The 72,089-nt window shown below is 44.1% G+C and overlaps 1 protein-coding gene across 3 annotated transcripts; it reads right to left on the reverse strand.

Moving 5' to 3' along the window:
- Nucleotides 1-662: 662 nt before the first annotated feature.
- WFDC1 (WAP four-disulfide core domain 1) lies at nt 663-32,261 on the reverse strand. 3 transcript variants are annotated; one of them, XM_075576689.1, is made up of 8 exons: nt 29,583-29,722; nt 28,888-29,182; nt 20,636-20,831; nt 18,442-18,525; nt 15,365-15,505; nt 12,142-12,183; nt 11,289-11,367; nt 663-1,354 (listed from the first exon to the last, which is right to left on the reverse strand). In XM_075576689.1, exons 2-7 carry the CDS (start codon nt 29,029-29,031, stop codon nt 11,306-11,308), a joined length of 669 nt encoding a protein of 222 aa, XP_075432804.1. In that variant the 5' UTR covers nt 29,032-29,182; nt 29,583-29,722; the 3' UTR covers nt 663-1,354; nt 11,289-11,305. The 3 variants fall into 3 exon arrangements, with proteins under 3 accessions (XP_075432804.1, XP_075432802.1, XP_075432803.1); XM_075576687.1 differs by lacking the exons at nt 28,888-29,182; nt 29,583-29,722 and adding an exon at nt 32,091-32,261; XM_075576688.1 differs by having other exon boundaries at nt 28,888-29,726.
- Between the last annotated feature and the right edge of the window lie 39,828 nt (nt 32,262-72,089).

The following is a 72,089-nucleotide window of genomic DNA, read 5'->3' on the forward strand; positions in this document are numbered from 1 at the left end:
TCAGGCTCATTGCCCCGGGTCTGAGCTGTGAAAAAGTATCTTCCTAATCATCTCATGTAGACATCCAGGCCAAAAGGAAATGAGCCTGGCAGAATAACACTTCTCTAATGACTGCCAAGGGTTAGCGTGTCTTGACATATGCAAATGCAATATTATTTATTCTGGCAAAGGTGGCTGAGCAGCTGCACTGCAATCACTTCTAACTTGTATAAAAATACAAATTATTTGCCTTAGTGTACAACCAACCAGTGGAACTCTGGATATGGTGGTGAGAAAAATAAGTGTTATCAGATTAAGAAAAGGATTCCACATGGTCATGGAGAACAAGTATTAATAATATGGACTGGTCTGAAACCCCCAAGCTTTGTCTGGTTGTTATCATTGGGGTTCTGTTCCGTGCTTCAAACTTTCAGGTGCTGGTCCACACTAGACAGGTTGATGGATCTTGAGTTGAGTTTTTGGGTTCTTAAGCAATAGTTCGACCCACACATAGCATCTCACAACTGAAGAGACTATGCGAAAGAAGGATGTTGCACGTGAATGTCGAGAATAATAAATCATCAAATACATTGTTTTTCCTGTTTCCCACCCAAAATATGTTTTAACATTTTATCTTCATGTCAAATGCACACAGAAAATACAGTACACACAAGGGGACACTGTTGGGAATATTACAAATTTAATTACATTTGTAAGTAATTATAATTTTACTATGTTTAGGTCTGTGTCAATATGAATGCAACGTCACATGACTTTAATCTTTTCAGCGCCAGAGGCGCCTGTAATAAACCACAATGCATTTCTGGCCTCTGGAAATGAAGGTGATAATGGTGCAGTCACTCATAGATAATAACATTTATAAGTTAATTCTAGTACAGCCATCTAACTTTCTTCCTATTAAACTTTGAAGTTACGCGTTTTCCTCAGACGCCTTAAGTGCTATTAGAATGAACCAATTGAACGACACCAGTGTGAAGATTGGTGCTTAGTACATTTTTTGGTCAATGCATTCATTCTACCATGAGTAGGTGGAAATGTATCTTTAAAAAAAGAAGCCACAATGTCATTTGTCAGGGACTACACAAAGCTGTTGTCCATAGGGAAGATCTTTGGTTACAACTTCCTTGGGCAACAAGGCATCTTCTCCTTGTCCACTGTCTGGATCCAACATCTGACATCTGCATCCAGAAGTAAATGTGCAAGTAATGTTGTATGCAGCTGTTGGAAGTCTTTCATCTGACAGCATTGATTTCCATTGTCCATTGTAAGAACTTCCTGGACAGATGTCTGTCGGACGCTTTCTGCTGCATACTGATGTGACGGGTGTTGGCAGGTTTGGGGGGAATCTGTGATGCTAAATGAAATTCAAATAAAATTAGACAGAAAACAAATCACAAATCAGTCCTAAAGTGGTATTTTATTTACTGCAAACGTATTTGATAGAATCCATCAATTGTTTTCCCAGTGTTAAACAATACGACACGGTTCCTAACTTCCAAAAATTTTATTAAACATTGGTGTACTGTACACACTACGTACTCAGACTTCAAAAGTTACACAATATTTATGATTAGAAGGCACAATGGGAGACGGGTGTCCATAAATGAAATACATTTTTAATTAGGAAATGGGATTGATTTAAATAAATAAAAACGGTGTGATCCTCTGGAGTTGTAAAAAGTAATGACAAATCTAGACCCCATTACCATCACACTTTAGACCATATTTTTGTCCACCCGATCAGGGCATAGGTTCTATTTCACGTGACAGCAAAGATTTCCTCTTCCACAAAATAAGATGTTGACAGGTCATTTAGGATTTAATTGGGAATCACAAGCCTTAACTGTTGACATCTTTTAGAATTAGTGGACCCTCTGGCTTCTTAATGTCAGGAAATGGATTGCAGAATACAAGAGAAGATAGGAAAGGCTCTTTTAGAGTTCCAGGACTTGTGCAAAGTGCTGGTTCTGACCAGAGAGCTTCTAATCGCCCTACCAAGCACCATGATTGGGTTGCTGCATTTAAGGCGGCCACACCAGATACCACTTGGTTCTCACTAACTGTAGCTTTAACCTGTTCCCTTCTAGAGGCCAGAAAAGGCCTGACTCCTATGGCAGTGAAGGGGTTAGCACCGTCTGTTCTTAATGTGCCTGCAATACTGTATATTGGAGAAAAGGTTGCTGCAGGGTCCTCAGCACTGAGGGGATTAAATGCCTTTCAACATAGACACAAGGGACACGACACAATTAGGGGTGTGACATTTTTGCATTGCAATTTAATTTAATATGCAAATTTGCTAAATTCTCACTAAATTGCACTCATGCAGCACATTACTGGGAAGAATGCATGCATGCCGCACATTACTGGGCAGAATGCATGCATGCCGCACATTACTGGACAGAATGCATGCATGCAACACATTACTGGGCAGAATGCATGCATGCAACACATTACTGGGCAGAATGCACGCATGCAACACATTACTGGGCAGAATGCATGCATGCAGCACATTACTGGGCAGAATGCACGCATGCAACACATTACTGGGCAGAATGCACTCATGCAGCACATTACTGGGCAGAATGCATGCATGCAGCACATTACTGGGCAGTCATTTGCATTTTAGCCTATAAGTCGGATGACGGATATCTCTAAATGATTCACAGTGAGAGGGAGGCTGGAAACTGGTATTATCCAATACATCTGATATATGATGTGCCTAAAGATAAAATGCAATCAACAAATAAGTGAGGATATCAGAATAGTGAGCAGGGCTCTCAGTACTTAATTTCTCACAGAAATATATAGACCGAGTTCTCATTAATTTGTATATATTACACTGCGTATTTCTGAGAGGAAAGATCTTAGGAAGCTCTTGTTTCGAGTTCATAAGGGGACCACTTCAGGTGTTCATGTGCGTGTCCGTGTTTATTGCTTATATCTCGGTACTCCATATTGTCTGTAGGATCGTGATTATGAATAACAGAGCAGTGGCATGTAGGCAAATGAATAAACTCTGAAGATATGCTTTGTATAATCAGACAATGCAGTGGTTGATAAAAAAGCATAAGAAGAGGAAGTCCTGCTTGGTGCTGGTACTCCGAGGTGAGGGCACAAATAATACCCAGTGGATATGTGAAGAAAAATGATATAACAAACACATCAATGTGTATAAATCGTATGAAATCAGTGATACTGGGACGACCCCAAGTGCACTTACGTTAAATTAGGTGTATACACCTATTAACCTTATAAATCCCATGAGTTAATGCTGTATAATGCTAGCAACATGATGAGACACAGAGAATATTATTCAGAAGGAAAATAGCTGCACCCCAATATTATCCAGTGGGGATCTATCTCTCATAGACACCTTAGCTCATGTACGTGTACCACACTGATCGGATAAATAAGTACTTAGCTTCGCTACCCCTTGCTCGGGGTGGATGGTATACAGTTGGATAATGTACATGAAAAGAAGAGAACAAAATCACATGGCACAGTAACGTATAAAACTAAAATAACATTAAACGGAGACTACTAGAATCTCACTCACAGATTCCAAAGTAAAAATCTGTGAGTGAGATACTAGTAGTCTCCGTTTTATGTTATTTTAGTTTTATACGTTACTGTGCCATGTGATTTCGTTCTCTTCTTTTCATGTACATTATCCAACTGCATACCATCCACCCCGAGCAAGGGGTAGCGAAGCTAAGTACTTATTTATCCGATCAGTGTGGTACACGTACATGAGCTAAGGTGTCTATGAGAGATAGATCCCCACTGGATAATATTGGGGTGCAGCTATTTTCCTTCTAAATAATATTCTCTGTCTTATCACGTTGCTAGCATTATACAGCATTAACTCATGGGATTTATAAGGTTAATAGGTGTATACACCTAATTTAACATAAGTGCACTTGGGGTCGTCCCAGTATCACTGATTTCATATGATTTATACACATTGATGTGTTTGTTATATCATTTTTCTTCACATATCCACTGGGTTTTATTTGTGCCCTTACCTCGGAGTACCAGCGCCAAGCAGGACTTCCTCTTATTATGCGCATCAAGAAGGATTTATGGACAATCCTAAAGTTATCTAGGCTGCAAGACTCTGGACATTTAGAAAGATTGGTATTGCAAACATTTCACCTACACATGATTGTTTCTGAATATGGTTGAATTAGCGCTGATAGTTGTGCTACATTTCCACTTTGATTTTAAAAAAAAAGCAATTCTCAACACCATGACAAAGCTCTCTGGGCTTCATTTTAGAAAGATTAATACACTATTTATGTTGTAAGAACAGGAAGCGGGAGACTTTCTAAAATAAATATAAAGTTGTGCAACCGTCCAGTTGTAAATAAGAAAGCAGCGATGCCGGAGGCTTCTAAATAAGAAAACAGTATTATCATCGCACTTTGATTACTGAATAAATGTGATGGACACGTGAGAAATTCAACTACAGATATAGCCACAGTTATTGCTCTGGAGGGCAGGTTATACCGGGGTATTCTGCATTATCACTGCCAGGGAAGGCTATGGAAAACTGCTGATATTCCTCGTTATGTGCAGGTGCGATAACGGTTTTATCGCCGGTTTTACGCACAAAAATGTTAAATATAGCAGATGAATTGTCTTGGAGCAAAATGTTTTTCATAGTCGATGAAATGTGTAGAGTTTTTTTTTAATAGACTATGCTAGAATAAGAAATCATTCTTTAGTTTGTGATAAGGAGAAACAACTTAGGCTGGTTCTATAGTGCGGGCGCGCACTGCGCCGTGCGCGTCAGTTTTAGTAGGCTGAGGTGAGTCAGCTTTTCTATAATGGTGCTGCGCGCGCGCGGCAGGAAGCTTGGAGCGGACCGACGAGGGAGAAGTTGAAGAAATGAATGATTTTGCGCTGCTGCTGGCGCTGTAATGTTTGTATGTGTGTGTATGTGTGCATGTTTGTGCGTGTGTGTATGTGTATGTGTCAAAGTTAAATAAATAAAAAATATTTTTATTAAAACATTTTTTTTCATTTTAAAAATATTATTTAATACATAATTCACAATCCACACACACACGCACACACACACACACACACACACACACACACACACACACACACACACACACACACACACACACACACACACACACACACACACACACACACACACACACACACACACGAAAAGCATACGGCATGTACACACGCTCGTGTACGGCGGAAACAGTATAGAACGGCCCTTATACCTGTAACGGGTGTTCCCTCTGGCCTGACCCACCCAATCTCATATTGGCCCGTGTAGTCTAACCAGTCTCCCACTACAAGGCGTGTGTGGTGGTGCACCTGCAAGTAACAGGACTCTTGAGTCTCCCGCTTGGTGTTATTAGGGGATGTCATCAGGACAGGTAGCTGAGGTAGTGGGTGCGAGTCCAACTTACATCATGTGCAGCGCCTCCACCTCATCAGGATCTGTGCTTCCGCAGGGAGATGGTCCTGGTGAGGAACTCCTTCTTGGTGCCATCCACTGTTGAGTAATCTCACACTCACACAGTGGGGTTCTTTTTCTCAAGGACATCTTTATTGTATACAGGGATGTAGCAGACTGCCCCATGCAGCTGCCAGCTCTAGCCGCACATCTCTCCGTGATGTCCCTTTGCCAGGTACGCCCTCCCGTACTGAAGTGGTATTCCCTTTCTCCTAGGGAGATCACCGCTGTGCCAGGTCCCTGGACACAGTGTGGCGTAGACAAGCTTAATCTATCACTCGGCTACCGCTAGTTACTGCACTAGGGTCACAAAAGTGTTTCTTCCTCTCTGTACCTTCGGGTTACTATTTCTTCACCAACAACAACACTAACTGTCAGTGTTGTGCCCTTTATACTCCAGGGGGCAGGCGCATCTCTGAGGTCACTATCCAGGGACTCAGAGCATACAGCCACTCCCTTCCTTACACAGGGCACCACACAAGGGTGTGAGGGAAAACCTCCATAACTACTGTTGGCAGGCCTGTATTTACCAGGACTTACTGCCAACAGGGAAGATGTATGCAGTCATTATTATGCATGGCTACATACTCCCCCTGGTTGATACCCACCGTCCCGGCTGGGACCTAAATTTGGTGTACCTTGCGCCAGGAAACACTGCAAAAGAACACACAAATAACATAGCAAACATCATTGCATGGACATAATAATGTAAGCCCAGTACACTCACTGACCAGCAGGGAGCGTTAAAGAAAACAACAGACCACTCTATTGGATACTCAATAATAATGCCGAGGATCTGGCTTCTTCACCTCTCGCCCCGCGCCATCATATACAGTCACGCTGTATTCTCGTGGTACTCCTCGCTCATTGCAGTATACCACTTTGTGCATATACACACTGCGCCCTATCTTCCAGACCCGCATAAGTTGAGCTACCCTCTACTCAGCCTGTATCCCTTTTATGGCTCCCCCTCTCTCCACGATATAATACTGTATATCAGTTTTGAGCCATCTCTCCCTATTCTCCTCTATCTCTCGCATTAGAGGTTCAGGGACGTAAGGGTAATCAAACCCATGGGACTTCCTATACTTCGCCGCAATAGCCCGTTCAGCTCGACATGACCTGGTCAAGCCACCTTGCCCAGCCGCTCCGGGCAACACCCATGACAGGGGCTCATCCGTTTCTACCGGATCATCCAACCCTGCGGACCCCTTAGGAATAACAAGGCCTGCCTGGATTCGATCCCACCTTACCCTTAGGGCCCTAAGGTATGACTCGTCGTCAAAGTCACCGGCAGCCCACCAGTGATCAACCACCCCCTCCCTCTCTAAAATAAAGCGGGTGCGGTCGAACCATGATACATACCCCTCGTACAATGGGGCCCACCACCTAGTCTCCTTCCGTTCCTCGGAGCTAGGATCTGTACTCTCTTCTATGGACTCCTCATCAGGCCCACCAGAAGACACCCCGGATGTACCCTCAGATCTCTCATTAACTCTTTTATACGGAGAGGTGTTTCGTACTGTGATACTAAGCCCACTAGGACAATCGCTAGATACAGACACTTGCCTAGACATACTCCCTCCTCCCTCCGACCCATCATCCGACGTACCCAAGTCCAGGCTTCCAGTCCGATCATCGGAAGGACCCCGTGACTCCCCGGACAACCCTAAGCTGGAACTGGACCCAAATAAAATAGTGACGGGTACAGGGGCTTTAACTAGGGCCTTGGGGCTAACCTTGGGTGTGGATGGGGTTTGGGGACGGGACCGAACAGTAGGTACTGACAGGGTTTCGACCTGCTCTCCAGCGATACCTGTCTTGACGTCGCCACAAAGTCCATCTTTATTCTCAACAGCGGAGCTTCTGGGGTTGCAGTTCAAACGTCCGTTCCCCCTGGTAGTAGGGGATCGTTTCCCGCTGCTTGACCTCAGAGGCGGCACCATCTCCCACTCGGGGCCTCCCTGGTCCGCCTGCACCACTTCCGCACACGCACGTGCTGCGACGCCATCTTGGGATGGATCCCCAATCGAGATCTCTTCCTCCACCATGACATCCGGCAACGCCCGTCTGCTGCGCGATCCAGTCTGGCTCTGGACTCGCTCCTCCGGCTCTTCCTCCCCTCGGTTCTGCAACAGGCACGGTGTCTTAGCACCTCGCAGGGTCGGGGTTGATCGACCCGCCTCCGATCCACTAGTCACCACGGCAGTGGGACTCCGGCGATCGGGAGGTCGCGGTACGGGAGACACTCGACTCCGCGTCTCCACACCACGAGGAAGTTCGTCTCTCCATGGCGTACCAATGGTATGACAATCACGCCTGATGACTGTCTTACTCGCCAGCCTTGCGCACTCCTCGTCCGAGGATTCCAGTTTGCAATTCGGCCGAGGCATCCCGGTAGGAGACCGTCGATGGGCTCCTCGGTGATCACCTCTCCGATGACGGGATTTCTCTATCGGAAGCACCAATGATGGCTCCGACTCTGCGGGACTGGCACTCTTGTTCCAGAGGGCTCCCGGCTGTTCTTCTCTTGGAATCGGGACATTCCCGGCCACTCCCACAGCCTGCACCGGTACGAATGTGGTCATTGGCCACATGTACTGCAGTCCGCAGTGGGGGCATCGGGCCTCGCTGCCCACGGCTCCGCCCGGCAGTCTGCACTGCAGGCAAAGACACGCCACAGTCTCCACACTCTTCACACGGATTATCAGGAAGCCTCCTGGAGCCGAATAAGGGTGAGTGGAAATCACAGGACCTTGGTCCACTTTGTCAGCAGCTTCAGCCATCTTTACCAGCGGAGGCACTCGTCTCAGAGGTCTATACTGATCAATGGCTCTTCGCAACTGAAAGGCATGGGCTGATGTAGCAACCCTTCCTCCCATTTTCTCTGTCGACATCCGGTGTAACCGCAAACCACTCCCCCTGGTTGAAACTAGGGGGATGTCTCGTAGATTTGTAGGCTGACCCAGCACAGGTGCGGAGTGAGTCATAGTCCATGAGGGCGCGGCTCCAGCTTTCGCGCCAAACTCCTCAGCGGGGTGGAGTTTTCTGGTTGGCGCCAATCCTGGCCAACAATTAGCAGACTGCAAAGTTGCAAGACTTTTTGCAGCATGCCCACGCGGCGTCCCGGGGAAGCGGGAACCGCCATTTTGATTAGTATTGTCCTTTCTTTCATTGAAGGCAGCGTCTGGCTGTTTGTTAATTAAGTTATAACAAAGTCCATTTCGTTCCTCCCATCTAAGCACACTGTCCTGCTCATTATTCTCAGGGGTATCATCCCGAGAACAAAAACACGACAAACACGGCGCAGCCACAGCTTTCACGCCATTCCACAACAAACTCACAAAAGTCTCTTCTGTAGCTTGTTCTTCGTCTGACCGCAATCCTGGACCTTCTGCTCTATGCAGATCCTCCATTCTCGTGGTTCTCTCTCTCCGCCATCCTGGACCTTCTGTTCTGTACAGATCCTCCATTCCGACAGGTCTCTCGTGATCGTTGAACACCGATTCTCTGTACGTGGAGCTCCGCTCTGTGGGGCAGCTACCACATCTGTACAATAAACATGCCTTGTGCACCACCTTGTGTACCTAACGTAGATCTGACTCGTGTTTGCACTACCTCAGGCTAGGCTCACTCTTTCTGTGTCTACTGTAACACGTTCCTCCAGTCTGTGCTCCTTGGTAAGTGATCTGGAATGGAGACTAGAATACTCTGGCTCTTCCATGCAGTACTTTGGGCGTCGACCTACTTTTGGCTAGCCTAGTGCGGACCCGTCCAGAATTCCTGCTCTCAGTTACCAGTTTACCCCTTAGGCGTCCCCCGCTAGCGCTACCTCAAGGCGACTAGAACAGCAATAGCCCCCGGCTCCAGACTCACTAACCCCTTACGGATCCCAAGGCGTCTTTGCGGCATGCAGCTCCAGCATCTCCCTGACTACCCCTGGCTCCGTCCCACGCAGCACAAAGTGGCAGCAGACACTTCTCTCTTTCCTAATGTGTGCCTAGCAAAAGCCTGTCCGGTTGACAGGTATCTCAGCAGCGCCTCCAATTGTAACGGGTGTTCCCTCTGGCCTGACCCACCCAATCTCATATTGGCCCGTGTAGTCTAACCAGTCTCCCACTACAAGGCGTGTGTGGTGGTGCACCTGCAAGTAACAGGACTCTTGAGTCTCCCGCTTGGTGTTATTAGGGGATGTCATCAGGACAGGTAGCTGAGGTAGTGGGTGCGAGTCCAACTTACATCATGTGCAGCGCCTCCACCTCATCAGGATCTGTGCTTCCGCAGGGAGATGGTCCTGGTGAGGAACTCCTTCTTGGTGCCATCCACTGTTGAGTAATCTCACACTCACACAGTGGGGTTCTTTTTCTCAAGGACATCTTTATTGTATACAGGGATGTAGCAGACTGCCCCATGCAGCTGCCAGCTCTAGCCGCACATCTCTCCGTGATGTCCCTTTGCCAGGTACGCCCTCCCGTACTGAAGTGGTATTCCCTTTCTCCTAGGGAGATCACCGCTGTGCCAGGTCCCTGGACACAGTGTGGCGTAGACAAGCTTAATCTATCACTCGGCTACCGCTAGTTACTGCACTAGGGTCACAAAAGTGTTTCTTCCTCTCTGTACCTTCGGGTTACTATTTCTTCACCAACAACAACACTAACTGTCAGTGTTGTGCCCTTTATACTCCAGGGGGCAGGCGCATCTCTGAGGTCACTATCCAGGGACTCAGAGCATACAGCCACTCCCTTCCTTACACAGGGCACCACACAAGGGTGTGAGGGAAAACCTCCATAACTACTGTTGGCAGGCCTGTATTTACCAGGACTTACTGCCAACAGGGAAGATGTATGCAGTCATTATTATGCATGGCTACATACCTATGGAAGTTATTTACAAGAGATATGGAGTTATTCTACCAGCATTTGTAGCATTGCACGCGTTGGCATTTTGCCATTTTTTTAAATCAACAAACCCGCGTGTTTCTGGGGAGAGTCGCACGTAACGATTTATCCCAAAAATGGAGATGATAAATATTCGTTTTTAATAAATACACAGCTGTTTAATATAGTTCTGTCTGTTAAGATATTGAATAGTTAGGAATAGAACGACAAGAGAGAAAGAACCCCAAGGAGAGCACTCGTCCACTCAAGATCACAGAGACACTAGTGGATAAACAATAATGTATGTAGTGGGTGAGGAATGAATGAATTAAACCACTTTATTAGGAGTAAATAACTCAAATAAAATAAATTGGAGCGCTCAAGAATCAGGATAGTATGATTCAAGTGAGGCCATTAGATCAGCGAAATTAAAAATGAATCAGATGCAGCAATGGTGATTACCAATAGGCTATCCTCGTATTAATGAGGATAGTGTTAGTATAGTGACTGTGGTAATTATTAAGTACTGTGTATATCCTATTTCCCACCTGAAAAGAGTATAAGGTAGCCACTCAGTATGGTACTGTATAGTCATGACACTCAGTCTAGATAAATATCTAACACCATAAAGCAGTATTTAACCTCCAGGCTATAGGGCACTGAGTAAATTCTATAGTGTGTCTATAAATAGTGCTCACTTAGACCTAGATAGAAGACATGTCTATATAGGGCTAGTATTTAACCCATGTACACATAGCTGTGTAGATAGGGTTAGCACAGTTCTCATATATATGCTAAAACCTTGCAACTCCTAGGTGGTAGGTACAGACTGCAGGTCTGCCGATCCGTAGTTGATACACAATAGTTAGGAATAACAAAAGCTTTTTCTTAAGTTTCTTCCCAACTCCAAATAGAGAAATATAATATACCTGAAATATGTCGATCTTTATCCCAAGTGCTTCTGAGGCTCTTTGTCTTTTCCAACTACCACATTATTGTAATGGCCTCCTGCAGGACAAAGCAACGCAAACACGGTTAGGTTCATGTTTAATGCTGCAACGCCTTTTACACAGATTGAAAAGACCTCATTATGTCACATTTGACAATGTAGCCACACACTGCTCTCTAATTTAACCCCTTTGCTGCCAAAGTTGTGGGCCCCTCTGGCAGCCAAAGGGTCAAGTACGCAAATTCCTGATTGTACTGCCATATTTAATTGAAGGGGTGAGTATGGAGGATGCCTGGCATTGCAGGTCTCACTGGCAGTGACGTGGTTAAGAACAATGGTAAATGACACCCTGATTCCCACGCCCACGTTCTCAGCCCGTGTCAGCGAATGTTTGAACAGGGAGCGGCTGAGGGATCGTGTTATCTGTGCACCAGATAAGCCATCTCATTGTTGTATTTCAAGATTAAAGGGGTTTTTGGTCTGACAGCGCGACTCTACAACACGGCAGCCATAACCGGGATTTAAATGCCATCCAATAGGAAGCCGTTACCGATGATGTTGCAGCTTCCTATTGGCCCGAGCATTTCAGGAAAAAGGGGGGTGGGCGGCCCAGGCGGCCCACCCTGGAGCTGAAAAGAGTGGCATTTGACTCAGGGAAAAAACCCCGGATCCCACCCTGTAACAAAAATGGGGGGGGGGGGGGGGGGGTAAAAAACAAAAAAACAAAACCGAGCACAAGGGTATGTGGTCATACATACATATGCGTGTTGCAGAAAACACAGAAAAACAAAAATGATTGACTCTGAGACAAATGTTGCACAGAAATAACTTACCAAGGTATTCTTTGTAATATTTGTGTCTTAGGTTTCTTCCATCTACAAATGGATACATTCAGAATGAACCAATCAGTAACATGTAAGGTCACATGACTTTGGCGCGCTAGAAATTGTGAGCACGCAAACCACATACATTACTATGCACCTTTTCCTAAGCTCTTGTGAAAGCCGCAGACTCATTGTATCCCTGTTTGTTGCCATATTAAAATGGCTCGTGTTTTACCTGAGCAGGTGGGTTTAGATTTAGGTAACACATCCCTTCAGCTCAAGACCCCCTGCTTGAACATGGAGCCAGGGTATTATCTCCCAACAGCAAGATTATGTGTGTACAGGCATACCCCGCTTTAAGTACACTCACTTTAAGTACACTCGCGAGTAAGTACATCTCGCTCAATAGGCAAACGGCAGCTCACGCATGCGCCTGTCAGCACGTCCTGAACAGCAATACTGGCTCCCTACCTGTACCGAAGCTGTGCGCAAGCGGGGAGACTATAGCGCCTGTTACACATGGGTTATTTACATCAGTTATGCACGTATGTGACGATTGCAGTACAGTACATGCATCGATAAGTGGGAAAAAGGGAGTGCTTCACTTTAAGTACATTTTCGCTTTACATACATGCTCCGGTCCCATTGCGTACGTTAATGCGGGGTATGCCTGTATGTCTTTATTTATATAGCGCCATTAATGTACATAGTGCTCCACAGCAGTAATATAAGTGGCAATCATATAAATAACAAATAATATAAATAACTCATACAGTGAAGAAGTGCTTCAGACATAAAAGTAACATTTAGGAAAAGGAGTCCCTGCTCCGAAGAGCTTACAATCAAATTGGTTGGTAGGAAGAACATACCGAGACAGTAGGAGGGCGTTCTGGTGAGTGTGTCTGCAAGAGGTCAAACTTTATGTATCAGGTGTGAATTATCAGCCATGGAGCTACTCAGATGCTTCCTTAAGCAGTTGTGTTTTGAAGTGGGTTTTAAATGTGGATAGAGAGGGTGCTAGTCTGATATTGACGGGGAAGGGCATTCCAGAGGTGTGGGGCAGTCAGTGAGAAGGGTTTAAGGTGGGAGAGGGCTTGAGATACAAAGGGGGTAGAGAGAAGACATCCTTGAGCATAACACAAGTGTCGGGATGGTGCATAGCGAGAAATTAGGGCTGAGATGTAAGGAGGAGCAGAAGAGTGTAAAGCTTTAAAAGTGAGGAGGAGAACTGAGTGTGTGATACGGGATTTGATAGGAAGCCAGGAGACGGATTTCAGCAGGGGAGATGCTGAGACAGATTTCGTAAAGAGTAGAGTGATTCTGGCAGCAACATTTAGGATAGATTGTAGGGGAGACAGGTGAGAGGCAGAAAGGCCGGACAACAGGAGGTTACAATAGTCGAGAACTGAGAGAATGAGGGTCTGTGACAGAGTTTTTGCTGTCGAGCAACAGAGGAAAGGGTGTATCTTGGTAATATTGTGCTTGGGCTACTCGGTGAATGATAGTGCTTCCAACAGTAATGTGGAAGGAGGTAGTAGGGCCAGGTTTGGGAGGAAGTATAAGGAGCTCTGTTTTTGCCATGGTAAGTTTATGTCGGCTGAGGGCCATCCTGGATGATATAGCAAAGAGACATTCAGAAACTTTAGTCTGTACAGCACGTGTAAGGTCAGGGGTTGAAAAGTAAATTTGTGTGTCATCAGCATAGAGGTGATATTTGAACCCAAGAGATGTGATTAGGTCACCTAGAAAGAGTGTGTAAAGAGAAAAGAGAAGGGGTCCCAGGACAGAGCCCTGGGGTACCCCCACAGAGAGATTGATAGAGGAGGAGGTGTTAGCAAAAGAGACACTGAAAGTACGGTGGGAGAGGTAAGAGGAGATCCAGGATAGAGCTTTGTTACGAATACCAAGAGTATGGAGAATGTGAAGGAGAAGAGGGTAGTCCACAGTATCAAATGCTTCAGAGAGGTCGAGTATTATGAGCAGAGTGTAATGACCTCTGTCTTTGGCAGTATGGAGGTCATTAGTTATTTTAGTGAGGGCTATTATTATATTATTATTATTGTTATTATTATTATTATTATATCAAACCCATGATAACAGAGATATATTTCTTATGGGGGTGCTGATGATAGGTCCATATTGTACCCGAAAGGTTATCTTTCCACTGTTCTTGGCTGTCACATTAAAGGAGAACTTCATTATGAACTTGTGAGTAGAGCTCTGCTTTGAAGAATTGTAATTATGGGGGTGCTGACACAGGCTGAAAGAATGTAGCTGGCCAACTATAAAATAGCAGATTGCGACACTGCTATTAACTCAACCCAACCGCCTCCTTGGGTTTCTCAGTGTTACTTTGTTACTGAAAGAAAGACTGGATAAAAGACAGTACAAAATAGGTGGTGTAGGACCTGCTGAGGGCTCACACCTTGGCCTGGATGTAGGCTTAATGTTTTGGCCAAAGGATCAAACAAAATGATCCATTTTTATGAGAGCAAATAAGAAAAAAACAGATGTTAATGTACTGAGTAATTTGTTGTGTTGGATGTAAAATTTGGGCTTTTCTGTCTATTGCTGTATATATTAGGTCACTTCCAGTAGCACTCCAATTAAAACAAACCTATGTACGTATGTATGTGTTAGCACCGAGCCCAGCGGTTACAGAGGCCCCGTGCTCTCTCCCCCATAACACAAACTGATTGCAGGGGGAGATCGAGGGGCCTCTGTAACGTTTTGACCTTCTCCGGCGGCATCTCCTCCTGCAGGGTCCCGCCATCATGGCTCCGAGACGTCAAATGGCGTCGCAATGCCACGGCAACGGGATGTTATGTGGCGTCACATTGACATGGCAACACAGCGCCATATGGCGTCCCATTGCCATCACAAGTTGACGCCGCAGTGTCACTTTCTTACGGCAATGGGACGCCCTATGGCGCCCCGTTGCCATGACAATGTGACGCCGCATGGTGCCACGATGTGACATGGCGTCCCTTTGTCATGGCAATGCAATGCCATTTCATGTCGCGGAGCCATGGTGATGGGTCCCTGCTGGCATATTGATGCCACTGGAGAAGGTATGAACCGAGGCCCCGCATATGTCCGTGCACCGAGCCCCGCAAGCATCCCAGCTGGCCCTGTGTGTGTGTGTGCATGTAATGTATATATGTATATCTATCTATCTTATTGCAGTGGGTTTTTACCTTGCTAAGGCTGTATGCCGTCCTTTGTAACTGACCTGAGTTACCTCTTTGCTTGATGCACTGTCCTCGGTTTGGGATTCCTTCAGCTGGGCTGCCTGGGTTGATTATATGACATTCATACCCTGTAGGACAGTGCAGTGGCTCGTCCCCATCTTCAGTGGTGCTACAAGCTTCAGCTGTCATAGAAAACACACGTTTCCCAATTACTCTTTAACCCAGGGCAGTTATCTGCGAGATGTTCATGTCTATCACTGTAGACAGATTTGCTTTTGCCTTTTGTTGTTAGAAAGCTCATGGCACAGCTGGAATAGACAGGAATCTAACTTAGTAGGACCCATTCAAGTAAGTGAACACCCTATTTAAAGGGGAATTCCTTCCTAGGACCAAAAGGAACTATTTCCAGTGACATGTTTATTGGGTCTTGTCATGATAATACCATGAACACATTCAGTATTTTAGTAACCTGGGACACAATCAGTTAACTTGTTACAAGTTACAAATTCCAAAATACAAGGAATATTTTTTAAGTCCAGAAATGAGGTTATCTGGGGGTCAAAGCCTATTTGGGAAATCTGGCGTCACAAATGAACAAAATCCTCTCTTATGTTCAAAGCGATTCCTGAAGGGGGTCTGGGAATACCAGAGGGTGCGGCCATACAGGTATGCCAGAATGATGTAGGTTTACTATGTATACAGAAATCTGGAAATACTGTATGGTACGGCTCACAAGGTGTCGCAGAAGAAGTTCCCTTAGGCCACTGCTCACCAATGATTTACAACTTTATTGTGTTTACCTGCAAACTGATACTTGTACTATTAATGGCACCTTACACATCTTGTTTTAGACCAACATGCAGGAGTTCAATGAAAACATGTTGCAGAGATGCTGAATCTGTATATAAATTAGAGATTCTTTTCAATATTCAGCCACAAGCCTGTAATACTGTAACTGTAATAAGTCAATGTGTTTGGTTATACTGGAGGAATTCAATGTATACACTGAGTTTCTCCAATCGTGAAGGAGTCAATAACATTTCAGGGGCAGCTTAACTCCTGCAAGTGTGTTGGAAGTATATTTGGCAGTGGAATAATTTGTTTGCTCAGAAAGAACATTGTTTCCCTAAAGCAGGCCTGCACAACCCGCGGCCCGCGCCCCCCCCCCCCACCCTTCACCCCCCTTCCCTGGAAGGGAAAGGAAGAGCGCGCTCCAGCGTAGGAGAGCGCTTCAGCAATCAGTTTGAATGCGCGCTCTCTCCTAATCCCCCTAACCCCCCTTGCCCCTCAGCCTGCTCCAGCAGGGGGGCGCGCTCCAGCAGTGTAGCGCGACCCGGAACTTCCGGGTCTGCTGCTAGAGCGCGCTTCCCCCACGCTTCTGTTGCCGCCGACGCCATCTCTCTTGCCACCAACGCCAACATCATCAGGTAGGCATTGGGGGGGGTTCATTCATGTGGGGGGCTGCCGAAATGGAATGGGCTGTGGGGGCTGCTGAAATGACTTGGGGGGGCTGCTGACATGGGATGCTGACTTGGGGGGGGGATGCTGACTTGGGGTGGGGGTGCAGACTTGGGGGGGGGCTGCTGACATGGGATGCTGACTTGGGGGGGGGGGCTGCTGACATGGGATGCTGATTTGGGGGGGATGCTGACATGGAATGGGCTGGTGGGGCTGCTGAAATGAAATGGGCTGGGGGGCTGCTGCATTGAAATGAGCTGGGGGGGCTGCTGAAATGACATGGGGGTGAGCTGCTGACTTGGGGGGGTGCTGACTTGGGGGGGAATGCTGACTTGAGGGGGCTGCTGACATGGGATGCTGACTTGGGGGGGGCTGCTGACATGGGATGGTGACTTGGGGGGTGCTGCTGACATGGAATGGGCTGGGGGGGCTGCTGAAATGGGCTGGGGGGCTGCTGAAATGGGCTGGGGGGGCTGATGAAATGAAATTGGCTGAGGGGGGGCTGCTGAAATGGGCTGGGGGGGCTGCGGAAATGACATGGGGGGGAGGCGGGCTGCTGACTTGGGGGATGCTGACTTGGGGGGGGGGCTACTGACATGGGATGCTGACTTGGGGGGGATTCTGACTTGGGGGGGCTGCTGACATGGGATGCTGACTTGGGGGGGGTGCTGACTTGGGGGGAGGCTGCTGACATGGGATGCTGACTTGGGGGGGATGCTGACTTGGGGGGGGGGGCTGCTGACATGGGATGCTGACTTGGGGGGGGGGTGCTGACTTGGGGGGGGGGCTGCTGACATGGATGATTAGGAAATTAGTTAATTTGAATTAAAGTATTTTAAATTTAATTTTGTTTCAAGTAAGCATCGTAAATAAATGTGCTATTTAGAATAATAAATGCTGTTTACCCGTGTGGCCCGACTCTGTTTTCCTTGTAAGGTGCAGGGGGGGAGAGTGATGTGAGGTGCAGGGGGGGAGAGTGATGGGAGGTGCAGGGGGGTAGAGTGATGGGAGGTGCAGGGAGGGATGTGTTTCATGTGGATGGGGGGTATTGTGTGTTTGATGTGATGGGGGGTATTGTGTGTTTGATGTCGATGGGGGGTATTGTGTGTTTGATGTGGAGGGGGAGTATTGTGTGGGTGAGGGGGAGACATGGGGGTATGAGAGACAGATGGGGAGTATCGTAAAGGTTGATAGTGAGGGGTTCTGGGGGAGATATGAGGCTGATGATGAGAGGTGCTGGAGGAGATGATGATGATGATGATGATGATGATGATGATGATTTTACCCGTGCGGCCCACATTTTTTTTTCCTTGGAGCAGTTCGGCCCTTCTCGCTTTACGAGTTGTGCAGGCCTGCCCTAAAGGTAACAAGGTCAATGTCTTCTCTTGCTCTTATTTTTAATTAGTTTGATCTTTGCCTATCAAATAGTATTTACAATGTAGTCTTATAAAGACTGACTGTTCCACTGTGCATTAGGTCATCTTAAAAAGTATTCCAAATATCCAGATGGACCGATAACATAAAGCTGGATCCTTATCACAGTATGGGAAATGCTTAGATTATTTTCCAGGTGCCTAAAAGCTGAAAATGAAGGGAAAACTCTTTACTGGTACGGGGACGTACAGCAGTGTGTTGTGAACTGTTTTTACATTTATTGTACCTTGCAATACTTCCTCTGGTCCATCAAGCAGCCAACCGTTCCCTCCCAGCCAGCGTGGCTTTGGCTGCACCAACCAATCTAAAACTAAAACGATACACAAACAGGTCAAAAAGGGTAACCAGGGCCGCCGAGAGGGGGGAAGAGCTGGGACAATTGTCCCAGACCCGGCGGCAGTGGAGTGTCCGTCCAGCCGACACGGAATGTTGGGCTCAGGACAGTGGTTGGGCCCAACTTCTACACTTGGCTGCTGGACCGCTGTTTGCTGCCGGGCCCCAGCTCTCCTCAGCTGATGTGACAGGACCGTAACCCCAGAACTTCGACCCCGCCGGAGGTCAAACCCACCCAGAAGTCGGGCCCAACTTCTGCATCCACCAACACGGAACCAGACGCCTCCCCCAACAAGATAAAATTGTTGGTGGGGTGGGGGGGGGGAGAAAGTGTGTGTGTGTTCGTTTTGAGTGAGGTGTGTGTGTTTTGAGTGAGGTGTGTGTTTTGACTGAGGTGTGTGTGTGTATGTATGTATGTGTGTGTTTTAAGTGAGGTATGTGTATTTTGAGTGAGGTATGTGTGTTTTGAGTGAGGTGTGTGTGTGCGTGTGTATGTATGTGTGTGTGTGTGTGTGTGTTTGAGTGAGGTATGTGTGTTTTGAGTGTGGGGTGTTTTAAGGGCATTAGGAGTGTGTAGTTTGAGTGGGGGAATTGAGTGTAGTGATGGGGAAATTGAGTGAGAGAGGAAGGGGGATGAGAGTAAGATAAGGAGGAGGGAGTGAGAGAAAAGTGAGCAGGAGGGGTGTAATAAAGGAAGGGGGGAGTGATAGAGATGGAGGGGAATAGGGAGTGAGTGGCAAAGGGGAACAGTGAGTGGGCGGAGGGTGAGAATGAGAGGGGAGAGTAAAATAAGGGGGCGGGGGAGAAATAGAAGGGTGAGAGAGCAAGCAGGTATCGGGGGGGGGGGGGGAGTCAATAGGCTGCCGGCATTGGGGGCCTTGGTGGAAACTCGAATAATTGGCCCCGGGAAAGCTGTCGGCGGTCCTGACCAGCAGCATATCTCTTACGTCGCCTGTATATCATATCAGAACAGTGCTGGGTAGCCTGAGTCCCGAGGACATGTAGCATCTGGAAGAGTACTTGTGTCAAATGTCATGTATTTCAACTATTTTAACACTAGATAAGCCAGCAACACATTGATGTGCAAACATAGTCAAGCACTCCAATAATGCATAGGTAGGGTTCACACATCAGAACCATATGAGAGTAATGCAGCCTTTGATCTGGTCAAGTTTAGGTACAATGGGCAGACTAGGTGGCCTACATGAACTAACTTGCTATGAAAGGTTTACTTGTGACTCTGGTTAAAATGCAATTTTGGCCATTGGGGGTACCCATGGAATGTTCCTGTGGCTCTCTTATTAGAGTAGGTTGTCTGAGATTGTCAGCTCTGCTGCTCAGGCACTTCTAAACCCATTATGTTTGTACTTTTGCAACCATCCTTTTACTGTGTTTCCTGCTGTGTTCTGGTGATTCCATCCAAATAAAAAATAAATCGATTATAATAGAAATATATACCGCACCCCTCCCCCAAAACAATACTAGACCAGGTAAACAAGTCTGTCAGTCCAAGAGTTCTATCAACTTGGTATAAAAACATTCCCATTGGAATCGTGTAAATATTTTCCCTTGTACTTCCCATGAACTTTCACTTCATTTTCTTTTGTTTCAGCTGTTGCCTCCGTCAGTCAACAGTAAAAATAATACTTGTGAGATTTCCCTGGTCACTCCCTGTGTGCCTGTAGCACACACATGAGATTATGTTCTCCATCACACTGCGAGACAAGCAGACGCTGTGCTGAGTCCACCTAACATGTGGATTTGACCTCTTTGCTGCCAGAAGGGACTGCAATGCATTGGCATTATACTACTACTGCAATTAGGGAGTTATTATCACTGAAGTGCTATCTCCTTCCTACTCTGGGAGACTCATTGAAAAGATGGGTCAATAAAGGATCTTACTGCTCCGATCATTTGTGGGCATGACATGATGTGTGTCATATACATAAGAATAGTCACTTTATATGCCATTTCTGAACCGGAGATGATGATCTTATAAGGGATCATATGATGATAAATTAAACTGCAATGTACAGAAGATATTACATTTTAGTTGAAGGCTCTATTAAAAAAAAGTGTTCTTCTACCTGGAGGAGGCTGGACTGATTCTAAGCAGGCGTAGATGCACCCGTTGTAGCAGCACCTCTTGTGCCGCTCACACTCAGAGTCGGAACGGCAGCTGGGCACCTCGCACGCTCTGTCAGGCAGGCTCTGAGGTGGGGGAGGACACCGGTCGTTCTTCTGGTAGTTTGTGTTGTGAGGGTAAAGCTGGTACTCGTAGTCCTTGCAGACAAAAAGTCAACAACAGAGGGAATGAGTAGGGTATAAGACAGTATTATGGGTTCTAGTGTGATGCAGAAATCATGTATTACCCCTTTTACACAGGGGTTGCTTTGCAATGTTCATTTTGGCAGTGCTAATGATAACCATTTTTATGTATAATGAGAGTGAGTGAGTAGAGTTTGGAATCATGTAGCATGGTGTTAAGCAGCTTTTGACTGCAAAATGCACTCTGTACCAAAATCTGCCTACCATTCTCACATTTTCAGCGCACCTTGCATGATTATCCTGACCTTACAGCACAGCTAATTGTTGCCGGGATCTTTGTGTAGTGATCCCTAGATTCTCCATCCCCTAAATACGTCCGAATATCATGTTACCTATGTCAGGGTGAGAGTAGGACAACTCACACGGGATCGCAAACGCCAGACAAAAAGGAGTTACATAAAGCAAGTTTATTTTGACCAGTCAACAGGCACAATACAACACACAATTACAGCACAAACTCACCAAAACTGGGGTTACAGGGGGAATCCTAGCTCACTAGGTTCTGAGCACCATTTCAGTTGGCTTACCCAGGGTATCTTCCACGCACCGTGAGTCTCTGGGTACCACGGTACCGTAGGGATGCTATTTGTGTCCTAGCAATTTTTAAAAGTCCCGCTCATTTATTCAACCAAGCCTTGTTATCGATCTGTGTGTGTCTGGCAAAAACCTCGGCGTAACACACCCACTGTCTCCCAGACTGCGAGTCTGGATCTAATGTGACTAACTGTGATCGGTATTGGTTTACATCGTTTGCCGGCCTCCATCTACAAGCATGGAAGCCCAGGTGCCGACCAATCAAGAGCACGGATGCTGCATCAGCCAATCACAGCATGGATGGTACGTCAGCCAATCAAGGCCATGGAAGGTGACAGTGCTTTAGGCCTCGTTCAGGGTGCTGGCTTCGGAGGGAGGGCGTGCTGCCGTGCGAGCGGCCGTGGGACACAAAGTATTCAAATTGAATACTGGTTGTCAGGGTAGCAGCTGCCCTGTCTCCGAAGCCCGGAGTTGACGCTGGCTACAGTTTCAATAAACAAAAAAATCGTTTTTTGAAGCTGCAGCAGCGTCACTGGGACCTCGGCAGCCAATGAAATCATTCTTGAGAATGATTTCAAGACTGCAGCCTTGATCCCTAACCTCAGGTCTGTAGCCCCGCCCCCTCCTCAACTCCTGAAAACGTCTGCTGGGGATGAACACACATCGCCCAGCAGACTGCCGCCCTCCCTCCCGAACGCCCTCCCTCCCGAATGCCCGCCCTCCATTCCTGCCTCTGGCACCCTGAACGAGGCCTTAGGAGAGTGAGAAATTCAAACTGACCACTGGGAACTGCGTCAGTTGGGGATGGGCCCAGTTTCTTTTGTAGGCTGTCTGGCTAAGTAAAGTATCCACTCAGCACACAAAGAAGTCATTTGAATACCTTACATTGTTTATGCATGGGGAAAAACACTGCTACAGAGCACACAGTATCACACAAGTCTGCCATTTTAGCCAATATAAGATGGATACTAACACTGAAAACCTGAGTATCCACCTTGACTGGTAGGTGCAATGGCTGGGCTTAACCTTTAATTTGATAGCCACATTGCCCTGATGCCACACCCTGTATCTCTGAATACACACGGTAACTTATTTCTCTGTACCATCTGAACGCCACTGATATTTCCACCACAATATAAAACGTGACTGCGCTGTCCTCACATTCCTGCAGAGGGCAATCTACACCAAGTAATAAAAACTAGTTGCAATAACACAAAAATTACTTCTAATGGGGATCTTCAGATAAAAAACGGCCTGAAGGCCACTTCAGACAGTATATAAAATGGCCTTAGCTACGGATTCCTTTGACTGCATGTTCTTTGCTTGTTACCTGCCATAGCGATGCTCTGTGAACGGCAAAATGGCCAGAATCGCTAGTGGCCTTAATGACAATTCTGCAGGTCATGTAACAAGCGCATGTGCCCAGCCCCTTGCTCATGAGTCTCTGTGAGAACTAAGGACAAGTATTTACTCAATCTTCCATTGTACAGTAATGGCAATCACAAAGTCTAGACACATGCATCCTGTACACTCTGAGGTTAACTGCACTCACTACTGTAGCGCCGACGAGTATTCTAAAACAAATTTGGGGCAATCACCAACAAGATCCAGGTACATGCTGGGTACATGCTGGGTACATGCTGCAACATTTCAGTGACATTTCTGCAGGCAGACTAATGGCCCATCGGATTAACAGCGGGGGTCCCTGGCAGTCCCATTCAAACTGAATGGGACTGCCAGGGAGCCCTGCTGTGTTAATCCGATGGGCCATTAGTCTCTGCAGAAATGTCACTGAAATGTTGCAGCATGTACCCAGCATGTACCCAGCATGTACCTGGATCTTGTTGGTGATTGCCCCAAATTTGTTTTAGAATACTCGTCGGCGCACCTGTATTTAATATTTTACACTTTGTGCTCCCTGATCAAGCCAACTCCACGTAGACATTTGACATTAATGTCTTCTCTTACACTGCTCTTCAGCCCTGAAGAATGTAAAGTTCCCACTTAATCCACATATACTGGAGTTGTAATAAAGGGAACGCCCCAAGTATTTGTTTCTGCATTTGGGATTTACTCGTTGGTGGGCACTTTTCTGGTTGTGATGATTTGTATTGTCCCTAACTCCCTACAAATAATAGCATGCAGGGATTTTAATGGCTGAGCTGGCACGTTTGCAACATGTCCACTTTATCAACTTGATGTCAGCAGAGGCCGCCAGTAACATTATATGTACTGTGTACCATACAACTTCTCAACATAAAAAAGCGGCTCAACAATATGTTTAGAAATAACTAATGCTTTGATAAAAAGGAATAAAATGGGAGCTATGACATGAAAATGCAATTCATAGGCCAAAGAGGTAATTGTCCACATTACAACTGGTACAGTATTTTCCATTTTTTAAAGAACAAATAAATAGCGGTTTCCAAACCACGTATTACATGCTAAAAGTACTCCTCCGCTTTCCATAAATCCCAATTATGGCTCTTTAGATTGATGTAAGTACCAGGTGGGTCTTTTTTTTTACTGATAAAGAACATGTGTTCTCTGTCAGTCAACATTTCCATGCCCTGATTTCTGTTCTCCGCAAACACTTCCTGAGCAGTGAGTGCCTGGTAAATGGAAACCAGATCTCCGGTAATTGCAGCATTCAGTGACAGTCATTTCAAAAGTGCAATCATTGTGCGCAGTTTAATGACTGTGATAGTCCCTTAAAGCTGCCATCTCCCAAACTAAGTTTTTCTTCAGGGAAGACTTAAGTGCTCTTGAAATGATTAATCTCTTGGAATTCTCCATATAAATCATTTGTGGCGTATTTGTTCAAAAGACCCACGAGGCAGACATTTCTGTTAGAAACAAGTGGCAAAAAGGTATCCCAAAATAGGAAACATCACTTGTCAAACCAGAGTCAGATTAAGGTTATAATTAGCCCTAGGGGAGTTGGAGGGGGGCACAGACGCACACAGAGCATGCATTTAAGGAGCCAGATTTCCCACTGGGCCTTAGAACGATGCCTAATTTTCCTTTCCATTAATCCGGCCCTGTTTAAAAGGATACAAAGGTGGCGCTGTCTATCTCTGATGGGAGCCATTTCTAAAAACCACCAAAAGTCTCAAATTGAAGCAGCTTCACTATAAAGTAAGAATCACTTCTCACAAATCAAAAAGGCTTGTAAAGGTATTATCTTAGTTTTACTTTGTCTTGGGTTTGCTGATATCACCAATCTGTGCCCTTATTCCATTTGCAGCTTGCCCGTGCTGGAGAATACTTTAGACCCACTCATTTGAACCTGATCTCTTCTCCACCACTGAAAAGCAGCTTCACAACATATTGATCTAGGGTTATGTAGGACACCCAGACTCAGAACTTTTGGGTGTGCTTTAATATTCAGAGAGCTGTTTATATGGATGAAGTTTGTAAGATTTATCAATAACAACAAAATAGTTTCAATGAGAGATCTATTAAGTAGAAACATAGAAAACAAAAACATGATAAAAAAAAACTTCATAGATTTGGCAAATACTGTTACCACTTATTTAAGTGATCCCCAATACATTTTAATAGACGTTCCAACAAATTCCATTATATTGTAGTAGCATGGAGCCCCTTAGCTCCTACAGACATTAACATCTGCAGTGGCTCACACGTTGCCAAACATGTGCACCTTCTTCTGTACGCTGTTTCATTTCTGAAGAAGCAATACTGTACTTGTGATCTTGAAAAGAAATAGATTTACTCCAGAGCTTCCATCCATCATTCCACGAAGACACGTGTTCTTTATTCCATAAACCCCCCAAAAAAGGGGAAACAAATAGCATGTGGATCTAAAACAGACACTGGAATTTGTTTGCAGAAAATTGCCAGCTTGGATTAATATTTAAAGACTTTGTGTACGTAACATCAGTAATCCTTTGCTCTGAATGCATAACCAAAGACAGACTACAGCAGCCAACCTTAACTCTTTTAGCCCTAAGTTTTGGAGTTTGGAGCTCTCCTATTTTAGGACCTCAATGCAAAAAAATTAAATATGAATGCCAAAAAGTCAACACCTCCAATTTTACGAGCAGTTCATATAGGGTTAACGGGTGTCTCTTGTTTCGTAGGTGCTGTTACTGACACTAACTTTCTAGAAACTTTTTATGAATGGATGTCTGGTTTATCATATAATGTTTATGGATTTTCATTCAAAATGCTGCCATTATAATGCGTTTTCATTCTGCTAATTATAGCCGGGTGGTGACTTTAGCAGTTTAATTCCGGAGTTATAACGATCCCAGTGTCCTCATCCGATCCCCTGAATTTCTAGACAGCTGGGATTGAAACGTAGTGAACTCGGATAGTCCAAGTGCTGCAATGCTCCTGAGTTTCATCAATTCAGGTGCTCCATCGTTCTCCCTAACAAACGTAAGAAAACAGAATTGGGCTCGAACCTAACACGTTCCCCCCCGTGACGGGTTCACATCTCCGAATGTGACGTGTTACTACGTACATTAGCCAACTCCTTAGCAGGAACCAATGATATTGCTACCGTCTATAGCAAGGGTCTGGCTTGCTGGCCAGATTCAGCCCACAAAGGGCCGTAATGTGGTCCTTGGACAGTCTTGGAAAACTAGATGAAGAGTCCTGGAGTATAGTATTACTAAACATGGACTTCCAGCCTATTTACTATCAGGACGGGCCTGATTTTCGCTTGGCGGGTGTGAGGCCCGCAGTTGGTACAGGCGGCCATTATGTCTGAGTGCTCTAGGGGTGCGCAAACTGGGGGGGGGGTATCAAACGGCGCCCCGGGGTCACATCACATCACGTCGTAATGTCAGAAACGCCGGAGACAAAAATCGTCTCATATTCCCGACAGCCCTGGCAGATGTCCATTACTTTTGCAAGCACTGCTTATTGCCACCCATTGCTCAGCACTAAAACACGCAACAGCTGTTTCATTCCATGCGCAGGGAAGGTTTCCAGCCTACAACGGCTTGGTTCACATTTAACCCCTTCAGTCGCTGCTGCTGCTATGTACTATATATTAGCCAGTGTCCATTCAACCATCCTTTCCTCCCTGTGTGTACAGAAGTACTGCATTGTATACATGCGCAAACGTTTCCTCCTGCTCTTCTTTACCGATTAATGTTCATTATTAAGAAGCATTTCCCTTTTACAGTAATGTCCGGAATTCTAACGAGGAACATGAATAAGGCTTTTACCCCACAAACCATGTTATTCCCACCTGCCCAAGCCTGTCACGTTTACTCACTGCCGAGCGGATTATTCTCCCCACGCAGATTCCCTTATGTTATTTGGATAAAAGTATACTTATTCCGTGACAATATCACTTGTGTGGCCATCGCAACGTGTCTGCATCAGGCCACACAACCACTCCGGGTTTGACCCGTTGACTACAGTTTTTGGACACGTATCTCCGGGCTGCGCGTTTACCTTGTAAACCTCCGAGTGGCGACGCGCAGTGGCGGCGTCCTCCCGGCATCTCCGCCTTGCAACTGCTATCAACGTGGCTGTGCGGCGTTGCCATGACAACAGGAACGCTACGTGGCACCTGTTGCCATGACAATGGGAAGCTACGTGAGATCACGTGGCACCGCATTGCCATGACAATGTGACATGACATAAAGCATCATAGCAACGTATCTGGTGCCACGTAGCCACATTGACAGCAGTTACAGTTGGGGGAGATGTCGGAAGGATGCCAGAGGATGCCGGGAGCCGCCGAAGATAAGTGCTAAATGTAAAAATGTTATCTCCGGGTTAGCCTTCAGTAGAAGGTGGCACCCTTGGTCTGCATTAATTGCCCACAGCGTGTGTGTGTGTATATTATATTATATATATATATATATTATATATTATATTATATATATATATATATATATATATATATATATATACTGAGTTAAGTTATGGTGAGTAAAAAAAGTGACAAAAACCCTCCACAGGAAAGCAAATATGCATGTCATTTCCCAGAATCCCTTGCTGCAGTGGAAGTGCTGTATGCTGGGTGATAATGGTGAAAGGCGGGGTTGCAGACCTGCCTAAGACATGCAGATCTGCCTAAGACATGCAGATGAGCATACAGTTGTATTTGCATATATATATATATATATATACATACACACACACTCTTACATCACTAACATTCAGGGACTATTTAACACCTCAAGTCATAAATCGTATACTACACAGGGGGGTGGGGGGTGTTAGGTTACAGTCACAGATAACATTCCTACAGTATATGCACTATTTTTAAGTTAAACATTGCCTGCTTTATTCAATGTAACATCGCTGGAAAAAGAGACCAGTGTATCTCAAAAGCTCGCACAAATAAAAGCATTTCATTAGCCACAGAATGGTATCGTCTTCATTTTTGATTATATATACATATATATATTTATGATTGGACCACAGTGGCTGTATTTTTTAGGGGCCAGCTGCCTCCCTCCGCAGGGATAATCATTACTAATCATTTGAATATACAATACTCACTTCACTATGAGCTGTGCGCTCTTTTTGTGTTTTTGTTCCTAAATTGTGATGCTGGGCCATCCGTTTTCTGAGCAGCAGACCTCAAGCACTGTGATTATCACTTCAATCAACAAGGGAAACATCTTTCCAATACATATTACAGTATTTGATACACTACCATACTGTACGTATTTTTTCATTACATTTTTGACTTCACATTTTTTATGTGTATTAGTTTGTGATATTCAATTAGTCACTCTTACCGTGTTGGAGTACACACGTACACACACACACACACACACACACACACACACACACACACACACACACACACACACACACACACACACACACACACACACACACACACACACACACACACACACACACACACACTACCCCCCCCCCCTATATCAGAGTTGATAAATTAGGGAAGAAATTCAATATACAGAATGTTAAATTTACATTTACAGACTTTTGAATCTCTAAACGACACATTTTTGTTTTTGGGGGGGGGGGGTCTGTCATTTGTCCAAGCGCAGTTCATACGGCTCTTTATTTTGACAATTAATATTTTATCATACAATGATCAATTTCCCAATAAAAATGTGCTTAGAAAAAGGTTTGCTGCATTTTTTCATGTGATTTTATTAAGTCTTGGGGCTGATTTATTTATTATGTTCTGTAGGAACGCAGCTCCAGTTATATAATGGATGTCAAGGGGAAAATATTATTTGATTATACAGAATTTTGCTTTATGTACAACTTTTCAGAAACGTATCACTTCTGCATATCGAGGGATTCCTGTATAATAATTCCTCCCCCCCCCCCCCCCATCCTAAACAAAACTGCATTGTGAATTTTTATGTATACATACACAAAAATAGGGACATCGCCTTAACCCCTTGCAGTTGTTAAAAGATCAGGGAGACAGAGTTGGGGGGGTGCAACATGGGGGGTACATTCTGCCCCCTACCCCACCTGGATCCATACCTCTGATACTCACATCATACTTGTGGCTCAGCTGCAGGGCTCTCTTCCTCAGGCTCCTGGCAGAGCTGCAGTGTGCGCTCAGGAGCAGCAGGCACAGGGTGGCAGCCAGCACCCTCCTCCCCAGCTCAGCGACCCATGCCCGGCCACACTGTGCCATCCCGAGCAGAGGGGGGCAGAGTCAGCAGGATGGGAGTGGGGGGGGGGGGGGGCTGAGTATGAGAGAAGGGTCTATGGGGAGTATGGAGATAGAGGAGAGGGATATTACAGGAGGTTGGATCCGCAGGCAAATGTAGCGGCAGAAAAAGGTCCTGTAGAAGAGAGAAGATAATGGGGCAGAAAGTGGTTCAGAGAAATGGTGGAGAGGCAATGGGAATAGGAGGGGGGGAGAGAGAGGAGGGGAGAGAGAGGAGGAGGGGGGGGAGGAGAGAGAGAAATTTTCTGGGACAGCCTGTCTGCAATCTACAAACTCTGCTTTGTAGGGGAGGTCAGAGCTGATAATAGTGGGAGGGAAGGGGGGGCAGGACTGCAGAATGGAGTCCGAAGGATGGCTATAGCGGTGAAATAGGTTCCTTTAAAATATGACTGCCCCTATGGGGTTCTTGGGGGATAATGGTAATTAGGCGAGGTTCTTCTGGAATGTGAGTCATCGGGTGAGGTTCTGTGGTGAAATTAGTGAGGATTAGAACAGGTTCTGTAGTTCTCCTGGACCTGCTGTGTTGGTGAAGTCCACATGCTCCATCAATAAGTCTCCCCCACATGCAGTGTATCAGGCAGCTGCAGCACTTTCACGTCTGTGTCTCTGAGATCCCCATTCAGCACAGGATCAGATGACAGCTGGATATGAGAAGAACAGAGCCAGCTTCTGGGAAGGGCTGGGGATTTACCCCTCCCCAAACTCCCAGCAAGGAGAAGGATTTCAGACATTGGGTTAGAGCTCCAATCAGTGTACTGTGCCCACAGTGCCCAGCAATTGAGTGTGATTCTGCAACCAAAAAAATTGCATCTTAACAGGAAAAAAATTCCCATTACTTTCAACAAGTTTGTCTGGTGCTAATTTGTATATCACACAATTCCTGTGCATTTAAATGGTTATGTTAAGAAAAATGTAATTAAACCATGTTAAATATTTCACATAGTTGAAACTGTCTATTTGGTGTTATATTGAAATGCAATGTCAATTTTCCATGGTTTGGCAGCTTTAACAGTTTAACACTTCAGCAGTATGCTACAGGCTAAGGCTGCGTCCATACAGGGGCAGGCGGCGCAGACGCGTCTGCACGCTGAGCGATCAGACTGCCTAAAGGCAGTGATCGCGTCTATACAGCGGGCGCGCGGAAGCGGGAGGGTGCGCGCGATGCGCGTGAAATCAGTCAAAACTGATTTCTCGCGCGATAGGGCGGTCACGGGAGCGGTTCGCCCAATGAGGGCGAACCAGCTCCGTGACGTCACTTGCCGCCCATAGACACGTCCCCAGACGGCGCACGTACTAAGGCCAGAGAAAGCCCCCGCTTTCCCTCAGCCTCCGCGCGCCTCCGCACGGCTGCAGTGTCTATGGACGAGCCTAAGGGTTCAAAAAGATGTATACTTTGGGCATGAATTTAAATTGCTATTTCACACACAACATTGTAACCGCTGTTCTTTTAATGTAACCATGTATTGTTCTAACTCTGTGCCCAGGACATACTTGAAAACGAGAGGTAACTCTCAATGTCTTACTTCCTGGTAAAACATTTTTATAAATAAATAAACATTATTATAAACACTGGATGTGGAGATTTTGATCCGCGCTCTTGCTTCCTTATGGACCTTGAAAATGGTCAGCTCTCCCCTCTTGCAGCTCTTGTGCGTGGAGGTATACCCCTCCTCCACAAATGTCCACCAAAGGATAAATCCGTAGATGGACCAATCATTGAAACAAAAAAGCACAAAAGTGCACCAAGGGTGAAAGAATTGTATTAAACAAAGCAGATAAATGTAAATATCAACTTACATAATAAAAAGATCTGTGATCCAATGAAATCCAGTGAGTCAGTCTCCTTGTGTCCCTGCTCTGTGAGTGTCCAGCTCGGCGGCATCTGCTGGCAGAGGCACAATAATGGAATGACTACCACCACGCGTTTCGCTCACACCTGATGAAGCTCACTTGTGAGCAAAATGCGTAGTTGTAGAGTCATTCCATTATTGAGTTCACTTGTTACCGCCCCCATGTTGCATTTGTATGCACTTTGCCGGTTGGGCTATCCTGCTAAATAGCGCCTAGCGCAGGCTTCTGGTTTGGGAGAACTACTACGTCTTGTTACCACATACGGCTTACGCTGCCTTGCGCGAACCCGGATGTACTCTCAGCTGTTCCCATCACGCGCGCGTTTACGGCCTTTTGTTCACGCCGGTCGTGCAGAGTATGGACGCGGCCTAACACTCTGTGACTGGTCACTCCAGCTTCTGACTTGGAGCTGTATAATCTCTGACATATTTCCAGCGTGTGTATATATTCCTCCTGCTGAAGTCCATCTGTGTAAGAGGTCTGTACACCTCATGTCTGCTTGGACACATTCCTTTGCTCAAGCCAGGAGCCTAATTCAAAGTGAACCATCTGTACTTTTGAAACCGTTGAAGCGTTGGCAACTGAACATGAATTACAATTCTGTTTCATGGCCAAAATAACATGCAATTAATATAAAGGTCTAGATTAACCTCTTAACCACCAGGCGGCCTTGCAGCACATCGCCAGCTGGCAGCCCATCATATTTGAAAACATGGCAACAAGCATATGCAAAATATCAACATAAGAATAATTTTGTATATATTTGCCTGGTGTTGATGTGATTCTGCTTTTCCATTGTTTGCATATACTTGCAGCGTATGGTGATGATATTGTGGACGCATTGCATTGTATGCATTTTCTGAGGGTCACAGTTAAGATGGCCGCCTTCGTGATCATTTCTTTCTCTCTATATACTGCACACTGTCACATTGCTCTTTCAGGGTTCACCCTTTATTCCGCTTTCCCATGTAACTAGGGTTTTCACATTTAAGTTGTTTTAAATACGGGATGCCAAAATTCAATAGGAAAGTGTAATTTAAATACAGACATTTGCTATGTTTTCATGACAAAAACTCACTGTTTCTCGTCCCTCTCCTCCCACCATATCTCAGCCCCCGCCTCCACCCATCTCCCCCCCTCCTCACAGCCCCCTCTCGCTGTGCAGCACTTACCTGGCAGCAAAGGTCGGCGGCAGAAGGGTGGCAGCGGTACGATGGCAGAAGACAGGGGATGGCGGCTGCGGAAGAGGACTTTATCGGCGGAAGCAGAGGGCAGTGGTGTAGCCCACCCCAGCAGATACCAGAAGTTGCATTTGACTTCTGGGTCATACCGCTGGTCTTGAGTAAGGCCAGGTAGATGCCATCTTATCAAATACCAATTGTTATTGGATCCCCTCAGACTGATAATCCTCCTATATTTGTGACATATCATACCTTATTGGGCAGAATCAGGCTTTTTCTTATATATACGTATACTATATGGAGTGGAGACTTTGTTGTTCTTTCCTCCCTCTGCTGGATTACTTTTTGGAGCCCCAGTTTTCTATGAACCATCCATGGTCTTCTGCCCCTGCACCGCTGCCATCCTCCCACTGCAGCCGGACCTTTGTCCCTGAAATACGGGACAATTATGCGTCCTGACAGACCTTTCAGGGACAACGGACAATTTCATTGAAATAGGGGACAATCTCGTATATATACGGGACGTCTGGCAACCCTACAGGTACCATAAACATAATGCACGCATACTTTATCTTACTTTTTATTGAAAATTGTAATCTTCAGGGTAGGGAGCTGTATCCAGCAAAATGTGGCATTCGTCCACTCGTGTAAGCATTCCCTATGTGACAATCCGTAAGGTGCTGCACACACATACTTATATACACAATATAAATACAAATAACAATGACACCTCTCTGGCACTGAAAGAGTTACATGACCCGCCGTAAAATATATATCTGAACCGTTGCTTGAAAACGTGGTTAACAAGTAGAACATGAAAAAATCTAGGAAACAAGTTTTTTTTTTTTTTTTTTTTTAATTCTGTTTAATTATAGATAAGGCTGGTTTCAAACTGGAACAGGGACACTATTAGTAAAAATATGTGTTACTTTATATAAAAAAAATACACTTAACCACACTTAACATTTAAAAATGCGCGTTCCAAACGCCCCAATAGGACCAGGTTTTGAGTTGGAGTTCCATGACGGATGACGGATGACGTAAGACGCTGGACGTCTGGAGTCAACGCCCCCCCCCCCCCTTAGCGAGAACGCAGTGACCGGCTTCTACAGCTTCTCTGCGAGGAAATCGGACTCTCCTTGGACCCTGTGTTCCCCCCTCTCTCTCTCCTCCCTCTTGCGTGGATGAGAGTGCCATTGATATCGGCTGGAACCTAGGTTCAGTTAACAACTGAGTCCTGTTAGGACGATTGGAACGGGCATTTTTATGTAAGTGTGGTTAAGTGTATTTTTTTATATAAAATAACACATATTTTTACTAATAGTGTCCCTCCATGCGCTTCTTTTATATATTTCTGTTCTAGCGTGGTATTGTTCCCGTTGATCACGGGAGAAGGATCAGCTGCAGGAGCGACTCTTAGAAGGGATTGTAGATTATCTACCAGTCAGCCCACACTTACTTCACCCATGGTTTCAAACTGAACCAGAAAGTGGCAGCGAGTATGTAATATAAATGAGTACACTTTTATGACTGGCTTCCGGACAGATGGGAGGTTTCGTTGAATTCAGAATTACTGTCCACTCGTCTTCTTTCTAGAAACGTGTGAGTTGTAGAGTGCTTTGTCTTTTGTTGTGCTGTACTTGCTGCATTTGGGTATTTTTGGTTTTGTAATACTTTGACGCCATGTCATGTAGGATTATAACAATCAATATATTGTATTCACGTGGTACCTGTAATCCCAATGCACGTTACAGAAGGGATGTAGCAGGCAGTGCCAGACATGCAACCACTTCCGGGGTGCACTCCTGCCTGCATATTTCTGAGACACAGAGATAAACTGATGTGCTTTATCTCTGTGATCAACATTTTAGCCACACATCTCCCTGAAAAAATAGGTTTGTCAGTGTTTACTGACACTTTAGGAGTCAGGTGGAAATTTTTGTTTAGATAAATAACTAGGAAAACAACAGAAACATTTTGAAAACCTTATCGTACCGACTACAGAGCCTATATTAAGAAAGAACCAGTCCCACCTTATCGTACCGACTACAGAGCCTATATTAAGAAAGAACCAGTCCCACCTTATTGTACCAGCGACAGAGCCTATATTAAGAAAGAACCAGTCCCACCTTATCATACTGACTACAGAGCCTATATTAAGAAAGAACCAGTCCCACCTTATCGTACCGACTACAGAGCCTATACTAAGAAAGAACCAGTCCCACCTTATTGTACCGAGTACAGAGCCTATATTAAGAAAGAACCAGTCCCACCTTATCATACTGACTACAGAGCCTATACTAAGAAAGAACCAGTCCCACCTTATTGTACCGAGTACAGAGCCTATATTAAGAAAGAACCAGTCCCACCTTATCGTACTGACTACAGAGCCTACACTAAGAAAGAACCAGTCCCACCTTATCATACTGACTACAGAGCCTATACTAAGAAAGAACCAGTCCCACCTTATTGTACCGAGTACAGAGCCTATATTAAGAAAGAACCAGTCCCACCTTATCGTACTGACTACAGAGCCTACACTAAGAAAGAACCAGTCCCACCTTATCGTACCGAGTACAGAGCCTATATTAAGAAAGAACCAGTCCCACCTTATTGTACCGAGTACAGAGCCTATACTAAGAAAGCGGCACACAAGATGTATATGAAAGAACCAGTCCCACCTCAATCCCACTTCTTTATGTAGGTGGGAAGCAAGAGTCTTCAGTGCTGAACCGCATTTATTTCAGCTCCAGGTCCGTGAGATACTGTACACGGAGCCACCGGTAAGTTTAAAAAGCCATTCATTGGTGAAACGCGTAGAAGGAGGAGCCAAGGGTCTGCGCTCTCATTTGGTGTAGTGGAGTGAAGCAAGCAGTACAGCAACTTGGGTCTCCGATAGCGGCACCTGCCATTTGGCTTGTTTGCCTGCCTATCTGATAGCATCACTGCGGAGGAGGATCGGAGGAGGATTGACACAGCCCAGAGACAACCGGGAAGGGTCAGTGCATCATATCCGGAAGTGACGTCAGACCCGGACACCAGGCGGGCTGTGCGGTCCCAGCAACTTTACCAACGTGACCGGAGAGCTTGTTGTTTGGAGAGAACCATCGGACCCCCACGGATCATCGGTGGATTTAGGGTGAGCACACTGAGCATTGGCTCAACCCTTGGGTACCCCTCTCAACCATATGCCCTGACATTTCACGTTTCCATCTCGGGGCAATCTCCTTGGTCCTAAGGACTCTGATCTTAAGCCGGGACAATCCTGTTGTAACCCCTCTGAGATTCAACGAGCAGGAACTTGCTTCATTTGCACACCATTAACTATTTGAATTTTATTATTGTAATTTTTGAGTTAAATGCGATTTCTGTTGTTACTGATTGTGATCTTAGGGACACAATCTAATATTAAAGGTGGTCTTTTTTTACCATTACCTCGTTGACTGCGCTTCCAAATTTTTTTTTTTTCTTCTCTTTAAAACTCCTGTGTGATGCGGGGCAATGGGAAGCTGTGACGGTAGACGGATATTTAAATCTCCATTTTGTATCCCCTAGACCGTACAGGCGACACATTCTGTGGTAGGTATCTTGGGAAACCGGGTTCCCGGAGCTGAAATGACTGCGGTTCAGCTCCGGAGACCACCTGCTTCCTATCTGTGTAAAAAAACAACAGCCTAGGCAGAAATGCTCCTTCAAGGACTTGTTAAACCTTCTAAAAGTACCCCTGGGGCAAATGACGGGGTTAATGTTACTAAACACGTTTATTTTTCTTACTTCATCTGGATGTCTTATTTTACAGAACATTATTGCTTAAACGGTCTATAAGTAAGGGTTTTTGGAAGCCGCCAGTGTAATTATACAATCCAGACACACTTGATTAGTGTTGGTTGCACTGGCAATAATTGTAGGTTTCAAGTAAGATCCTTTAAGTTCCTTAAACGCTTTAGGCCTTTGCTCTGCGTAATATTATTACATTCTCTGCTTCTCAATGTTTTAATTGATGTCCCTTATTTGTACGATTTATTACGTAAACCAAACAGATTTTGCCGTATTGAGAAAATTGCGTGGGAACGGAAAGCTGTAACGGTAATGTATGTAACGGATTGTTTCCGCACGTGTCACCTTTTCAATGACAGTTTGACACTAACAAGTTTTCAGAAATGAACCTTCCTTCATTATTTGAGAGAATACGAGCAACCGTTAGTTATATGTTGGGAAACACTGTAACCACTGCACATTCTAAGCCCACCACTCAATGTACCGGATGTTTGTCATGTCATTAATATAACAAGGGAACACTGCACACCTTAAAAGATCAATATTTCCTAAGAGCTCCTGTGTCCTAAGACAAGTTCCATCTCTGGGAGACACCTAACAGGTCATTCAAATGAATGTGTTGCCTTATGGGGTAACACTGCTTTGTAAATATACAGTAGGCGTGGGTCCTTTCTGGAAACCATCATGTTTATCTGCAATGAGAGAGGCAGCCGAAATAAACAGTGGATTCAAAGTTGGGTGTACCAGGTGTTCGCAGGATGCGGGGAATGTATAGGCTGTGATAAAATGATGAAGAGTTTGGCAAAGAAGAGCAGCGGATGATTCTACGCAAACAGGCCTTTTTGATGGTTGGCGCCAAATAAGTGCAGATAGTTATGGATTCAAAAATGGGATCTCATTGGTCTGTCGTGGGCAATGGTGCATTGCAGGGCCCTTCAGCATTCAAGTGGTTAATGAGTTTTGTCCGTGAACACCATACCAGAAAATATATTATATAGATATGTATGTAGCCCCCTGTAAACAGCATGGGCTACTAAATCTTCCTACTACTGTGGTAAGACCTGTTAAAGGCAGGCCCCAGTAGCAATCATGGGTTTTCCCCCTTGCAAAGCCCCGCCTGCTTGATTAATACAAGCCTGTCTCTGCAGCAAGCCTGTGCAGAGGGGAGGTCTTGTTGACGTAATGAGGGGCGGGGCTGACCAAACTTAGTAGCGGTTCCTGTGTGCTCTGCAAGTCAGTTGTTCAGGAGGTCAGAGGGGTCGGTTATGCAGAGGCTGTCTGAGTTGGGGCTCTGACGAGAGAGGAGTTCTGTCTAAGTCTGGAGCTGAGTATAGAGTGTTAGCTAGGTTCCTCAGGAGTAGGGCCTATTGATTTATAGTTGGATCCATGCCTCTTACCCTGCTTAGGGGGTGAGGAAAGAGCTAGACCCACCCGTAGCGCCGTTGGTTGCGGGTGGCGGCAGGGAGAAAGACACCTGTACTACCACCCTGAGGTGAACGATCTGGCGGGAGAGGAGGAGGAGGTGTACCGTGTACCGTGTACCTGTATTGCTGTGCTGCTAATACTGCCCTGCCGAGAGTGAGTACAATAAAGTCTCTGTTGCTTTCAACATTGTGCCGAGTGATTCTGGAGCATTCACCCCGGGACCAAGGGGGTTCTTCTATAAGGGTCTCTTCCCATATCCCTGGGAATTATAGGAGATGGAGGCGCTGCACCACTAAGACACTATGGAGGCCAATACCTCAGAAGCCTGGTCCTGTCACTCCCCCATAACATCGCGGGAAGCTCAGGCCCTCCTGTTCCAAACAGGTACGCACCACTCACGAGCATGTAATCTGCCCTCACGCACCCTAGATACATCAGTTGAGTCTAGGGGGGGGGGGAATAAGGGTTACATGTGTATATATATATATACATACACACATGATAATTAGCTTGTAATGGCTGTCTGGTTATTTGTTTTTACAGGCGTCAGATAAACAAGTAACATGCCCCCAGATAAAGGAAATATACTGGGTAACCCTTTTGGTTCTGATAGGCAGAACAGAACATTAACTGTCCAGCAGTTAACCTGTAAAGCAATAAAAGGCTCACCGTTTCATTACAGAAGTGCAGGATGGGCGGTTTATGATACAACCCACAAAGTAGCTGCTTTAAGTCAAACACACTCTGGGTCTGAGACGCAGATCACAATCGCTGCTTGACTCTACAATACTCTCTGGCGCTCTTTGAGGCTGGTGGTCCAACATTTTAAATGTACAGATGCAGCCAGTTTCATTGTCCCCCTTGCTGAGATAAATTGGGCTATGTCACAGATTAAATGTCTTATAGTGTATTACACTAAGTAATGAAACGGTTAATTCGTAGGTAGGAGAAAGCTATAGCTTTATACCATAATATATATATATATATATATATATATATATTATATATCTCATATCTGTTCTCCATTTGTATCGTGCATAACCTGTAAACCTGAAGCTTAGTATTAGAATAATTAAGTGGAAATTGCTACTTTCCTTAATAAAGTGAAGAAAATATACAGGACTTGTTGTGCTTTGGAAAGAGGCCTGAGTTGAAGCTAGCTGGGTTCATTCATACCCCAGACATGACCCTGGATCCAGAATAGTGGCCATGCCACGTAAACGCTGACATTATATATAGCCCAGGCGTGGCAAACTACAGTTCTCCTGGGTAACCAACAGGTCTGCTTTTCAGGATATCCCTGCTTGGTGTTGAAGAAGAGATATCCTAAAAACCTGACCTGTTAGCGGCTTTTGAGGACTGAAGTTAACCACCCCTGTTCTAGCCCATTTATCTCGCCTACAAAGTCATAAAAGGTGGTTAGGGAAGGGGCAAGAATTATATCGGTACAGCGGTGGCAACAGCTCTATAATCGCCTCCGGAGGCAGAAAACGTAATAATCACTTTTCTGAGCAGTGTTCAATACAGCGTTTTCCAAACTTTTTGTTGTTGTTGTTAAGGTTCCTATAATTATATTGTGAAACTCTGCGGAACCCCAACACTCTCTAATAACGTAACTGAGATCAGATGCATTGTAAGTAACCCCAACCCTCTCTAATAACATGTCTGAGATCAGATGCATTGTAAGTAACCCCAACCCTCTCTAATAGGCAGCTGACCACACCATTGTGAGGTCATCGATGACCTCATCAAGCAGTCACAACGTTGCACATTTACACCCATAGACTTGCAGTAAGAGATGGTTTGAGTTTATTCCAAGGTAGTGGCAAGATTTTTTCAGCGGTACATTGTAGAGCCCACTTTAGATAGTATTGCACTGTAAAGAACCCTGACCCTCGGAGGGGAGAGAAATACATGCAGGGGGGGGGGGAGGGGGGACTGAGTGAGTGGGGTTATTGGAGGGGAGGGAAGAGAGGGGGTGAATGAGAAAGAGAGGGAGTGAGACAGAGGGGAGAGAAATATATGGGAAGAGTGGCGGAAATAGAGGGAGCTCACGAGGAGTGAAATGGGGGGGCTCGCAAAACAGCCAACACAGGACAAACACACCGGGGGGCCCTGGTCGTAACTCTAGTTCTGGGCCCTGGGAAATCTGTCTGCAGCCCTGCCTGCACACTCAATGCGCTGCTCACATACACAATCCCTGCAAGCTCAATGTGCGGCTCACATGCACAATCCCTGCAAGCTCAATGTGCTGCTCACATACACAATCCCTGCACGCTCAATGCGCTGCTCACATACACAATCCCTGCACGCTCAATGTGCTGCTCACATACACAATCCCTCAACCCTAAATTCCAGCACTTTGAATCAAGTATTATGCGGTTGGAGACAAAAACCCGTAGGCATCAGTCCACTGGGAGTGCAAGGACAGGCGGGTACCAGGACATCTTATGAGTTAAGTTGATTTCGACGTTGACATAGAGAGAATGCGTCTTTAACAGGAAAAGGGTCCCACAGAGCTTCTGATCCCACCTAATGAGCTTTGGGTTAACACCCTGGTATCAGACTGAGACTGATGCAGACTCGCTGTCCTACTCTGCCCATATAAGGCAATAATAGGCTCAAATTTCCGACTGAGTGGAACGTGCTGAGACTGTGCCAAGAGAGCAGAGGTGCATCCAGGCGGAGGGGAATTACAGTCCTGGCCCAACACCATTCCAGCTCCATCCCAGATGATGACAAATGTACAGGACCATACGTGTCCCCATTATTTTTGAAGGGCTTGACGTATATCAGTGGTCACTTAATCTCTCTGAAAAGATATTGCACTGCGAGTTCTACAATGGCCTGAAAAATTCAATGTATTCAATGTATTTTCAATTCATAGCATATGGAAAAAACGAAAGATATATACATAGTTCAAATGTATCGTATTAGACTGAAGATGAATTCTAGTTGTTTTTGTAATGCTTTTCACTGAAACATGTCTTTATTGTTTTTAGGATACATTGTACACCCATAAAAAAAAGTTTCAAATAAAGGAAAATAACTCATCATGGGTGTTTTTTTTTATTTTTAATCAGGTACAGGGTTAAAAAGGATTCTCTTCCCCCCCCCTCCCCCATATAACATAACATTCAAATATTACATAAAGATCGTTTGTGTATAATCCAAATGACACATTCATAGTAGGAAACTACTGTAGACTTCTGCAAAAAATTAGCGTGCTTACTGTCCACTGGTAACATCGCTGACACTGTCTAGTGGTAAGTGGTAACATCACTGACTGTCTAGTGGTAAGTGGTAACATCACTGACTGTCTAGTGGTAAGTGGTAACATCACTGACTGTCTAGTGGTAAGTGGTAACATCACTGACTGTCTAGTGGTAACATCACTGACTGTCTAGTGGTAAGTGGTAACATCACTGACTGTCTAGTGGTAACATCGCTGACTGACTGTCTAGTGGTAACATCGCTGACTGACTGTCTAGTGGTAACATCGCTGACTGACTGTCTAGTGGTAACATCACTAACTTTGAAGTGGACGAATCCATTCTGAATCCAAGTGCTCTGTTACTCTGGCAAGTCACTGATCTCCATGTGATTATAATCTGTTCCGGACATGGAGATGTAGAGATCATTCTCTGTGCAGTGCTACGTAATCACCGACTGTGCCTGCATGCCAACAGAGGGCTTCAATAGGACGTACCAATGTAACTATTCATTTGTGAAGTGTTTCCGGAAGCCTCCTGTATTGGAAAGAACAACTTGTACCACTTTAATGACCAAATCAAAGACATTTAGGAAATCACTTTTGTACGACCCAAAATATACACATCTAGAGAAAAGGCAGGTAGCCCGGGACGACATGTTTCATTCCAATAACTTCATTGTATTAATATGTGTGTGTGTGCGTGCGTGCGTGCGACGCTGACTGTATGTATATGAGGAATTGTTCCAGTCCGGTGCCAGTGACAGAACACAGTTGAAAACCTTTTCTTATAATTAAACTGCCCCCAGCATTTAAATGTTTCTGCAAACAAGCACGCATTTTCAAAACTGAGACCACATGCAGACCACACACAGGGTAGAAATAGCTCAAATCCATTGCATCATTAACCCCTTCACTGACAAATGTGCATTTGTTGCAGATCTATTAAATACAGTATGCATATATATATAAACTATAGATATATATATATCTATAGACAGTGGTTGACAAATCACCAAAAAATCTACTCGCCACACAAAAAAATCTACTCGTCACCTAGTACCAAACGTGTGCTGCTTGGGCCAATATTTACTCGCCCGGGGGTTAAATCCACTCGCCCGGGGCGAGCAAATGTATAGGTTTGTCGAACACTGTCTATAGATATATATATATTACAAACGTTATACTTTTCTTACATATATTGGTTCCTGCAACCAACTGCATACACGTTAAAAGTTTAGAGATCGTTCTCATTTCTCTCGATTTGTCTCCCCGTCCCATCAGACCGTTGCAAAGCTACCCCTCCCACAAATTACATATAAATAAACACACAGTGAAGGTCTGCATGCTCCCTCCCCCCCCCCCCCCTCCGGGTAAAGGCAGATCGTACCCAAACCATGGCTCGCAAGACGCACCAAGCCGGGCGCTCAGCCCGTCAAGCGAGACTGGGCCCCAGGGAATCACGCACAAATGAGCCCTGCCCTCTCGTCGCCCCCACCCACCACACATGGATTTTCTGCACCATAGAGCCCCCCACTAGCAAGGTTAATGCCCCCCCCCCCCCCCAACAGCCGCCGTGACCAAGGCAACACTCGCCTTGGAATGCCCACCTCAAACATGTGAGACATCAAAGTCTTTCCTTCATTTTGTTCCTTTATTTACTTTTTGAAAAAGGGGACATCGAAATGCAACACAGCAATATAACCACCATCATGGTATCACACAAAACAAGGGGACGGGAGGGTGGGAACTTCTTGCCAGGGAGCGGACTGCTTTCCCGCCCATGCCCTAATTTGAATCCCCTTAGCCCCGCCTCCTCCCCCACCTCATACCGTGACGCGGTGAGGAAGGGAGGGGAGGGGGGAAGCAGGGGGGGGGGTAGAGGGGAGCCTAGCCCCGGCGGTCAGGTGCCCCGTCACCACGGGGCTCCAAACGGCTTCACCTTGGAGCTTGTGAGGAAGCTCCTCCTCCCTGCAACTTACATATAAATGAACACACAACGAAGGTCTGGAAGTACAAAGGCAGCGGCTTTATTTCCTCAAATAATAACCCCTGGTAAATGCCAACCCTGCCAGCGTGCGCATCCGCCAAGGTAAAGGTCGATGGTACACAAACCTTGGCCTGCAAGACCCACCAAACCGAGCGCCCCAGCCATTTAGCGAGACTGGGCCCCAAGGAATCACACACAAATCAGCCCTGCCCACTGACCACCCCCCCCCCCCCCCCATCATCACAGGGCTTTTCTGCACCATAGAGCTCCCACTGGCAAGGTTAACGCGGCACTTACCCCCCAACAGCTGCCGCCAATGGGACTATTTAATCTCCTTTAACTAGCCCCGTACCCCCTGACCCACAAGGACACTTTCAAGACCCTCCTGAACAGATCTAATCCTATTACAGATAACTGTACCCGTCTGGGTGAAATAATCTGCTGCTATTTGCTGAACTCACTCGGGGTGATTTATCACCCAGCCCCCTACCCACAACCCCACCTCCACTGCACCTGAATCCAAGATAAATCATTCTAAGTTGACCAAACTAAATCCAATGATGTTACTGACCCCACCCACATCATTGCCCACGACGTGAATAATTACAATTTTGAGGGGGCCTCCTCATTCGCCAATGAATGCCACCCCATGGCAATTACTGTAACCCTGGCACATCGGAAACTTTACAGCCTCAGCCGGGTCCACCGAGGGCCCGGCCGCACCACTGCAGGCAGGTCCCGCCCCACAACTGGCCTTACCCAGACAAGAACTGACCACCGCCACACAGGCAGGGCCCCATCCACCATTGCGGTCATGCTGGAGGCCACTACAGCGCCAACATGAATACTAGTGACAGTGCACCTCCTATGGCGCCTGTATCATTCCGCCAATTTTCCACGGTGTTCACTCTTATTATCCCCCGGCTGAGATTGATCTCATCCTCTACCTCAACAACCAGCACTGTGAGCTCCAAGCTCAACCCAGAATCGCAGAGGTGCCCAATTTCACTCCCCTCATGCCGAGATGGAAACCCCAATTTATCTGGTGCAATCCTGCAAACCATCTCTGTGAGCTACAAGCTCACCCTATCCCCCATCTAGCTATACACGTCAAAGCTTCCATAAAACCTGGCCTCAAATGTACTGTAAAATTCACCTCCCTGGATCTCCTCCTTCCCCTGGGCAGGTAAATGCCACCCAGTCAGCTGGTGACCCACTTATGTGGCCAACTGGAGAGCCCCACCGAATAAGTGGGGTCCCATCCCCCCAACCTGTTGGATATAAGCAAGGTTTCCCCCCCCCCCCCCCCCCCCCCCCAAACAGTGGTGGTAAGGGCGGGTCACCGCCTCTTCTTCCCCCAGAGGAAATAAAAGTATGGCTTATGCCCCCTCCCCCATCATAGTGGGGGCACCAGTGGGTTATCTGCCCCCCCCCCCCATTCCAGTGGGATACTATTGGGGCCCTCTGCCCCCTATCCCATCCCAGTGGGGGCCCTAGTGGTGGTCTCCTATCCCAACCCAGAGGTGGGCCATCCCCCATCAAGTTGGGCCCCCCACCCCAGTGAGGGCTCAGCTCAAATGAGGGCTTCCCCCCACCCCCATCCTAGTAAGAAGATGTGGGGGGAGGGGGGGGCGTTCCCATAGCTAGCACTTACCTAACAGATGCATCCCCGTCGGCCCGGGCTGCCTCTGAATTGCACGTGAGGCTTCAGTCCTCCGCGCGGGCACAGACCGGGGCAGTCTTCCCCACCAAGCCGCTGAAGCTGCAGCCAGCAGCCCATGTTGGAGCAGGCCTCAGTCCCAGACCGAGAAACTTCTTGGCAGCGAGTGGACTGCTTTCCGGCCCTGCCCTCCTTCAAATCTTCGCAGCGTGCGATCCGGCCGCGCCAAAGGTGAGAAGGAGGGGCGGGGGGAGAGGGGAGCCTAGCCCCGGCGGTTAGGTGTGCCATCGCCGAGGGGCTCCAGGCTGCTTTATTCTAGCTCCATTATATGCCAAGCAGGACTGTGCCTATCACCCTTTCAGTGCCAGCAAAACACTGTTGCCCATCGCACTGGAATGCGTTGCTGGGCCCTCTGGTTACACAAGAGGCTTCGGGCCTGTGCGTGCGACTTGTTAGCTGAGCCCCTGTGGTATGGGCCCACGGTTTGTTAGTTTAATTTCCCAAGGAGTTGCCAGCACTTATTGCATCTGACTTCTATGAGCGCTGCAGCTCCTCTGATGTGATCAGCAGTACATTAGCAGGGGCTCCTGCTGAGTTACAGACGGCTGGTGGGGGGGGGGGGGGGGGGGGAGACAGGGGTGACGTCGACATAACAAGAAGGCCCTTTGCCTTTGATAAGTGAAGCAAATGTTCTAACTAGTTCTGGCAGCATCAGCTTGTTACAGTAATTATTCATAGGGAACATTTTGGTTAGGAGCACAGGTTTCCCTTAGCGAGATCTATTGAGGCAGCAATAAAGGGAAGGTATTCATGGAACACCCTCTCTGCTGTACTCTATCCTTTAATGGCAAAGGGGCCTTCAATACACTGCAGCCCTGACCTTCTACGTATAGAATAGAGAATGTAGGGAAGCAAGGAGCACAGCTGAAGTAGAAATCTGCAGGGAGAGTCCTGTAGAAAAAATGAATAAGGGGCACAACTCCGTGCTAAAACTGAGGGTGGTTTATTGGATAATTGCACAGGGACAGAAACACAGCCCACACACCGACATGTTTCGTCCCACGGGACTTTATCAAGGTGTACCACATCACTATACCTCCTTACCTTTAATACACCCATTTCGCGCCAAAATCGCCCAACCGAGTACACTGCGCATGCGCGCCGGCGACGCGTCGCATCTCCGTGACATCGCCTCCCCTCTGGCACTAGTCCTGGAGTCAGAGACCACGTCACTGGGATGCGTCCGTTTCCACCCTGGAACGCATGCCAGCTGTGCTCCTATTGGGCGGAGGCGGAAGAGGGATGAAAATTACATTTTTTTACATTTTTTTACACTCAACAACTTTATTAGTATAAAAAAAGACAAACATATTTTGCCCATAGCTAAACTTTGCAAACAGACACATTGCTAGTTTAGTTTAGGGTTACATTAAAAACAAATGCTAATCACATTGAATAACCTTTGATAAAATAAAAATAAAAAGAGAGAAGATATTTTAAACAGTCACAAAACTCCATTTAGACTACAATCATTTTAGAAGATTATATTCTAATCTAAGTAGATAAGTTTATACAAAAATACTATAATATGAATATTTGTATCAAGCACTAACTTTATCCATACACTTGAATTATGTAGTCAGAGTATAGACTGAATCTATGTGATTGGCTGTATCATTGGATTTTACATGGGGGAATAGAAACACTTTATCATTAAAAGAGTTGATTATTGAGAATTTTTTCAGATGTGTATATATTGATTTTCTCTTATTCCTAACCCATATATTGATGGCACAGAAGGACATAGAACAATTTTATTGTCAAAAAGTATACTTATATTCTAATATTCTAAACAATTAATAAATGAATAGTGGCATCATAAAGGACCCTCCTCCACTATAGAAAGTGGGAAAGGTCCCAATCGATATTCATACCGTGAGGCACCCTGGTTCTTAATGTGAAGATCCAGAATGCCTCACGTTGATCGAGCTTTTTGACTCTATCACCCCCTCTGGGTGACATCTGGATGGACTCAATACCTTGAAATTTAAAGTTTTTTAGTCCACCTTTGCTGCAGTTGGTGAAGTGTTTAGGGACAGGATGGTCCAAGTTCCCTTTGGAGATCAATCGGATATGCTCCATTATTCGCACTTTAAGGTTCCTAATGGTTCTTCCAACATATTGGCTGCCGCACCCACAAGTGATGAGGTAGACAATATATGTGGATTTGCAGTTGATAAATGATCTAGTGGCATGAGATGTTCCAGTTTGACTGGATAAACATTTGTTTGATTTATTGATATAGCCACAGATTTTGCAATTCCCACAAGGGAAAGAACCATTAGGAACTGTATTACAATGTGTCGTTTGTGAGGAGAAGAGACTTGGGGTCAGGGAATTCGCAACCGTCTTGGCCTTCCTATAAACAATATTAGGACCTCCAGTAACATATTGTTTTAATGTAGGGTCCAGGGAGAGTACCGACCAATGTTTTTTAAGGATATATCTGACTTGTTCAGCTTGAGAGCTAAATGAGGTAATAAACAGGGGTGTATCATTAAATCTTAAGCCTCTTTTAGAGCGGTGGAATAGTTCTGATCTATTAGTAGATGAGACCTCCTCAATTGCCCTATTTAAATCATCTGGTTTGTAGCCCCGTTGCACAAAACGATCAAACATTTCTTTTACACGTTCATTATAGTCTTCCTCATTGGAACAATTGCGCCGTAGGCGAATGAATTGGCCCTTCGGGATACCTTTCAGGAGGGGCCCTGGATGACAGCTGTTGGCACGTAGGAAAGTATTCCGTGAATTAGATTTGCGATAAATGTCGGATTGAATAGATAAATTCATATCAATGTATAAGTATAAATCTAAATAGTGAATGTGATGGTGATTATATGTGTACGTGAAATTAAGGTTGTAAGTATTAATATTTAAAGTGTTAATAAAAGATAAAAGTGAAGTGACATCACCCTCCCAAATGAAAATGAGATCGTCGATAAAACGTTTGTAAAAGAAAATGTGCTCCCTAAATTTGTTCCCATCTCCAAACACGTGGACAGACTCCCACCACCCCATGAAGAGGTTGGCGTAACTGGGAGCGAAGCTCGTTCCCATGGCTGTACCACGTGTTTGGAGATAGTGAACCCCATCAAACAAAAAATAATTGTGCGTTAATAAAAAGTGAATAGAATCTAATAAAAATGTTGTCTGTGCTGGTGACATATCTGTGCGGGAAAGAAAATGACCAACAGCTGATAATCCATGCTCATGTGTAATCATTGTGTACAAGGACGTCACGTCCAGAGTAACCCAGATCATATTAGGTTTCCATACAATGTGATCAATATATGTCAGGAGGTCTCCACTATCAAGTATGAAAGAGGGTAGAGACTTCACAATCGGTTGTAGAAACCGGTCGACATAGCGTGAGACACCATCTCCCAAAGATCCAATACTGGATATTATAGGCCTCCCCGGAGGGTGGATCAGAGTTTTATGAATCTTCGGGAGATGGTGAAACACTGCAACAGTCGGGGTAGCATTAAATAAGAACTCTCTCTCGTTCTCATCAAGAATGAATAACATAGTCCCTTCATCAATGAGTGATTTCAATTCCCCCTGAAATCTCTTAGTGGGGTCTGTTGTTAGTGCAGCATAGGAGCAAGTATCACAGAGCTGTCTTAAAGCCTCCCTGTGATAGTCATCCCTATGCTGCACCACCACTGCTCCCCCCTTGTCCGCATTTTTAATGATCAAGTTTTTGTTCTTCTTAAGTTCATCTAGTGCAATACTTTCACCTCTAGTGAGATTATCTTTATAATGCGTATAACGCGGGGTATCAAAAGTGAAGCCCTTTTCTAGAAGCATGAGGTCCCTCTCCACTAGACTCTCAAAAGTGGATAGGTATTTCCCTTTCATAAAAGTGGGAAAAAACAGGGACCTTTTCTTGAGACCCGATGGTCTTCTCCCCAAGAAGTTATCTGGGTTGAACTCATCCACCGGATCACCCCCTAGTTCTTCCAAGTCTTGGATGGTACAGTGTTCCTTAAAGGATAAACAGGGGTTAACAGCATCCTCAACATTCAAAGTATGTGACACACTGGTATTAGAACTTCTAGCGTCATAGAACTTTTTTAAGGTGCATTTTCGAATAAATTTATGTAGATCAATTACAGTGTCAAAAATATTGAATTTACACTCTGGTGCGAACTTTAACCCTTTAGTTAAGAGAGAAAGTTCATCTGAGGAAAGTTCAACATTTGATAGATTAATGACACCATTCAAAAGTTCTTTTTCCGTTTGTGTGGTGCTCCTTTTCCCTGATTTCCTCTTCCCCCTTCTCGTCGCTTTTCGTTTTTTGACGAATAGCTCGTTGAGGGACCCTCATCATAGGCCTCTGATGACCCAGTAGGTTGTTCATAACGAGACCTTGCTCCCTGCTGGCGTTGCTCTTTAGGTCTCTCTTGATAGGGAAAATTACTTCCTTGTTGTGAAAAGAATGAAACAGAATATATTGTCTACCTCATCACTTGTGGGTGCGGCAGCCAATATGTTGGAAGAACCATTAGGAACCTTAAAGTGCGAATAATGGAGCATATCCGATTGATCTCCAAAGGGAACTTGGACCATCCTGTCCCTAAACACTTCACCAACTGCAGCAAAGGTGGACTAAAAAACTTTAAATTTCAAGGTATTGAGTCCATCCAGATGTCACCCAGAGGGGGTGATAGAGTCAAAAAGCTCGATCAACGTGAGGCATTCTGGATCTTCACATTAAGAACCAGGGTGCCTCACGGTATGAATATCGATTGGGACCTTTCCCACTTTCTATAGTGGAGGAGGGTCCTTTATGATGCCACTATTCATTTATTAATTGTTTAGAATATTAGAATATAAGTATACTTTTTGACAATAAAATTGTTCTATGTCCTTCTGTGCCATCAATATATGGGTTAGGAATAAGAGAAAATCAATATATACACATCTGAAAAAATTCTCAATAATCAACTCTTTTAATGATAAAGTGTTTCTATTCCCCCATGTAAAATCCAATGATACAGCCAATCACATAGATTCAGTCTATACTCTGACTACATAATTCAAGTGTATGGATAAAGTTAGTGCTTGATACAAATATTCATATTATAGTATTTTTGTATAAACTTATCTACTTAGATTAGAATATAATCTTCTAAAATGATTGTAGTCTAAATGGAGTTTTGTGACTGTTTAAAATATCTTCTCTCTTTTTATTTTTATTTTATCAAAGGTTATTCAATGTGATTAGCATTTGTTTTTAATGTAACCCTAAACTAAACTAGCAATGTGTCTGTTTGCAAAGTTTAGCTATGGGCAAAATATGTTTGTCTTTTTTTATACTAATAAAGTTGTTGAGTGTAAAAAAATGTAAAAAAATGTAATTTTCATCCCTCTTCCGCCTCCGCCCAATAGGAGCACAGCTGGCATGCGTTCCAGGGTGGAAACGGACGCATCCCAGTGACGTGGTCTCTGACTCCAGGACTAGTGCCAGAGGGGAGGCGATGTCACGGAGATGCGACGCGTCGCCGGCGCGCATGCGCAGTGTACTCGGTTGGGCGATTTTGGCGCGAAATGGGTGTATTAAAGGTAAGGAGGTATAGTGATGTGGTACACCTTGATAAAGTCCCGTGGGACGAAACATGTCGGTGTGTGGGCTGTGTTTCTGTCCCTGTGCAATTATCCAATAAACCACCCTCAGTTTTAGCACGGAGTTGTGCCCCTTATTCATTTTTTCTACAGGACTCTCCCTGCAGATTTCTACTTCAGCTGTGCTCCTTGCTTCCCTACATTCTGAATTTCCCTGATCAGGATTGCACGCAGTGGAACTTCGTCTGGATGGATTTCGTATTCCCATACACTCAATGGAAAGGTAATGGGCAGTAGCCCTCATTCTATGTTACCTTGGTCCCTATTTAGGGAAGTGTATATGGTAAGGGGGGTAAGCAGGGTAAACCATATCTGCGGTAGTCGCGCTGACTGACCGCTAGGTCCCATGTTCATGTCCCCCCTTAACCTAGTATTATATAATTGCTGGAATTATTTATGGAAGTTCCTATCTACCTATATGCTGTAATACAGTTTGTGAGTCTATACACTTGTATGAGCGTCAATCTCTACGTTTATACATATTGGATCCCCTTGGATGACTGCTCTACAGTGTGACTTGATATTTTACCTATAAGGGCCACTCCTACCAAACTGCTGGGTTGGATACTCATACATTTTTTATTGAGTTGTTGCACTGGTTTATATTGTTAACACTTGCTGAGTATATTTTTTTTTATACATATTTGAATACCAGTACAATCTATTGTTCACAATGGAGACAGAGGATGGTACAGGGGACACTTTACAGGACTCTAATAATACGGACTTTGTGTTCAATTACCTTGATTATGGTGCAAGAACAAAGAAAGCACAGAGAGTGTTTGATGATAATGCAGAGGTGGAATGTGAGGACCTTTCGGATTTGCATGATTACTTCTTGAGGCTGGAAAAACTATTGATTGTTGATACAAGACTATGGTGGGACATTATCTCCCTTGAAAACTATGCAAGAGTCAAACGTATCCCTAGGGGACTCAGGATTAAGAAGTCCCCTACGTTTGGGTTTCCTAGTCAAGAGTTTGAAACTAACTGGAAAACCATTCTGAACGAATGCTCATTCAAACTTATTGATCTTATTTTAACACTCAAAAATAAGGAAAAATCAGGGGTACGAATTGAGATAAAAACCTTGCAAACAAAATTGTCCAAATTTTCTAAAATGGAAGGCTTCAAGGAAAGTGATAAAAAACTGGCCCTGTTTGTTAAAGAGGCAGAGAAGGAGATAATGGGAAAGAAAGATGTAAAGTTCTCACGTGATAAAATGGACTATGAGAAAAAACAAGTTTACTCATGGGAAAGAATAGTACAGCCAAGAAGAGGGAGTAGGGACCAACAGTCCGGTTTCTCTACACCTGGTAGATCCAGAAGCAATTCCTGGTCACAAAAATCAATTTTGAAGAAAACTTCTTCACCTAATGAAGCTCAAAATGTTGAGTCTGAGTTGTCATACTCAGATAATGCCAGTCATTCTGTTTCATTCTTTTCACAACAAGGAAGTAATTTTCCCTATCAAGAGAGACCTAAAGAGCAACGCCAGCAGGGAGCAAGGTCTCGTTATGAACAACCTACTGGGTCATCAGAGGCCTATGATGAGGGTCCCTCAACGAGCTATTCGTCAAAAAACGAAAAGCGACGAGAAGGGGGAAGAGGAAATCAGGGAAAAGGAGCACCACACAAACGGAAAAAGAACTTTTGAATGGTGTCATTAATCTATCAAATGTTGAACTTTCCTCAGATGAACTTTCTCTCTTAACTAAAGGGTTAAAGTTCGCACCAGAGTGTAAATTCAATATTTTTGACACTGTAATTGATCTACATAAATTTATTCGAAAATGCACCTTAAAAAAGTTCTATGACGCTAGAAGTTCTAATACCAGTGTGTCACATACTTTGAATGTTGAGGATGCTGTTAACCCCTGTTTATCCTTTAAGGAACACTGTACCATCCAAGACTTGGAAGAACTAGGGGGTGATCCGGTGGATGAGTTCAACCCAGATAACTTCTTGGGGAGAAGACCATCGGGTCTCAAGAAAAGGTCCCTGTTTTTTCCCACTTTTATGAAAGGGAAATACCTATCCACTTTTGAGAGTCTAGTGGAGAGGGACCTCATGCTTCTAGAAAAGGGCTTCACTTTTGATACCCCGCGTTATACGCATTATAAAGATAATCTCACTAGAGGTGAAAGTATTGCACTAGATGAACTTAAGAAGAACAAAAACTTGATCATTAAAAATGCGGACAAGGGGGGAGCAGTGGTGGTGCAGCATAGGGATGACTATCACAGGGAGGCTTTAAGACAGCTCTGTGATACTTGCTCCTATGCTGCACTAACAACAGACCCCACTAAGAGATTTCAGGGGGAATTGAAATCACTCATTGATGAAGGGACTATGTTATTCATTCTTGATGAGAACGAGAGAGAGTTCTTATTTAATGCTACCCCGACTGTTGCAGTGTTTCACCATCTCCCGAAGATTCATAAAACTCTGATCCACCCTCCGGGGAGGCCTATAATATCCAGTATTGGATCTTTGGGAGATGGTGTCTCACGCTATGTCGACCGGTTTCTACAACCGATTGTGAAGTCTCTACCCTCTTTCATACTTGATAGTGGAGACCTCCTGACATATATTGATCACATTGTATGGAAACCTAATATGATCTGGGTTACTCTGGACGTGACGTCCTTGTACACAATGATTACACATGAGCATGGATTATCAGCTGTTGGTCATTTTCTTTCCCGCACAGATATGTCACCAGCACAGACAACATTTTTATTAGATTCTATTCACTTTTTATTAACGCACAATTATTTTTTGTTTGATGGGGTTCACTATCTCCAAACACGTGGTACAGCCATGGGAACGAGCTTCGCTCCCAGTTACGCCAACCTCTTCATGGGGTGGTGGGAGTCTGTCCACGTGTTTGGAGATGGGAACAAATTTAGGGAGCACATTTTCTTTTACAAACGTTTTATCGACGATCTCATTTTCATTTGGGAGGGTGATGTCACTTCACTTTTATCTTTTATTAACACTTTAAATATTAATACTTACAACCTTAATTTCACGTACACATATAATCACCATCACATTCACTATTTAGATTTATACTTATACATTGATATGAATTTATCTATTCAATCCGACATTTATCGCAAATCTAATTCACGGAATACTTTCCTACGTGCCAACAGCTGTCATCCAGGGCCCCTCCTGAAAGGTATCCCGAAGGGCCAATTCATTCGCCTACGGCGCAATTGTTCCAATGAGGAAGACTATAATGAACGTGTAAAAGAAATGTTTGATCGTTTTGTGCAACGGGGCTACAAACCAGATGATTTAAATAGGGCAATTGAGGAGGTCTCATCTACTAATAGATCAGAACTATTCCACCGCTCTAAAAGAGGCTTAAGATTTAATGATACACCCCTGTTTATTACCTCATTTAGCTCTCAAGCTGAACAAGTCAGATATATCCTTAAAAAACATTGGTCGGTACTCTCCCTGGACCCTACATTAAAACAATATGTTACTGGAGGTCCTAATATTGTTTATAGGAAGGCCAAGACGGTTGCGAATTCCCTGACCCCAAGTCTCTTCTCCTCACAAACGACACATTGTAATACAGTTCCTAATGGTTCTTTCCCTTGTGGGAATTGCAAAATCTGTGGCTATATCAATAAATCAAACAAATGTTTATCCAGTCAAACTGGAACATCTCATGCCACTAGATCATTTATCAACTGCAAATCCACATATATTGTCTACCTCATCACTTGTGGGTGCGGCAGCCAATATGTTGGAAGAACCATTAGGAACCTTAAAGTGCGAATAATGGAGCATATCCGATTGATCTCCAAAGGGAACTTGGACCATCCTGTCCCTAAACACTTCACCAACTGCAGCAAAGGTGGACTAAAAAACTTTAAATTTCAAGGTATTGAGTCCATCCAGATGTCACCCAGAGGGGGTGATAGAGTCAAAAAGCTCGATCAACGTGAGGCATTCTGGATCTTCACATTAAGAACCAGGGTGCCTCACGGTATGAATATCGATTGGGACCTTTCCCACTTTCTATAGTGGAGGAGGGTCCTTTATGATGCCACTATTCATTTATTAATTGTTTAGAATATTAGAATATAAGTATACTTTTTGACAATAAAATTGTTCTATGTCCTTCTGTGCCATCAATATATGGGTTAGGAATAAGAGAAAATCAATATATACACATCTGAAAAAATTCTCAATAATCAACTCTTTTAATGATAAAGTGTTTCTATTCCCCCATGTAAAATCCAATGATACAGCCAATCACATAGATTCAGTCTATACTCTGACTACATAATTCAAGTGTATGGATAAAGTTAGTGCTTGATACAAATATTCATATTATAGTATTTTTGTATAAACTTATCTACTTAGATTAGAATATAATCTTCTAAAATGATTGTAGTCTAAATGGAGTTTTGTGACTGTTTAAAATATCTTCTCTCTTTTTATTTTTATTTTATCAAAGGTTATTCAATGTGATTAGCATTTGTTTTTAATGTAACCCTAAACTAAACTAGCAATGTGTCTGTTTGCAAAGTTTAGCTATGGGCAAAATATGTTTGTCTTTTTTTATACTAATAAAGTTGTTGAGTGTAAAAAAATGTAAAAAAATGTAATTTTCATCCCTCTTCCGCCTCCGCCCAATAGGAGCACAGCTGGCATGCGTTCCAGGGTGGAAACGGACGCATCCCAGTGACGTGGTCTCTGACTCCAGGACTAGTGCCAGAGGGGAGGCGATGTCACGGAGATGCGACGCGTCGCCGGCGCGCATGCGCAGTGTACTCGGTTGGGCGATTTTGGCGCGAAATGGGTGTATTAAAGGTAAGGAGGTATAGTGATGTGGTACACCTTGATAAAGTCCCGTGGGACGAAACATGTCGGTGTGTGGGCTGTGTTTCTGTCCCTGTGCAATTATCCAATAAACCACCCTCAGTTTTAGCACGGAGTTGTGCCCCTTATTCATTTTTTCTACAGGACTCTCCCTGCAGATTTCTACTTCAGCTGTGCTCCTTGCTTCCCTACATTCTGAATTTCCCTGATCAGGATTGCACGCAGTGGAACTTCGTCTGGATGGATTTCGTATTCCCATACACTCAATGGAAAGGTAATGGGCAGTAGCCCTCATTCTATGTTACCTTGGTCCCTATTTAGGGAAGTGTATATGGTAAGGGGGGTAAGCAGGGTAAACCATATCTGCGGTAGTCGCGCTGACTGACCGCTAGGTCCCATGTTCATGTCCCCCCTTAACCTAGTATTATATAATTGCTGGAATTATTTATGGAAGTTCCTATCTACCTATATGCTGTAATACAGTTTGTGAGTCTATACACTTGTATGAGCGTCAATCTCTACGTTTATACATACGTATAGAATAGGGTTGCCAGGTGTCCGGTATTGAACTGGACTGTCCTGTATTTGGATACTCTGTCCAGTAACAAATGAGAGGTACTGTAATACTGGACATGTATGTGTCCGGTATTTTCCTCCCTGGACATAGTGACCTGACGCACCTTTCACCATTGAGTCCAGTATTTTTGGAGAAGCCACCTGGCAACCCTAATATAGAACATACTGTATACAGTAAATTGTTGCAGAGTAGCAGACAAATACATGCAGCAGGGACGCACAATGCTGACGTCAGGGAAGCGCGATGCTGACGTCAGGGAAGCGCGATGCTGACGTCAGGGAAGCGCGATGCTGACGTCAGGGAAGCGCGATGCTGACGTCAGGGAAGCGCGATGCTGACGTCAGGGAAGCGCGATGCTGACGTCAGGGAAGCGCGATGCTGACGTCAGGGAAGCGCGATGCTGACGTCAGGGTAACCGGTCATCGTGTAGTGACGGGTGAATCTGTCAAACTTGCAGACACATTCTTCTATTTCTTCGCTAACCCGCGAAGGTTCGCGCCAGCCTTTTGTTATTGAAAAGCCACAAGTAAGTGTGCAATTCCGCCTAAGGCAGAGTTCAGACAGGCTGCTATACTACCGCGCGTCCGCGAGCCTCTGTCTGCTGGGCGATGTGTGCTCACCCCCAGCAGGCAGAATGACGCAATTGGAGGCGGGACCACGTCAGCCATTTAATAATAATAAAAAGAAACAAAATGTGCATGTTTGTGATTGGCTGGCGAAGTACACGTGACGCGGCTGCTGCTTGAAATTACAACTTCAGTTGTCTTCAAGTGCTGCGGCGACAACGCTGTACTTCACCACCGGGGGTCGTAATCAGTTTGAAAACTCTCACAAAGCGAAAGAGTGGCACACGATTGTTTTGTGTTAGCGCATTTATTAGTGTCCTGGAACTGTTTATTTTGTTTCTGGCAAAATTCATACAAACAGCATCCTTTTTATTTTGCATCTCTTAGTGTCAATGTAACTGGGTACTTTCCCCTCCAATATTTATCTGTATAGATCAGCTTGTGATTTGAGGAGAGTCAATAGGTGTTAGGTAGGAGATACATGGCACATAATATAATGGGATGCATCCAATTCTGCATCTCTGTGGGACATCCTTTAATCTTTTATGAGTGTCAAAAAGGTCAGAGGTGAAGTAAACTTCCTTAGTCCATAATCAAAATATTAGAATGATATATTTTTTTTATTTTGATGCATACACAGGCATGAGTATGGGGCAGAGTGTCATTTCTGAGCATTCATGTGTAACTTTCTCTTTCCCAGGTTTTTAATTTTACGATCTGAGATACCAACTCTTCAAGAATAGCAAAAACACTCTTAACTATTCATGCGGTATCCAAGGCTTGGATGCTTTCTTCTGCATTAGTCAGGATGGTGATGGAGGTGGTGACACAATAAGAATCGCTAAATAGTAGTGTCATGATAATATCATGAGATATTATGTATTTTAATCAATCTGGTGCTCTAGGGGTTAATGGTGCAATCAGTTGGGTTTAAAAATACAATCTTGGGGGTTTATAAGTTGTCACGAATCTGTGGGAGCTTCAAAGGAACTTGATTGAAGTTGGGTGCTACAAATGCAAAACAAAGGTTTATGGCCTGGTAACACCTTAGGCTTTGTCCATAGTGTAGCCTGCGGCGCGAGCTACGTAGCTCGTGCAGAAACAAACACTAGGACGCCAATGCATATGCGCTACAGGTCGAGCAGCACTTCCCAATACAAACACATTTGCATTTGAAGCAGCACGATGCCGGGAGGAGGAGGAGGAAGCTAGCGCATTTCACTATGGACGCGGCATGGCAGGTCTAGTGGTAGAAACTGATTAGAATCTAGAAATAAGAACATAGGTTTTGACAGAGCTGGAAGTAAGTTGTGGCTATCCTATACCATTCCAAAGATGTGCAACATGGAACCAGGGACTTGACAGCGACGCTGAAGTCTATCATTTTGATATTTGCCTTCGTGGCAGGGAGACAAACGCAATAAGACCAGATATGGGCAGCCTGGCAGGTACTGGGGAACAGATATTCATTTGTCGCTCAGGTTTAGGGGTTGTGCTTAGTTTTGTTGCATCCGCTATGAGCGCCTGAATGTATTGATATGGCTCACGTGTGTAAGTATTAGTTAAGGAAAGTTATGAATACATTTAGATATTGAGACAGGATTCAAATGTCGATTGTAAAGTTTTTTTTTCTCTTTCGTAAAACTGTCAATCTAATAGCTGAGTTACGACGGGGGTGGGGTTATGTTGTTTCCATGAGGAAAGAATATATTTACGTCTGAGCAAAGACTAAGAAAATTAGATTTCAACAGAGGGGTGTTTTGGAACCAACACGTGATATCTCATCTTCTGTACCAGTGACCTCTCTGGGAGAAAACATATTCCATCTGGTAATGTATAGGGTTTTCTTCTATGCCATATCCTTTTTATTTTGAGAAACTGTTCTGCATGTTTTGTAATTGTATGTTCTTGTAATCCTTTTTCTGTAATCTAAGCTATATATATATATATTTATATATATAAACATTTAATAATTAATGCTTCGGGCTCTGAATGAACTGCTGCACGCTCTGGAGAGAGTATTCACATTTTCAGACACATTTTGCTACAACAGATTTTTGTGTGTTAAAGTGCATAGTTTTTTCTATAATAAACAGGGACCTGGGACCCTAGCAGTTATTAATATTAAATCTTTTATTTGCATATCTTGGGTGGTGGAAGCGTATAGATATGATTGCAATTGAGTAAGGGGTTAATATTAACTCATCGGAGGTACCTTGCACTAAATGTGATAAAGTAGTCATGGCAAGCTGTAATGTTGGTCATTTAGTGTGGCCCTTTTAGTGTGGCCCTTTTAGTGTGGCCCTTTGTGCATCTGTTTTATGTTGAAAATTATATTGTGGCCTTTAGGATGTTACCTTTTCATCCAATCTCCCTATACAAATAATTTTTTCTGTCCTCCTAATATGCACGTGGGAAAAGTAGTCTTCATTCATTTTTAGAAATTAGTAACTTCCAAAGCCTGAAGCTAATCTGAGACCTTTTGGTGGAAATCGTGAAGGGTCTACAAAATATAGGGGTTCAGTCATTCCGTCCCCTATTTGTACCCCTGCTTGACAGAACTCACTGGCCATTCATCATTGTACAACTGTAATTCTGCTTTCCTGAGCAGATAGTCATGTGGTTCCAATTAAAAGAATTTAAACATTTCCCAGTGGATGTGTGATCTTGTGATTTGTGCTCCAGCTAACATGTTTTCATAACCTACACAGACACATGATGACCATCTGTACCAGTCCTCAGAGTGTGAATTGAATTGCTCCACACGCCATAAAAGACTGTCTAAAAACATCTAAATGGCGTAGAAAAGAGGCTAGAGAAATTGTAGTAGCCGCTGCCTTCACATTGCATTGTCTTGCAGCCCATGTGGCTGCTGTACAGACAGTATGGAACACTTCCTGCTGACTCTATGAAAATGCTGAAGAAGGTAATACACGATTGAATGCTTTCATAGTATTATAATTATGTATGATTGAATAAACCCTGCAGCACAGTTCAATGAGAGGTGAACGCAGAATAAAACGGACAAATACAAAAAGTAACCATTCCTTTTCTAAGGCACTTTAACCTCCACCGAGAAAAGACATGTTTTACTGCTGAATTTCAGTACAGGTAGTCCTCGCTATCCAACGTTTCACTTTACAACGAATGGCATATCCAACGCTTCACAATGCAACCCTAAGGGACGTTTTTCGACGCCGGAATGCGTTATCCAACGCTCACCGCCACTGATTAACATGGGACTCACTTTACAACGGTTTCACTATCCAACGCAACTTCCAGAACGGATTCCGTTGGATAACCGAGGACTGCCTGTAAACGACTCTAGTGCATCAGCCCTGGACTATTGTTGGCTAATTTGACAAAGGTTCAGTTGCTACATATTTGGGAGCAATATATATACATCCAATGTTATGCAATGCGTATTTTGTCATTTAATTGTACTGTCACTATCAGTCTACCTCTGCAAACCTCTATTTCTTACCCTTCTGTGATCCATGCAATGGATTTATAAAAGTTGCCAGCTCAATTCTGACCTACTGTACATTTAAATAAAAAAAACAGACTGTGAGAAAAAAAAATACTGTAATTAAGAAAACAACTGCTGTTCCTAAAAAAAGCTCCAGGAGCAGCATATTGGTGGAAGTGGTTGAAGCTGCAGAATAATTCTGAGCGAGACGTTTTTGTGTATAGAATTGTCGTTCAGTGCTGAAAATCAGGAGGTGATAAAAAGGAAAGGGGATAGGGGCAGCAGGTCCCTGAGAGATAGAAGGTCAAGATTAATTGAGCACATTCAAAGCATACTATCTTTCCCTCCACACCCCAGCTGTATATAGTTACAGTACAGTTGACACTTGGTGCGCATATAGGGTGATTCTGGGTTTTGCCCATACTGTAGATTTCCTAGACTTACATAAGCTAATGTTTAACATTCCACAATAATGTTCATGTGATCAATTACCCCAAATTTAGATCACCTATCACATCTTTAAAGCTGCAGTTCAAGCTCCCGTTTTTTTAAAAACTTCAATACTTTCATGTGGGCAATCTCTACTTACCTAAAAACATGCATAACTGCCGGTCAATTCGTTCTCCGTCTATTGATCATCAAAGTTTGGCGACATCTTTAAATATGGGGAATGTAAATCGTTGCTATAGGAACAAGCATGCTTGTTAAAATAGAATACAAGAAAATTGGTCTTTCAAAGTTGTTTTTTTTTAAAACAGAAAATGCTAAAAGTATTTTTTCTCACTACAGAACTGATTTATTAAAAAAAAACACACATGCAGGATATTGCATGAACTGCAGCTTTAAAGCAATGCAGTGCAGGTCTGTCTCACAGCAAAGCATACTGGCCAACTCTCCATATTTTTTTTTTGCAGTCTTCTTGAAAGTTTCCAGCCAATGAAAGTTTTACAAATCTTTCAGATGTCGGCCAGCATGTAGTAAAACCCAATAAATCTCAATGTCATTTGTATTCTATCTCTAAAGATCATGAGGTTTTTTTCTTCCCACTCCCTTTATCTTGGGAAAACATTTTTCATTTTACACTTTCTTGGTTGTTGGTAAACAACTTTTTTTTTGTTATAGCCCTGTTACCTAAATATCCAAACTAACATTCTCTTGTAGCTGCTCTTTTACACTATTCACATTTCATGCCACTTTTGATATCAGGGATAGTAAGTCTTCCAAATGATGTGATTTGCATAATTGTAGATATGCTATTATTTAATAGAATAATAAATGATCAAGTAAAATTTGAAGAAATCTTTTTTATCTTGTTGTAAGACCTAAGAATACATATTAATAATATACTAGATCTTAGAGTATGCAGTGTATGTTGGATAATTATATACACAGGTTTCACTGCATTGCTTTAGCACCCTCTCATGGCAATCCTGAATGTCTATAGTACTGTTAACATAGTATGTTGGGGGTCTATCCAGCAATTTTGGGATTACATTGACGCTCAGAGAGGCATTGTCATTTTGTATTTCTTAGTGTCAATGTATCAAGGTTATTTTGCCTCTTGTGTACCAGCATCACATATGTGATAGATTACATTCTGCATACGTGTGCATCATATTGCCTCCATTCTTTCTGCCCCCAAACTCTCCCAGGTTTTATGTGGGATAAATCTCCCTGTCTAACAATCTGTCAAACATACAAGGTTCTGATGCAGAAAATGGTGCAATGCCTCAACGTAAACGTGTGATCACCCAAACACCTCTTTATATTGTATTTATACGGAGACACCAATATTTCACTGGGCATAAAACAATATGAGTACGCTGAACCTCTACCCCATAGAACTTACAAACTAATTTTTACTACACTAGGCATAGAACATTGTCATGCATCATGAAGCTGGCTCTAGGTCCCACACTGGGGCATCCTTTCCTTAACTACAAGAATGGCCTTCCCTATACAACACTATCTATTCACCCAACTCTACTCGTACAACTGTTGTTTAGAAGGTGGTTGGCAGTGACCCCTCACATGCTTTATTCTCCTATATGTCTAGGGCTATCTCTGCTTTGTGTAAGCGGAAATATTAAGTCTAATATTTTCCCAGAATCCTCAGCAGTATAGTGTTTTTGTTTGCTTTACAGGACCATTGAACGCTAAAGGGATAAATTCTTCTTACCACATTCCCATGTCTATTTAAAACATCTGTTTACAGTTTTAGGTCTTTACTGTTTAAAGAAAAAAAACGGTTGTCATATTTCACTGTATACACAATGACATAGTTTATGATTACTTGATTAAAAAGAAAGGCCAAGAAAGGGGAAGATATACACAGATGTTACAGACACTGCAATAAGGGGCCTATGTACTGAATCATATCTGAATTCTTATTGTGCATCTATATATTAGTACAAACTTTAATAACATGTGGTTGAATCCTCCCAAAGGGGGGGGGGGGGGGTAGGTGGAGCACAGCAGCCAGGAAAACAGACTGAGATACGGCACACCCAAGTAATAAAATCCAATTTATTGGGGGATAGACAAGGGAGACATCCAAAAATAGGGTATTGGGGTAACTCTGACGCGTTTTGGGCAGGTGCCCTTTGTCTAAGAGTATATACAACGCGTTTCTTTGTGTTCCAACTTCCTCAGGAGTCACCCCTCTTTTTTGTCCCTTTTATATGCCTGGTGTTATCCTTTGCTCCCTCATTTTTTTCCCCTGCAGAACCAATTTATAATAAAACAGAATTATGTCTATTTTTATTTATTTATAACTAGTATCAGTAAATTATTAGTATCATATTATGTATAATAGCCGAACTGTGGAAATAATGCATTGTCTTAACCTATATAATGAAACGTCCGTGCGGTATCAAATAAGATGTTGGTCGATACAACTTAATTTTGCGCTAACAATATAAACAGACTTTTTAGTATTTACACTAAGTTGAAATTGGCGGACGATTTTGATGCACGTTTTCCTTTTTGGGGGGCGCACAGAAATATTATTTTTTATTACATACATCTACATCTGTATGGCCAGCGCCGCCCATTTCTGTACGCCATGAAAAAATGAAAATAACTTTTTGGCGCTAATGTCGCAGATGGATGGATACATTTCAGGTTAGCACACAGGCACACTCGAGCACAATTTCAAATGATATTTCAATGCACCAATTTGGCACAAAAAAGCCCTTTGCGACACTTTGTGCATGTTGAATTCAATTTCCTTATCTAAAGTGCGAGAATTATGTTTTTGAGCAAAAGTGGGCAATGCATGTCACTGTATTAGTGAAACAGTTAGGTAGCAATTTGGTTACAGTCCCGATGGGTTCGCAAATGAGAAAATCTCAATCAAATTTAGGGCTAGATCCACAAAGCTCAGACGCTATGATTCCTGAGGTTAACGCGTATCATCGGACGCTGTGATCCCCGAGGTTAACACGTATCCTCAAAGCTAATTGTTTGCAAAAACGTTCTTGAGTTTATTAGAATAGGTATCACGTCACGTTACTGTAGCACAATATTACGTTAGCATCCAATAACATGTTAAGTATGTCTTACTCCCAATAACATGTTAAGTATGTCTTACTCCCAATAACACGTTAAGTATGTCTTACTCCCAATAACACGTTAAGTATGTCTTACTCCCAATAACATGTTAAGTATGTCTTACTCCCAATAACACGTTAAGTATGTCTTACTCCCAATAACATGTTAAGTATGTCTTACTCCCAATAACACGTTAAGTATGTCTTACTCCCAATAACACGTTAAGTATGTCTTACTCCCAATAACATGTTAAGTATGTCTTACTCCCAATAACACGTTAAGTATGTCTTACTCCCAATAACATGTTAAGTATGTCTTACTCCCAATAACATGTTACGTATGCCTTACTCCCAATAACATGTTAAGTATGTCTTACTCCCAATAACATATTAAGTATGTCTTACTCCCAATAACACGTTAAGTATGTCTTACTCCCAATAACATGTTAAGTATGTCTTACTCCCACCAGCAATGTTCAGGAGGACTACACAACCTTCTTGGACCTATCCATCTATATTCAGGGAGATTCTCTCCTTACACAAACTTTTTTTAAAGACACTAATGTTAATTCCTATCTACATCCCAAAAGCGGACACCAAAAGAAGTGTATCGATAATATTCCATATAGCCAATTTCTCCGCATCAGGAGAAATTGTGCAACTGTCGATACCTATATGGAACAGTCACAAATACTAATTAAACGTTTCAGGCAAAAGGACTATCAGGAGGAATTGATATCTGAATCATACCTTAAAGCACTGAACAAAAATAGGGATTCACTATTAAAAAATAAAAATAGCAAACAACTACATGCCAAAAACAAAGTATGTAAGAACAGTGGCTTACAAGTCGGCAACACACAAATAACCGATTCCCTTTCTGCAAACCATAAAAAAGATAAACAAGAGACACCATTTTTTGTAACTCAATTTAATTCCTCCCATAATTCTATAAAAAACATTCTGACCAAACATTGGCATATTTTACTCATGGATCCAATTTAAAAAAAAATTCTTGCTCCAAAACCACCTGTTGTTTTTAAAAAAGCACAGACATTAAAAACCATCCTTGCCCCTAGTCTATTAAAGGGAACAGAAAAACAACCCAAGAGAGACTTAAGGGATCAATTGGGAGTGGTGGGAAACCACAGATGCGCTAGGTGCAAGATCTGCCCAAAAATGCTAACATGCAAGACCTTTAAATCCCATGTTACAGGGATAAATTATAAAATTTCAAATTTTATCGATTGTCTGTCCACGTATGTAGTGTACATACTGCAGTGCAGCTGTGGACTACAGTACGTGGGCAGGACAAAGCGAAATTTGAAACTGCGCATTATGGAGCACTTACGCAACATCACTAATATCCCAAAACTAGAAGTGACCTCCAAACCTCTTACTCATCTTTTGACCCACTTTAAAGATGTGCACAACTGTAGTACAGTGGGTGTACAATATATGGGTATTGAGATAATAATGAGCAATGTGAGGGCAGGAGATAGAGATCTACAACTTGCGAAACGTGAGCAATTTTGGATCTTCACTCTCCAGTCCAAATACCCAGGAGGTCTCAATGATTACATTGAACTCACACCCTTTTTGAGATAAATGGATATTAGGGGTTATAACCAGACCAATGAGGTTTTCTATCCATATTATGGTTATTGGTTTCCTTTTCCCTTTCTGTACCCTTACTCCCAATAACATGTTAAGTATGTCTTACTCCCAATAACATATTAAGTATGTCTTACTCCCAATAACACGTTAAGTATGTCTTACTCCCAATAACATGTTAAGTATGTCTTACTCCCACCAGCAATGTTCAGGAGGACTACACAACCTTCTTGGACCTATCCATCTATATTCAGGGAGATTCTCTCCTTACACAAACTTTTTTTAAAGACACTAATGTTAATTCCTATCTACATCCCAAAAGCGGACACCAAAAGAAGTGTATCGATAATATTCCATATAGCCAATTTCTCCGCATCAGGAGAAATTGTGCAACTGTCGATACCTATATGGAACAGTCACAAATACTAATTAAACGTTTCAGGCAAAAGGACTATCAGGAGGAATTGATATCTGAATCATACCTTAAAGCACTGAACAAAAATAGGGATTCACTATTAAAAAATAAAAATAGCAAACAACTACATGCCAAAAACAAAGTATGTAAGAACAGTGGCTTACAAGTCGGCAACACACAAATAACCGATTCCCTTTCTGCAAACCATAAAAAAGATAAACAAGAGACACCATTTTTTGTAACTCAATTTAATTCCTCCCATAATTCTATAAAAAACATTCTGACCAAACATTGGCATATTTTACTCATGGATCCAATTTAAAAAAAAATTCTTGCTCCAAAACCACCTGTTGTTTTTAAAAAAGCACAGACATTAAAAACCATCCTTGCCCCTAGTCTATTAAAGGGAACAGAAAAACAACCCAAGAGAGACTTAAGGGATCAATTGGGAGTGGTGGGAAACCACAGATGCGCTAGGTGCAAGATCTGCCCAAAAATGCTAACATGCAAGACCTTTAAATCCCATGTTACAGGGATAAATTATAAAATTTCAAATTTTATCGATTGTCTGTCCACGTATGTAGTGTACATACTGCAGTGCAGCTGTGGACTACAGTACGTGGGCAGGACAAAGCGAAATTTGAAACTGCGCATTATGGAGCACTTACGCAACATCACTAATATCCCAAAACTAGAAGTGACCTCCAAACCTCTTACTCATCTTTTGACCCACTTTAAAGATGTGCACAACTGTAGTACAGTGGGTGTACAATATATGGGTATTGAGATAATAATGAGCAATGTGAGGGCAGGAGATAGAGATCTACAACTTGCGAAACGTGAGCAATTTTGGATCTTCACTCTCCAGTCCAAATACCCAGGAGGTCTCAATGATTACATTGAACTCACACCCTTTTTGAGATAAATGGATATTAGGGGTTATAACCAGACCAATGAGGTTTTCTATCCATATTATGGTTATTGGTTTCCTTTTCCCTTTCTGTACCCCCTGCCCACCCCCCCCCCCTCCCCACCCCCTCTTTCCCTCTTTCTCCCCCCCCTTTTTCTCTTCCCTACCCCCCTTTTCCCTCTCCCCATCCTTCTATCCCCTCCCCCTTTTTTCCCCCCTAATCCTCTCTTCTCACTTCCCTTCTTTTCCCCCCCCCTCTTTCCACCCCCCTCCCCTCTTCTCCCCTTCCTTCCCCCCCCCCTTTTTTCCCCCCCTCCCCCTTCTTCAACCCCCCTCCCCCCCTTCCCTTTCCCCTTTCCCTCCACCTCCCCGCCCCCCCTCTCTTTCCCCTACCCTTTCCTTCCCTTTCCCATCCCCTTTCCCCCCCCCTTCTTTGTTCCCTTCCCCTTTCCTCTCCCCCTCTCCCGACCTTTTCCCATCCCCATCTTCCTCCACCCCCCTTCTTTCCTTCCTTTTGATTTTCCCTTCCCCCTCCCCGTTTCCCTCCCCTCCTTTTTTCCCTTCTTCTTGCTCTTCTTTGCCCTTGTTTTCTTCTTTTCTTCTTTCTCCTAACCTTTTCTCACTCCAATTCAATGTATTTTTATGTATTTATTGTATGTATCATTGTGTTTTACGAGTGATCTTGCAGTATTATTGTACTATTGCATGATCAATTATGGGTTCATCACCTACATGGGTGGCTTTTAACAGTAATTTTAATTATTAATTATTTTAATATTGCTAATTATGGTCTTTGCCGTTTATTTTGTTATAAAGGTATAGTGTATATTAATTGCAATCACTATACCTTTCCAACTTAGTTAGTACCTTGCATTTACTATGCACGTTATTCCTATTGGCCAATCAATTACCCTATTGGGATCACTGCATGACTGAATAAAAGGCCCCCACGTAGGTGTCCAAAATATTGCCTGATGAAGCACAACACCGTGTGAAACGTGTTGCGAAAGCCCAACGGTGCAATTGGAGATCAGCCGACTGGTGTACTAAGCCTCAGCAGTCCCACTAACATCTAGAGACTCTCCGGCACGCCGGAGTAAGTTTCTCTGGGAACCGGCGTTTGAGGCGGGCTACCATCCACGGGTCCTGCGAGAAGCCGCAACCCGGAAGGAAGAACAACGTGGTGCCGAGCCAGCCAGCCCCAGCGCGCGGGTCTACCTCGTAAGCCTCAGCACCATCTCTTTGTGCCCAGGACACCACCAGGACTGTTCCCCCTTCACTGTTCTACTGGATGTACTTACCCTTATATGTAAGTTTTTACTGTTATTATTAATTTGTTTTTACTAAATCTTGACCCTCGGTGCGCTCTTGTGTTTCTTTTTCTGCTGCTGCCCGGCGGTTGGAGTCATCCTGCGACGGGACCTGTGGAGGAGGGGTGCCTTCACACCACATCAGCTGCAAGAGGGGAAGAGTTGGTCTATTCCAAGATCGTGTTAGGAAGCAAGAGCGCGGTTTGACTTTATCATCTACTAGTGATCGCTAACAATAAACAGTGAATAAATCCAAATCTAGTGATACAAAAACATAATATAGTGCACACGTGATGATTGACGTGAATAAATGAATTAAAACCCCCCTGCTCAAACCCAGCTGGTAGGGACTGGTTCCACTAGTCCCTCAATTCGTGCAGATTCGTGTGAAATCCAGGGGGAGCATGGAAGGGAGATAAAACAAAATATATTCTAAGTGTAGACCGTATGATACTCAATGGGTCAATACAGTGGTGTGTCTTGGCTCGTATGTGTAGCCTACTCACAAGATGTAGATAAAATACGGGCAGTGTGACACAGTGGTCTTTGCGGGAAGGACCTCTTGATTCTTGATGTGGTGTGGACCCCCAATCTCAGCAGGACAGCGGTTAATATGTGAGAGAAAGAGTATCCATAGTGCAGACCAATCATATAAAAACGTAACTTTTATAGAGTTTAAAAATGAACACTTACAATAAAAACATTCAAATCAAGCAAAAATCACAATGATGTGATGAAAGAGAGTTGGCTGTGGACTTTTGGCTCACCCACCACCTCCGGTGTGTATGCACTGCGTGGGACGCTGCTGCGCTGGACTCTCCACCTTCTCAGCTCCCTCTAGGGTGTTCGGGTGTTGTCCGCTCCGGTCCTTGTGTTAGACGTCGGTCTGGTGTGTCTCTGGAGCTCCCTCTGAAGCGTGCCGTCCCGTCCCCACTGGTGGACTCCGATACGTCACTTCCGGTTTGGTCGCGATACGTCACTTCCGGTTGTGGGTCTGCAATCTTCGTCCCTGCTTCTCTCTTCCTGTAGGCGGGTACCACTCTACTCGTTTCGCCAATCGGTGCGTGGCTTCGTCAGGAGAAGGGACGGGACGGCACGCTTCAGAGGGAGCTCCAGAGACACACCAGACCGACGTCTAACACAAGGACCGGAGCGGACGACACCCGAACACCCTAGAGGGAGCTGAGAAGGTGGAGCGTCCAGCGCAGCAGCGTCCCACGCAGTGCATACACACCGGAGGTGGTGGGTGAGCCAAAAGTCCACAGCCAACTCTCTTTCATCACATCATTGTGATTTTTGCTTGATTTGAATGTTTTTATTGTAAGTGTTCATTTTTAAACTCTATAAAAGTAACGTTTTTATATGATTGGTCTGCACTATGGATACTCTTTCTCCCACATATTAACCGCTGTCCTGCTGAGATTGGGGGTCCACACCACATCAAGAATCAAGAGGTCCTTCCCGCAAAGACCACTGTGTCACACTGCCCGTATTTTATCTACATCTTGTGAGTAGGCTACACATACGAGCCAAGATACACCATTGTATTAACCCATTGAGTATCATACGGTCTACACTTAGAATATATTTTGTTTTATCTCCCTTCCATGCTCCCCCTGGATTTCACACGAATCCATTCAAACATGTCAACCAGCTGGAAATAAAAGGGGAAATTAGCAACAACTTGTCCCCCTCCTGGATTCTAATTCCGGAATGGAGAAAATCTCGGGAGGTATTTTTAATATCCTGTGATTGGGAAACCAGATGGCGTATGGTTTTTTTTTTATGGCTGAAGTTGGGGTTAAACCCTATATATTCATTCTGTGTTGATGGGGAAAAAAAATTAACCCTTGCTCTGCCAGAGCGGCCCACATGGTGCTGATTAGCGTTGCAGGCGAATCTGGCAGCACAGGGGTTAAACTCCTCCGGAGTGGAGTCTCCCTCTGCGGCTTCAGGTTACTGAAGGGGGGACTGGTGTTTCATCAGTATGTATCACGGCACATTTCTTAACCCCTCGCCTGCCAGGCAGTATAGGTTGCATTAATCCCTGCCATCGGGATAACCCTAATAACGAAGATCCTATTTTATTTTTTATTTTTGTATGTCAAAATGTTAGCGCTAATAAGCAGAACAGACCTTCATAAAATGCCGCGTGTGTGAAGGATTCATACCTATGGTGCATTGTGGGGAAATGAATTTTGAAACATTGCGCCATATTAAATACCTGATTTGATACAATTTTAATTCAAACTGAATTCTGGATTTTTTATTTGTTTATAACTAGTATTTGTAAATATACAATTCTGTTACCTATATAATGAAACATCCGTGCTGTGTAAATAAATAAATAAATAAATAGTTGGTTGATACACGGCAATTTCATGATGCCCTAATAATATTAATAGACTTTTTAGGGTTTATGCCAAGGTGATCCTGGTGGATGATTTTGACCAGGGCCGGCTGGAAAGAACTGTGCGCGTGTGGGGCCTCTTACCACCTCACGTGACCTCGCGTGGCAGCAGGAGATGCCGGCGATTACAGAAGGCCCCGCCCCTGTTCTCCGGCACAACTCTGGAAATCACCGTTTAAATGTTGTGGTGATTAGTTTAACCGCCACGACATTTAAACTGCGATTACGGAAGCTGGGCTGGGGGAAAAGCGCGGGGCCTCTGTAAGCGCGGGGCCTGGCGCATTCGCACCGATGGATCCGCCATCAAGATGGCCCTGATTTTGACTCACTTTTGTGCGCACAGAAACGTTAGTTTTTAGGAGATACCATTGACATGCATTGGCCCAGCGCAGTCCATTTCTGTATGCCAAATAAAGGAAACAAATCATTTGTAATGCTTATGGCGCAGATGGAGAAATTCCAGGTTGCTTACACAAGAACAATTTAAAATGAGAGTTCGGTGTCAATTTTGCACCTAAAAACGTTACGCTTAGTACCGAGGCCCAGGAAAGTTGGGTCATGTTCCATCTCCACAAGGTGTCAGCACTGCACTAAATATCACACAGCTACAGTGAGTATAGAAAGGCACAGGAAGGCCATTTGGGAACCAGGTGATAACGTTTGTTATATATTTAATTGCTGAAAGAATTAAAGCATTTTTAAGTAATTGGAAACATTTTAAAATAAAATGAACATTGTGTCTGTGATTGCACAGCACATTCTTATCATTCATATGACAATGACACAGCCCAAGGATTGGAGAAAGGCATAGAACTAAACACAAAGAATGGAGCTCAGTCTAATACAGTGACAGGGGCAGTATTTATCAGGTGTACGGCAGTGACTGGGGAGTGGGGCAATATTTATCAGGTGTCCTGCAGTGACAGTGGGGCAGTATTTATTGGGTGTCTTGCAGTGACAGGGGGGCAGTATTTATCAGGTGTACAGCAGTGACGGGGCAGTGGGGCAATATTTATCAGGTGTCCTGCAGTGACAGTGGGTCAGTATTTATCGGATATCCTGCAGTGACAGTGGGGCAGTATTTATTGGGTATCCTGCAGTGACAGGAGGCAGTATTTATCAGGTTTCCTGCAGTGACAGGGGGCAGTATTTATTGGGTATCCTGCAGTGACAGGAGGCAGTATTTATCGGATATCCTGCAGTGACAGTGGGGCAGTATTTATTGGGTATCCTGCAGTGACAGGAGGCAGTATTTATCAGGTTTCCTGCAGTGACAGGGGGCAGTATTTATCAGGTTTCCTGCAGTGACAGGGGGCAGTATTTATTGGGTATCCTGCAGTGACAGGAGGCAGTATTTATCAAATATCCTGCAGTGATATTTGAAGCACCAGCCTGACCAAAATACCTAATATCTACACTGAAGTCTTCTCATGCCTGGGGAAGGTGCCTTCACCGAATATTGAATACAGACCCAAGGCAAAGTGCTAACATTAATTTATATTGTAAGCATTGCACTCTATTCTGTCTGTGAATTTCTGTCTTATCTATCAGTCTTACAAAACTGGAGCGAAAAAGTAAAATCTATGCAATAGATTTTCTTTCTTTGATAAATCTGGTGCTGTGTTTTGTTTCAGGGTTGTCAATGAGATGGTGTGTGTGTGTATAGCTCAACCCCGTTATAGCGTGATCCGCTATAACGCCAATCCGCATATAACGCAGTCTGGGCATGGCTCCCGAGATTTGAAAACCTCCATTTTGCTGTGTGAGGACTTACCGGTATCTTATATAATATATATATATATATATATATATGTATGTATGTATGTATGTATGTGTGTGTGTATATATATATATGTGTATATATATATATATATATAGATAGATAGATAGATAGATAGATGCATAGATGGATGTAAGACTCCTCTCTGGAAAAGAGATAGTAGAAGTTTTCCAGATCCATGCTGCACATCACATTTGGAAAGTGTTCTTTTCGTGTGGTTGCTGGAAGGAATGGTTCTACCTTACAGACCAGAGCAGCAGGAAAACGTCCTATCCCCTGAGCTTCTAGTTATAGATAATAAATAGGAACGTTACTTTATGCTGAATGGCCACCTTGTGATTTATAGGCTCAGCTTGTTATCGTCTAGCGCTGCAGCGGCTGAATTTTCAGGGCAGAAACGCTCCATCTACTAGGAGGTGAATCATATTTAAACAATACAGTTTTGATATTTAAGTAGATTCATAAGATTAGAGAAACCATCCAAAATGTGCTGTTTTGGAAACTGAATTAATAAATGTTTTAAATGTGCTCAAAATTCTATGTGACCAGATGAATGGAGAAGTTGGTGCAATACTAAAGCTGGGTCCTATGTACAGTGTATGAGTATGTGCACTGTGTGTGAGCTGGCCAGGGCCGACGAGAGGGGGAGGGGCAGCCGGTACAAGTGTATCAGGCCCGGTGGGGGTGTGGCGTCCGGTGGCCGGACAAAGCAGTTCCCGCTGGGCCCCGGCTCTACCCACCGACAGGCCTCTTCCTCTCTCTCTCTCTGTCCCATGCAGGGCCCTC

The sequence above is a fragment of the Ascaphus truei genome, chromosome 19 (assembly GCF_040206685.1).
Source record: "Ascaphus truei isolate aAscTru1 chromosome 19, aAscTru1.hap1, whole genome shotgun sequence".
Classification (NCBI taxonomy): domain Eukaryota; kingdom Metazoa; phylum Chordata; class Amphibia; order Anura; family Ascaphidae; genus Ascaphus; species Ascaphus truei.

What these genes read in the sequence shown, in the direction of transcription:
- WFDC1 (XM_075576687.1), bottom strand. Translation starts at nt 32,246, where the DNA reads ATGACCCAGAAGTCAAATGCAACTTCTGGTATCTGCTGGGGTGGGCTA. An exon ending in CCGCCGACCTTTGCTGCCAG is followed by an intron (nt 20,832 to 32,090) that starts GTAAGTGCTGCA and finishes TTTGTCTGCAAG; the next exon opens with GACTACGAGTACCAGCTTTA. An exon ending in ATCAGTCCAGCCTCCTCCAG is followed by an intron (nt 18,526 to 20,635) that starts GTAGAAGAACAC and finishes GTATCGTTTTAG; the next exon opens with TTTTAGATTGGTTGGTGCAG.